The 69,718-nt window shown below is 49.1% G+C and overlaps 5 protein-coding genes across 18 annotated transcripts; 3 read left to right on the forward strand and 2 right to left on the reverse strand.

The window, feature by feature from the left end:
- Positions 1-1,984: 1,984 nt before the first annotated feature.
- On the reverse strand, positions 1,985-5,058 carry LOC123048202 (uncharacterized). Of its 3 annotated transcripts, none has more exons than XR_006423250.1 (8): positions 4,511-5,058; positions 4,339-4,426; positions 3,203-4,239; positions 3,060-3,128; positions 2,913-2,978; positions 2,654-2,824; positions 2,297-2,532; positions 1,985-2,209 (listed from the first exon to the last, which is right to left on the reverse strand). XR_006423250.1 is itself a non-coding variant. In XM_044471349.1 (8 exons), exons 5-8 carry the CDS (start codon positions 2,974-2,976, stop codon positions 2,048-2,050), a joined length of 651 nt encoding a protein of 216 aa, XP_044327284.1. In that variant the 5' UTR covers positions 2,977-2,978; positions 3,060-3,128; positions 3,203-4,239; positions 4,339-4,426; positions 4,511-5,049; the 3' UTR covers positions 1,985-2,047. The 3 variants fall into 3 exon arrangements, 2 of the variants coding, with proteins under 2 accessions (XP_044327284.1, XP_044327285.1); XM_044471349.1 differs by having other exon boundaries at positions 2,654-2,842; positions 4,511-5,049; XM_044471350.1 differs by having other exon boundaries at positions 4,511-5,045.
- Positions 5,059-8,448: 3,390 nt separating this feature from the next.
- On the reverse strand, positions 8,449-9,865 carry LOC123048203 (uncharacterized). Its single transcript, XM_044471351.1, has 2 exons — positions 9,101-9,865; positions 8,449-8,994 (listed from the first exon to the last, which is right to left on the reverse strand). Exons 1-2 carry the CDS (start codon positions 9,269-9,271, stop codon positions 8,644-8,646), a joined length of 522 nt encoding a protein of 173 aa, XP_044327286.1. The 5' UTR covers positions 9,272-9,865; the 3' UTR covers positions 8,449-8,643.
- Positions 9,866-15,055: 5,190 nt separating this feature from the next.
- Positions 15,056-16,650, forward strand: LOC123048204 (uncharacterized). 3 transcript variants are annotated; one of them, XM_044471353.1, is made up of 2 exons: positions 15,056-15,953; positions 16,047-16,650. In XM_044471353.1, the coding sequence occupies exons 1-2, from the start codon at positions 15,090-15,092 to the stop codon at positions 16,560-16,562; spliced, it is 1,380 nt and encodes a 459-aa protein (XP_044327288.1). In that variant the 5' UTR covers positions 15,056-15,089; the 3' UTR covers positions 16,563-16,650. The 3 variants fall into 3 exon arrangements, with proteins under 3 accessions (XP_044327288.1, XP_044327289.1, XP_044327287.1); XM_044471354.1 differs by having other exon boundaries at positions 15,056-15,380; positions 15,886-16,099; XM_044471352.1 differs by having other exon boundaries at positions 15,056-16,650.
- A 7,371-nt stretch (positions 16,651-24,021) lies between these two features.
- Positions 24,022-25,482, forward strand: LOC123055457 (putative disease resistance RPP13-like protein 1). The gene has a single exon (XM_044479476.1). It carries the CDS (start codon positions 24,022-24,024, stop codon positions 25,480-25,482), a length of 1,461 nt encoding a protein of 486 aa, XP_044335411.1.
- A 10,459-nt stretch (positions 25,483-35,941) lies between these two features.
- On the forward strand, positions 35,942-46,004 carry LOC123051031 (serine/threonine-protein kinase PBL13). 10 transcript variants are annotated; one of them, XM_044473781.1, is made up of 12 exons: positions 35,951-36,269; positions 36,603-36,676; positions 36,759-36,906; positions 37,024-37,064; positions 37,361-37,622; positions 37,723-37,951; positions 38,067-38,217; positions 38,323-38,547; positions 39,490-39,579; positions 39,686-39,775; positions 44,730-45,242; positions 45,373-46,004. In XM_044473781.1, the coding sequence occupies exons 4-12, from the start codon at positions 37,026-37,028 to the stop codon at positions 45,586-45,588; spliced, it is 1,815 nt and encodes a 604-aa protein (XP_044329716.1). In that variant the 5' UTR covers positions 35,951-36,269; positions 36,603-36,676; positions 36,759-36,906; positions 37,024-37,025; the 3' UTR covers positions 45,589-46,004. The 10 variants fall into 10 exon arrangements, with proteins under 10 accessions (XP_044329709.1, XP_044329711.1, XP_044329712.1 ...); XM_044473774.1 differs by lacking the exons at positions 36,759-36,906; positions 39,686-39,775 and adding an exon at positions 36,348-36,429 and having other exon boundaries at positions 35,942-36,269; positions 36,603-36,680; positions 36,907-37,064; XM_044473776.1 differs by lacking the exon at positions 36,759-36,906 and having other exon boundaries at positions 35,950-36,269; positions 36,603-36,680; positions 36,907-37,064.
- Positions 46,005-69,718: the final 23,714 nt, after the last annotated feature.

Here is a 69,718-nt window from a genome sequence, read left to right on the forward strand (position 1 = left end):
GCATATATGAAGTAGAACCTAACATATGTAGGACAGACACTAGAACAAAGAACTGCGACAGGACCTCTAACAGAAAGAACAAGAACACGTACGGGACAGCAGCAGCAGCAGAAGCACTGGACTTGGGGTCGACATCCTCGCCAGCCATGTCGTCCAAGATGTTGTCGACGTCGGGGAAGAAGTTGTCATTGGGTTAGTAGTCGTCGGAGTCCGGGGCGTCCGTGACGAAGCGCTCCCCAAAACCTTATCACCCTTCTCCCATACAGGACTCAAAGAGGTGCGGTTTCGGAGGCCTACTGTCCCGACCTGTGGTGCACGCCGCAAGCCGGGCTGGGGAAGATCGTGGCAGTAGTGTAGTGCTCAGGAACTCGGTGGCGAGAGGAAGAGACACTACTAGGAAAACAGTTTTTAACGACGGTATATGTGATCATTAATGGTTGGATTGTGGTCGTTAAAGGTCAATAACGACCACAATCTGCTGGTCGTAGTAGGCTCTGTCGTTAAAAGTATAACGACCACGTACCTTTCATGGTCGTTATTCTTATAACGACTGGATGGTGTGTCGTCGTCAATCCCAAGGCAATAACAACCACTTTTGTCGTCGCTAATAATAGTGGGATGGTGTGTCGATCCCAAGGGCAATAACAACCACTTTTGTCATCGCTAATAATGTTACCATGCTGGCCAAAGTATCATTACCGACCACTCTCTTCACACTTTCATATCCTTCAGAACCACTTATATTATAACATTCCTTCAACAATCACTTTATGCAGCATCCAACACTTCAATATTAACATCCACATTAATATAGAAACAAAAGAATCTTAATTGAAAAGATCATGACCTCTTTTATTAATAGAAGTACCAATATTCTGACATACAAATCTGAAACTAAAATATCTTGTAAGAAAATTGAGTCAAAAGCACTCCTTATATCACCAATGTATTTGAACATATCTATATGGAAAACGAGACAATTAGAAAAGATAATATTTATTAGTCTTCAATAGAGGGACGCCATCGTTGTTTGAATGGATATCATTCTTCACTAGTGATTACAATGCCTCCTTATGCTTATATATATATTCTGGTGGACCATCAGTCCTACAAAATGTTGATTAGTTTATGAAAGTCAGTCCATGTAAATAAATGGCATCAAAGTATAATGACAAATAAAACCAATGTGTGAGAACAACTTACTTGATCATGTTGGCGTTCATGAGAACTATCAGTTAGAGATCTACCAGATAGAAGACGCTTAATTTCTGATACTTCTTGCGCCATGACATTGACCTTTTCTTCGAGTACTTGTTTCGCTTGCTCAGAAGCTTGAAGTTGAGAAACTAATTCAGCCTTACTTAATGCTGGTCCTCGCAAATCTCTTGCTCTAATTCCACCACCAAATCCAACTACGCGATCATGCCGCTTAGATGTGTCACATTTCTGCATGACTTCATCATTTGAAAGACCAGGATTCAATTGAACTATGGTCTTTAATTTGTGCCTGAAGTGCCAACAGTAAGTTATTTGCATAAACATCTATCTCTAAGTAGGAATTGTACATGTACTGTTCATTATGGAAGTTATGAACGTTAAATTAAGTCTTACATGTTTGGCAGAGGTTGTAGAATCAGGGAAGTTTGTACCCTTCTTGTGTGTCTCTGAAAATAGTTTATCCATACTCGATGGCTTGTTTTCCTTTCCCCCCTGTTCCAACATAGGCAAGTGACTATTATTAGTTGAAACAAAATGGCAAGACAACTCACACTGATTTTATATTATTGGAAATGAAAAACAAGAGAAGTGAAAGCATGTACCATGTCCCAAATTATCTGTCTAAAGGGTTTACTGCCAGATCGGTGAAGCATTTTGAGGTTAGCTCTGTTTTGGGTGTTTCTCTTGCTCTTTTTCTGTAGTTAAAGAGGATTATATTGTCAGCTGCACAAATGGTTGAAAATTAAGAGGCAACATGAGAACATACCAGAAGCTCCTTGCTGAAAAAATGCTCCTTGACAAGCCATTCACAGTCATCCTTTGGAATATCTTAAGGTACCTTTTTCATAGCCTGTTGCATAGTCTTGTTGGGTTTCACAAAATGCCGGTGCAAGTCTCCACGCCAGTTGATCCAAAGTTTCCTGACATGGTCTAATATCTCATCTTTGTACACATCTATTGCAATGTTGTCGTCAATATTTTCGAACTTGTCCTAAATAGTTGTTCATAAAACAGAGTCTCATAAATACATCAGTACAGAAATTCAGATTATAATGCTAGAACTTTTAACCAAACATACCTTATTTGCATCAAATATATGTTTCCGAGCTGCATCAGTAATATTGGACCATTCCTTTACCCTCATCGGGGTAATTCTAGGATTACGGACGATTCTACCCAAGTGTCGCGCAAAACTTCTGGAAAGCGCACGGTTATTGTAAAACCGGACTTTAATTTTTTGGGACTCCATGAGATCAGCTACTTCCTTGCATTTATTTTTCCCACGGACCCTGCGCTTTTCACCTGTTTGAGGTCCTGCACCATTCGAAAGAAATATGTTAATCAAGTACAAAAAAAGAAAAACATTCAAGCTACAATTTATATTGTAGCGGTCCGACTGAAGTATCAACTAATCAAGTTGCATTGCTGAGCTTACTAGTCTTGGACGTAGCTGTAAGGCCATGGTTACCCTGCACTTCTTCATTTTCCAGATTTTCATCAACTAATTCAGTTGCATTGTTGTGCTTACTGGTCTTTGAGGTACCTGCAAAGCCATGGCTATCCTGGGATTCTTCACTTTCCAGATTTTCATTACCCATTAATTCATCTGCACCATTTGCACCATCTGAAAATATACAACCAATCGGTCAGCATGGTGGATGAAGGAAAAATGAAAAAATTGAAGTTTTTCATACCATGAAAATCATGCATATCATTTCCCATGTCACCATCATTGCTGGTATCAGCTTCATCACTCATAGCTGCAATATATTATGAGTTATTTGAAGACAACAAAGCATAGAAACAATTCTTGGTACAATATATGGTACTTAGAAACTCACTTCGGAAATCATCAGCATCAAAATTTGTAGTAAACAAGATTGGTGTATTTGTTGCCGCATCATTTCCATCTATGAAAACAAGCAACCACATTATATCATCTTCAGTAGATAGACTGAATAATATTTTTATGTTTCTATAGTACCTTTTGTAGCTAACTCATACTTTTTCCACAGTTCCTCATCTTGCAAATTAGGCTTGTGAGTAACCCTTTTTCTGCTGAAATCTGCTATTTGACTTGATTTCTCTGGCAAGGTCCGCCTACCAATACCCTGGTGTACCAGTCCAGACTTATTCAACTATGAGGAGCATCTTTCCCGAGCTAATGCTGTTAAGTTTCCATACTTGTGCTGACTCATTGTGATACCCTACGCATATAGTGTTAGTTTAAAGTGTGCACAAAGGCTATACAAAGTAAAATTGAATTAAATAAGTGAATGTTGATATACTGAAAATGAATTATTGAATGCTAAATCAAATAAAGTAAGTACAGAACTACTTGTGTCACTGTTTATTAATAAGGTAAAAGCAAAAATATGAAGCAAATCGATTACTACAGATTAAGAGTTGCATAAACTAGTGCCATCATGTTGTTCTATTTCTACGTGATGTTGTCGAATTTTGAAGCAAGTCGTCTTCATCGCCATTGTCAGGTTCAGCTTCATAGGCTTCATCATCAGACTGTCCATGTGGTACACTGTAAGCATGACGTGATGGATTTTTCACGACTGCGTGCCATCCTTTTATAAGATTGTCCTTGACAAAAAATACTTGAGAGACTTGGCTAGCCAGAACGAAAGGCTCATCTGTCAGAAGCAAACGCTGCAGGTTAAGACTAACGATTCCATGCTTGTTGTCTTTCTTAATCCCATGCTCTTTGTCAAATACGTCAATCCAGTTGCAACGGAATAATGTCACACGCCTTCCACCTAAGTATTGCAGTTCGACTATCTCTGTCAATATGCCATAATATTCTACTGTATTACCATTATCCCCTTGTTCTGAAAGTACAGCCACCCCACTGTTCTGTGTGCAGAGGTGTCTATCTCGACTTTGAACACGATATCTGAATCCATTCATGTCATAGCCAGTAAAACATGTTACATTTTCCAATGGACCACGTGATAGTGCCAAAAGGTCTTCGGTGAGCTCACTCTTATCATGTTCGTGCAAGCTGGCTACCTATACAGTGAAAAATAGCTATGTTAAAATCTTCACACAGAAATACTGAAATGTACGTGCATATGTATGTACATACAGACTTTATTCTGGAATCTTTACCTTCTCTTTGAACCACTGATTGAACTTCTGGTTCCACATGGTGGTAAATGGTTGCAGTGAACATCCATCTTGACTACTGGAGTACTCACTACAATAATACAAAGCTTAATTGATATGGGCATGCAAAAATTAGTTGACTAAGTACTTAATAAGTGAACCGAATAATCAATACCTGATATATGGTTGAACTACATCACAATTTCTCAAAACATAAATATGAGCTTGCTCTGCTTCAAGAAGATTAAGATCTCTAGGTTTACGACCACCGGATGGCCTTCCATCCGGATTGAATATTGACAAATAATAGTTGTCATCCCCTGGTGCATCATTGATTCTGCCTGGTCGATTATGCTTTGTCTCGACATCATCCAAATACCTAGAGCACAATGTAATGAACTCTTCTGCAATGTATCCCTCTGCAATGGAAGCCTCAGGTCGTGCCAAATTTCGCACTAGCGATTTCAGACACTTTATTTGTCTCTCAAAGAGATACATCCACCGATATATTGTAGGTCCACCAACAAGAGCCTCATTAGCCAAATGAACAGGCAGATGCATCATGACATCAAAAAAGGACGGTGGGAATTCCTTTTCAAGCTTACATAGTGTCACAGGTATTTGGGCCTGCATTTCATTAAGTTCTTCTACTGAAAGTGATTTGGAGTTTAATTTGCAAAAGAATTGTGAAAGCTCAACCAGAGGGTCATAAATATTCTAGGGAACAAGTCCACGCAGTGCAAGAGGAAGTAAATGATTTAGCATAACATGGCAGTCGTGGCTCTTCAGTCCTGAATTTTTTTTCTCTTTCATATTAGTGCCGCAGCCAAGGTTTGAACAAAATCCAGCTGGAACTTCGAGGTCCTTAAAAAACCGAAGGAACAAAATCTTATTGGGTGGAAGCAAAGTGAAAGGCGCAGATGGAAAAGTAGGCTTGTCCCCTTCCTTGTCCGGATGCATACCTGGCCTTATTTTCATTAGTTGCAAATCGCGCCGAGAATTTATGTTATCCTTCGTTTTACCTTTGACATCCATAATTGTTGCCATGATGCTATCACATATATTCTTTTCTATATGCATGACATCAAGGTTATGGCACAACAAGAGAGTTTTGAAATATGGCAAATTACAAAATATACTTCTTTTGTTCCAGCTATCTCCTCTCTCATCGTGGGACACCTTTGTCTTCTTACTTGCATCCTTAGACAAGATAATCCCCTCTAGATCAGCCACTTGGTCCATCACATTTTGTCCTGTTAAGGGTGTTGGTGGTTCTCTGGTTTCTATGGTACCATCAAAAGATTTTTTATCTTTCCTCCACCTATGGTTTTTATGAAGAAAGCGTCGATGACCCATGTAACAGAACTTCCCACCATTTTTAAGCCTTAATGAACAAGTCCCACTGTGGCATACCGGACAAGCCAATTTTCCTTTTGTGCTATATCCAGAGAGGTTGGCATAACCAGGGAAGTCATGGACCATCCACAGAAGTGCTGCACGCAGTGTGAAACTTGTTTTCGTTGATGCATCATAAGTGTCAACACCCTCGTTCCATAGTTCAATAAGTTCCTCTACAAGTGGTTGCAGATAAATATCAATTGCATCACCAGGACCATCAGGCCCTGGAATCAACATGGACAACATCAACATTTTCTTGTTTCATGCACATCCATGGCGGCAAATTTATGGGAACAAGGAATACGGGCCAGATGCTATGAGATGTTCGCATTGTTTTATATGGTTGGAAACCATCAGAAGAGAGACAAAACCTAATATTGCGAATTTCTTTTGCAAATGGGATGTTTTTTGCATCAAAATATTTCCAAGCTTTCGAGTCAGCAGGGCATCTAATGACACCATCATCTACCCTGCCCTCCGCATGCCACCTAAAGGATTCAGCAGTTTTGTGGCACATGAACATCCTTTGCAGCCTTGGCTTTAAGGGAAAATACCGCATTGTTTTTTGTGGAATCTACTTCCCTTTTGTCGAGTGCAGAGTGGTGCCTGTGCGCTTGTCTTCTTTCCATCTAGATGCTCCACACACCTTGCACGACTCCGCATTTATATCTTCTTTCCAGTAGAGCATGCAATGATTCGTGCAAGCATCAATTTTCCTATAACTCAGTCCTAGTTCCTGAATAGTTTTTTTCACTTCATAATAAGAATTTGCTCCACTTTCCCAAATTCTTAATGTGAAGCAAGTTAACTAGTGCAGATAATTTAGTGGTACTAGAACCTTCATAAAGTGGCTGGTTGTAGTTGTCAAGCAATTTATAAAACTTTGCTGCTTCATTATTTGGTTCCTCTTCGTTAGATGGTGGTGTCGTTGTTTGCTCAGTTGGATTATTATTTTGAGGAAACAGATCATGCAACAAATCTTGCATTGGGTCATATCCATCTGCACTCTCTTCTTGCATTTCTTCATCGCCTTGACCTTCAGAAACTGTTTGAGGTTCCCTCGCAACTTCACCATGATGGTACCAAAAGGTATAATTTCTCAGAATTCCATACACTTTCAGGTGAGAAGAAACCAATGCACGAGGATGAGAGTATGTGTTGCAGCATTTGATGCATGGACATCGAATTTCATTCTCCCTGCCTGCGTGGCTGAATGCATAGTCAAGGAAATTCTCTAACCCTTCTAAGTATTCATCATCTAATCGCTCATCCACTAGTCTCATCCATATCTTACTTGGAGCCATCTCCTAATATATATTACTGTTTTAGTACGTAGTTATCCTGCATTTATGTTATTCGATGTAAGACATATCAGACTATAAAATAAATCATATTGTGTATGATCTATAGATGAATGGATTGTACTGAACATGGCATAACAAAATTCTAAATCGTAATAAGCAAACGAATTCTACCTACATATTTTGTAATCAGGATCAGCAACAGTGCATCAAGGTTCCACAAGAGAAAAAACAGAGCAAGGAGGAATACGAAAAAACAGAGCAAGGAGGAATACGAACCAAGCTGCAGCGGAGTTGCGTTGGCGATCGGTGATGTGCAGGCGGCAGCGCGGGCGCACCGGGGTCGAGGCTAACCAGCGACGTGGAGGCGGCAGCCCGGGCGCGCCGGGGGTCCAGGCGACCGGCGCTGTGCTGGCGGCAGCGCGGGCGTACCGGGTCGAGGCTACCGGCGACGTGCAGGTAGCATCGCGTATGCGCCGGAGTCGAGGTGACTGGCGAGGTGCGACCCGCAGCGTGGAGAGGCGTAGAACACAAGGGAGGAGATGCGATCTATGGACTATGGAGGTGTCGAAATGAGCAGGGCAGGGGAGGCGAGGAGAAAGAGGCGCAGGGAGATGAGATCCTAACAGATTAAATAGTTATTCCCTGTTGCGGAGAGTTATCTAGTCGAAATTGCCAGCAGTTTGCGCCAAAAAAGATTCAGCCGCCCCGCTCTCTTTACTCGAGAACCAAAAATCTTTATTTCCTATGTTTGTGCTACAAAACCTGAGGATTAGGTCTTAAAAAAAACCCTGAGGATTTCAACTTTCGACAGGCACGGTGGACTCTACCTCCCTGTACTTGCAGTTGCAGCTATACTTTTTGAAACCAATTGAATCAAGCACAAATTCTGTTCATAGGTTGAAAATAAAGAACGCAGGCGTGGTGGTTTCAGTGTACTTTGACACATACGAAACAGGGGAAAAACTGACTGGTTCAGTTTTAGATAGAGAAGCACACAATTTTGACACAATGGATTCCTTTTTCTCTTTTCTTTTCTCTTACATCGACTATGCCAAGCAATGAATGGTACAACTCCTATTTTTATAAGTTTCTCAGCACTGCAAGCAACCGACTTGCTTTTGCTGCAACAAATGCAAGAAAAAGACTGAAATTAGCTTCGCCAACATGTACACGCAGGGCACACCTGCACTTAACTTGCAGTAAGTTGCAGCCGATCTGCCACAGTCACTTCACATTGCAATAGGAATTGTTTGACTACAATCAGGTTTAAGCTACACATGGTGATGCTTTGGCGTCCAAAGTGCCTGATGATCTGAAGGTACTGCTGCAGATCACATTCATCGGTGAAGCACCTGTCCATCACATCACCAAAATACAGTGCCTATTTCTAAGCCCATTCATATGTCCGTACTGTATAATACAATGTCAGGGGATATGAAGATCCATTTACGGATAGGAAAATATTTAAAAGTCAGTCGCTTGTTCATAGCCTGACATATGAATGACAAGAACAAATGTTACAAATAAAAGGCACTAATCCTGAATTCTGCTGCCGATGAGCCAAACTGAAAAACTAACAATAATACTGTTCTCTAGCAAACAATATTTATTTTTCCACCATCTTGTAGTAGTCAGGAATATAAATTCGCAAAAAGTCTCTACGTATTTTGTTCAGATTACTCTTATGCCTAGATGCATTCCTGGCTCTTGCTTCCCTCCTCAATGCAGCATCACTAGCACGTCTTTCATTAAATTCCTTCCGGACCTTCTGGTATACTTCCTCTTGCTTGTCTTCTTCCTCGGAGTCTTCGACAACTTGCCTACGCAGGTACTCAATAGAGTCTTCATCGACATCGGTTATTGAGACATCGCTGCTCCGTTCTTCATCAGGAGACTCTTCTACCTCCTGATTAATTGTATCTGGAACAAACTCAACCATGTTGTCGCCTTGCACGTTCTTGTTGTTCGAATCAGGAGCAAAATCAACAATCAATTCTTCTTTTACCTCAGGATATATTGAACTATATTGAATCTAGAGATGAATTAATGATTAAGTCATGTACCTCTTCATCCGTAGTATGGTGAGCAAACTCAACCATGGAATCTGGTTGCTCCATCAAGTGCATCTCTACCGAGCATTTTGGGGAGGAATCGCGGTGGCCGGGGGAGTTTTGTGGTTCAGCAGAGGCGCCGGACGGAGATGCAGGGGCATGAACGACCATGCAGACTTCCATCGGGAATTTGTGCAAAAATATGGATCGGGAGGACTAACTAATAGGATTAGGAGCAAATTAGATTAGTTGGGGCTGGAGAGATTTAGCGCCAATATTTTGAGAACCCGCCAACATTAGTTGGGATGTAGCGGGAGAGAGATAACGGAGAGGAGATTTTTTTCTTTTTCTTTTTGAGCGCAAGGAGAGTAAGTTTGTTAAGAGTTGTACGTACATGCAAACCATATCACAACAGTAACGACCGGTCATGTAGCGACGGGCAGACCCGTGGTTGTTGAACGTATTATGTAGATAGGTTTCCACCACGCGGGGAGTCCACTCGGGGGTTCAACGACCAAGAGTTTTTGGGCACCATCGTTAATGCTAGTATTTGTAGTAGTGAGAGTCTTCTGATGCGTCTCTCTGAGAGGAGCGACCTCCCTTTTATAGGTGCAAGAGAAGGAGGCGAGAGACTGCGCCGGAAGCTGAAGGGAACGAGGGAGACGAAACAAACAGGCAGTAGCCGAAGGGTGCAGCGTTCGTATTCAGTATCCACTACAGAAAAAAAAATTCAGCTCTCGAGTGACCTTTCGTATACCCGTAGTGCGTGGCAAAAATTTAGACATCGGCTCGTTCCCGCAACCCACGACGCGTCGTGGCGAGGCGGGCGGCGGAGGAGGAGCGCGCGTGAATGGCCCTCTTGTTCTCATGCTCATACATGTGGGAAAACATCCTCCCTTATAAGGAGGTCCAACTCCCACCAAACTAGCAATATGAGACTAAACTTTAGTTTCACCTCTTGCCTTGCACGAATGGGCTGCGTGGGCTTTTAGGATTTATTAGGAATTTCTGAAAGTACTATTGGGCTGGCCCATAAATAGATAAAATTCCAGCATATATCAATTGTAGAAGAAACGAAGAATAGAATCTCTGCTTTCTCAATCTGAGGTCAACCCCAGTGTGACTTCTACTAACAGATTTACTTGTGCGCACAGATTCAAACTCCCGTGAGGAAAATGAATGAATCAACATTAGATTTATTTGACACTATCTGAATTGATCTGTGATCTCAGTTGGCCAAAAATGGGAAAGAAATTTAAAACAGCATTAGAATTCAATATTAGTTCGACGCAACAACTTAACTTCCTAAATGTTAAAGCACGAAGAGACACAAACGTCATGTATCTAGCTAACCTGCATATTATAGACTGGACTACAAATAGAGCAATTAGCACATGGATCCCTCTTATTAGATTTTCTTTTTTGTTGCTATGCTCTCTGCCTTCCAGGAAGGAGCAAGGTGCAGCAATCTTTGACTAAATACTAAACTAGTAGCACAAAATAAGCCAGATTGAGATTGATTGGGTACTAAAGAAACCAAAGAAGAAAATGTATACTTGTCGCAATTTGTCAATTTGTCAGATTTGTCAGATGTTTGGAAATTTACACAAGTATACTTGTCGCAGTCAATCATCATTGCAGACTTTTCCATTTTGCAAAGAGTCCATGTGAGACTTCTTTGGCAGAGGCCACTTAATTTCTCCATGGAGACTATTGTTTCCAATAGGAAACAAAACTAAGTTGGTCAACTATCTAAGTTGGATTGGACGAAAATCCCTCTCCATTTTTCAGCATATTGGAGATCAATATAAGGTCAAGCCTGAACTCTGTAGATGGCACAAAATGCAACCGTTTTTGATTAAACACCGAACTAGCACAAAATAAGCCACACTGGTTAGGAAGAACCAAAGGAGCAAATTGCTCCTCCCGTCCACCCCCTGCGTCGCCGCCGCCGGAGTGCCGAACGGCCAAGCCGCGTCGGGCCCCAGGATGGCGGCGGCGGGGCCATTTTTGTCTTCCCCATCGCCCCTTACCCCCCCCCCCCCCCCCCCCCCATCCAGCCCCTGCAGGCGCCGGCGGCCTCCACCAGTGGTGACGGCAACCTCCCTAGATTCAACCAAGACAATGTCCTTGGTGTTGTGCATTGTCGCCAGGAGTGTCAAGATGATAGAACCCCAGGCCAGGTGCTGCACTTCCAACATATCTAGCACAGGTATGAGCTTTTTTCCTAACCGGGCAAGAGTCTACTTTGTGAGTGATCATTTTGCAGATGAAGCAGGATTTGGCGCTCTCACACTTGTGTACATGGTGTCCTGGATCACCACAACTGTAGCTGATCATAGGCGCATAAGACATCAAGCCGGAAGCTGTGGTGGGGGTGGGGGGACCTTAGGAGTTGCTTCATTCCTTTTTCTCTGAGAATTATTGGTCTGAGTTCCACCTCCACCCTGGGAACCGGAAGAGTGGTCACCTGTCTCAGATGTTCCACTTGCTGCAAGCTACCCTTGCTGATGATTTTGCTGCGGGGGGGCTGGGCCAAACCATTGTGGGGGAGGCCCTGCCCATTGCTGTTGCTGGTAGGGTGGTGGGTACTGACCTGGGAAACTCCATGGGGGAGGCGGCCCCTGGTACCCAAAACCAAAGAACTGCGGCGGGTGAGCGTTGAGCGGTGGCGGCATCATTGCCAGATCTTGATGCCATGAATTGTTGCTATTATTCTCTCCACTTCCTCATTTATTCCTGCTGCGGCCACGGCCGCGCCCACTCTCGGGCATCTCGGGAGGCAGGGCGGTGGTAGCAGCGGCGGCGGGGGCTTGAGGGGGAGGGGGCGAGGAAAGGTTGGTGGAGCTAGGGTTTTCCACAGGAGAGGTATTTATATCCACCCAGAGCTGATGGTGAAACTCCTCTGCCTGGTCACCATGGCAGCTGGGCACATGTGAGGCCAAGGTGGCGTCCTCGTCACCTACCCTCCTTTTCTGAATTGAGTGTGCCTGCTCCTCTGAAGAAAACGAAATCCTCCTGAATACTGCATGACCAGTATCGTAGGATCTTCGCTGGGATGTTTGTGAGGCAAACCCATATCCGCCTCAGAGCTAGCATCTTCACGCGGAGAGGAATCAGCAGTGGAGTCCTTTGGAAGCTGACTTGTTTCAACAACGTTGTTGGTTTCCTGATCAATCCCTCTGATCCTCTGAAAATTCATATCTGCATCTCCAGGATCACTCTATACGCCACGAACGGGATTGCTGAGAGATGCAGGAACACGAGTCTCAAGCATGTTGTGATTGCACTTGTGAAGGCGGTGGTAAGCAGAGAAACCTGGTGAGCAATCCACGGAGCTCATTCTTTTCCATGTGTTAGCAGAAAGGTGAGCAAAATCATCCCCTGTCTCTCTACTTTTGGCCTCAACAGAAGCAGTCCCCAGGAGATCACCTAGTCCAATGCCACTGCCGAGAACAGGAATGGCAGCAGATCTACCGGCTCTGGATCCAATGGCACGCGGTTGAGCATCACCCCGGTGATGCATTCCCAGCGCGACACTCGATCCCGATCCCCTGAGCATGCCTCCCTCCTCGCCCAGGCAACGAATGCGGTTGGAGGCTCCGATGGATGTGACATTCTCCTCTTCTCCTCCCTCGTGCTCTCGAAGTAGATTCGCCATGCCAAATTCAGTAGCTCGCAGTTAGCGTGGCCCTTGCAGATTTGAGCATACCTGCCACGAACTAATTTCGCGTCCCCCGCGGCCTCCTTCCACTCCCTGATGTAGTGAGTCCAGGAGAGCACATCGTCGCGGATCCGGATCGCGCGCTCCCTCCAGCGCCCCCCCCCCCCCCCCCCCTTCTCCGCGAGCTCCTCCGGCGAGACGAGCGTGATTGGCTTCAACAGATCTGGGAATGCTTGGTAGACGAAGGGAAGAGGGACTCGAATCCACTCCTCTCACCGCCTCCGCACCCCAATGGATCTGACCGCCCCAGCCATGTGGAGCAGGCTGGCGCGCGCCTACTGGTGGATAGAGGGTGGCGACTGCGGCGACGGCCATGGGGGCGGCGGTGGCGGCGCGGGAAAGTGGTGGCGACGGTGGGTGTGGTGAGGGTGGGCGCGGTAGGTGGGGAACGAGAGCGACCGTCATCCTCGGGTCACTTCCGAGTTTCAGAATTTTAGAATTCTAGAGTTACAGTTTCGAACATATGGATTCTTTATAATGACCTTTCTATATGCTAAGCATGATTCATGAGGTAACTTTTCTTTCTATCTTTTTACTCCAACAATGGATCTCCAAATTATATTGCCTTTGTTCGTGCATACTAAATTGGCCATGAGAAAACGCCAACTTCTCATTGTTATTACGCAGAGACTAATGAGTATGAGTGGTGGAAGCAAGCTAATCTAGTGCTAGAGTCTAGAGCAGTACCGTAAGGTACTACTGATGTAATCTAATCTACTCATGTACAAGCAACTAATCTAATCTACTCATGTACTAGAGTATACCGTGAACTGTAGTTGAAATCGATTGCATATACTACTGATGTATACGTTGCTCACCTCTTCCAGCAGGAACAGCTGCAGACCCTGCACCAGCAGCCGCCTATGTTGCCCCTTCTCCCACGGCGCCCGCGCCATTCAGGCCATTGGCCTGAGCATCGGCGCCCCCAGCACCAGCTGCCGCACTGAGGGGCAAATTCATCTTCGCCCCTGACATCTTGTGCCGTCGCCAGTCGCCAGAATCCGCCGCCGCCGTGCGATTTTCTTGAAACAGAGACTACGAGAAAGCGGGTAATGGAACACTCCCAAACGGAAGTCACGGGAAGTGGGAACCGCACGAAGCCACGAACGGGAGACACGTATGGGCTCCTAGGAGCGGGCTTCTGGGCTGGGCTTAAAATGTGGCCGAACCGAGACTTTTGGCCGGTATACCAAAAACTCGGGGCCCACTGAAAATTCCGAAATTTCGGAAATTTCGTTGAAACATTTTTCCCTGGATGGGATACCGCGTACTGGGCGGGGCGGCTCCACTTGGGAAAAAAAATTGTGTATCATATGCATTAGGCAATGACTTTGAATTGCTTCTGTGATTATTCATGCATTGATTTCTATTTCCTTTTATTTTTACTTGTGGCATCATGGATCATAAGCAATGACTCTGAATTGTTTGTACATATATCCGCTAAGCAAAGGCAATCGAAAATTCAATGCATGCACCTATAATAGATGCAGACAAAATGAATCGGTAAATAATCAATAAGATGGCGCAACAAACTGTTCAAAATAGATGATGAGATTCATAAAGGCCAAAATAAATATTACCTCACCTCTCTGTTTGTTCCGGAGGATGAGGTGTGTCATATGTAAAATATGGGAAATGAGGTGTGTCATATGTAAAATATCTAAGGAATCCAAAAAGACAAATTGATTATTAAGAACCACATGGAACAACCGATCAGTGGTGTGCCCTGTTTGCACGCTTTCGGTTAAAGACTGAACTGGCATAAAGTGGACCACGGCGAGACTGATTGGGTTCTGAAGAAACCAAAAGAGCTACTGTAGCTCTGAAAGATTACTGAAGCATGGAGCTGTGGTTCTCTTCATCACTGACGATGATACAAAAAAGAGGCACATATCATTTACTTACGATGACTTGTGCCCTGCTTCTCCACTGAAGTTCCTCTGGAAAAAAACCAAGCAAATTCCCACGTGTGTAATATGTAAATGGAGTCCAACAAAAGACAGTGCAAAGATGATTAGATATCATTTCTGAACGGTACAATAATGGATTTGGACCTACCATGAATATTACAGATAGTCAAATACTGGTCAGTCCATTCTTTTCCATGCTGCTTGAAAAGTTGACTGCTCCAGGTCCAGGTCTCCCAGCCACCAACCCACTCACCCACCCACCCAGTCGTCCAGCGATTCTTTGTTTAAACAAAACAGGCTGCCTGGAGCAGTTTATATCTTGCTAAGAGTCTCTTCAGGACTTGGCAGAGTCTCGTCAATCCCGGCCATGGAGATTGCCATATCAGCAGTTGCAAGTGAACTTGTGAGCCGGTTCATCTCCTTCCTGATGAACAAGTGCCACTCAAGCCATGCGCAGTCAGAGGAAAAGAAGGTGGAAAGGTTGCAGCATCTCCTAATGAGAGCTTGTACAATCGTCGAGGAGGCGGACACTCGATACATAACAAACTCCGGGATGATGATGCAGCTCAAGATGCTCTCGGAGGCCATGTACCGAGGTCACAGCCTCCTCGATGCCTCGAGGTACCGAGCCCTCCAAGACGGTGCGGGCTTCGACAAGGTTAGCAGCAATGACTCATCTAGCAACAGTTTGTATTTAGTCATTCCAGTCAAGCGTTCTCGAACAATGGCAGAGAAAGGCAACAAGGCCATGGGCCTCGACTCACATGGTGCTTTGGAAAGCTTAGAAATTGTTGTTGCAAACATGTCAGAGTTTGTTGTGCTTTTGGGTGGATGTGAGCGCATGTCGCGTAGGCCATATGATGTTTATCTTTACACCGACAACTTCATGTTTAGTCGACACGCTGAAAAGCAAAAGCTTTTGAGCTTTTTGTTGGAGCACAACGATCCTTCAGGTGATCATGCATTAGCCATTCTTCCGCTCATAGGTGGTGTCGCAGTTGGGAAGAAAACTTTGGTTGCTCATGTGTGTGGCGATGACAGGGTCCGTTCACGCTTCTCCTCTATTTTGCACTTGAATGGAGACAACCTTTTGGGGATACTTGGTGATGGGAGGGCCATGATTGAGATAATGTTGGTAGTTATTGATTTCACTTCTGATGTAGGTGATGATGACTGGAAAGTTTTTCACTCATTTCTCATAAGAATGGGCAGAGGAAGCAAGGTCATCATTGTAAGTAAGCTTAAAAGAATAGCCCGGTTTGGAACGGTGAAACCAATTTTACTAAGTGGGCTATCTCATGATGAGTTGACTTACCTTTTCAAGGCACTCGCCTTCGGAAGTATAGAGCCAGCAGAACATCCGCGGCTAGTACAAATAGCAGATGAATTTGCCATGGTGATTCATAGTTCGCAAGTTTCACTTGTGGCAACAAATATGTTCACGGATGTGTTAAGAAGCAACCTCGACGTTCAGTTCTGGCGTTGTATATTGGACAAGGTGGCAAGAATGGTTAAAAGAAACCGCTCCATTTATGGTTTGAACCCAACCATGCGTATAGAACAAGGCCATCCAGTGGACATAACAGACATTGCTTTGCATCCACTTAGCATGAAACCTTATAGTGATAATATTTCAATCAAGACGGAATTGCCAAGTGTGACATTTGGAGAACTTATAACAGATCCTACTGTTAGGCCCAAAGGAGACTTCACTCTAATTGCATGGGAATCAAGGATAGCCCCTCATAAATCATTTCCTAATTATGTTACAAGTCATGCTCAGGATACACATCAAAGTAGTGCCCTGCCAGGGAGGAAGCGACGAGGAGTGCCAATCTAATTTTATTTCAGAACTTGTTATGTAACTCTCGTTGTAATATTTTGATACATGACAATTTAACTAAATCTGTTACAGATCTCAAGTGACATACAGTGAACTTATATGTAAAATGTAAAAGGAGTCCACGAAAGATAATAAAATATACATTTTGTATGGAACGATAATCAATTTGGACCTACCTACCTACCTACTGTGAGTATTATAAATATTGGCCAACTTTTTTCATGCTGCTTGGAAAGTTGGCTTCTCCTTGTCACATCTTTGGACATTTTATTAAACTAGACAAGTATGCGTGTGTCACCAACCCACTTGCTGCAGTCAAATCATCCCTTGAGACTTTTCGATTTTGCCAATAGCTTTGCCAGACTTTTTAGAACGAAGACGCTAGGAGCGTCCGGCTTTAAATTAATAAAGCCCACAAGGAAACAGGCACAATGTCGGATATTCGGACATTACAGAACGAAGGCAAAAGCCAGGGCTACACACTAATACAGAAGTCTCGAAAGGGTTCAAAGCCTGGCAGCGAGCGGAATACAAGGCCGAAGCCCCATGGCCTGGAGCGCGCAGGCTCGCCAACAAAATGAACTGCCCACCATTAGGTAGGCAACACCGGCTCCCTAGCCTTCACATAGACCTGGTGCACACGGACTTGGGCAAGCTTCATGAGTTCAGTGTCCTTCTGCTTCGCCAACGGACTCCATTACTGTAAGAGGATAGAGCATTTGCGAATAATATTAGCCGGGTGCGTCGGGAACAGTCCTTCGATGGTAAGTTTGTTGCAAATAAGCCACAAGGACCATAGCATCGCCCCTATACTAGTCCAAAGCACCCTCTTGTGCTGACCCTGAACCGTGTCAAGGAGTTCCACAAGCTCGGAAGAGGAGCGCGGGTCCCAGGAGACCCCAGCCGCTTCGCGAACAGCGCTCCATGCGAACCGCGCGAGAGGACAGAGGAAGAAAACATGGTTTGCATTCTCGGGGTACCCACAGAGCGCGCACGGCCCTGTTGCCGTACCATTCCGTTTAGCAATATTAATGGAAGTAGGAAGACGGTCCCGGAACATTTGCCAAAGAAAAACTTTGATCTTCAACGGGACGCGTGCTTGCCAAAGACCTTTGACCTCTCTCTGTAGCGTCCCTTGGCATAGTTTGTGGTACAAGGACTTGACGGAGAACTTCCCAGATGCATTGAGGTGCCATGACACCCTATCATGCTCCTCAGTAAGCGCCACGGGGGACACTAGGTCCAGCAAAGAAACCCACTTTGCTGCTTCCTGCACGTTCAAGTTTCGGCATAAGGCAATGGCCTGTGGAGCCGCCAACGCCTCTGCCACCTTTTGGTTCGGCATCACCGCAAGGGCATATAACTCGGGGAAATCTTCCCAAAGTGGTCGAGTACCCACCCAGAAGTCTAACCAGAAACGGGTGGAGCGACCATTACCTACGGTGAATTTGGCCCCTTGATCAAAGGCGGGTCTGATGGCCTGCAAGTCTTGCCAGAAAGGGGAGCCCCTTGCTTCCCCTTCAAAAAAATTCCCGTTAGGAAAATACTTGGCCCGAAGGATATCAGCCCATAAGCCCGTCACCCCTTGCGAGAGCTTCCAGATCCATTTACACATGAGCGCAATATTCTGCAATCTGGTGTTAATGATCCCTAATCCTCCCAAGGATTTAGGCCTACATACCGCAGCCCATTTGACCATGTGGTGTTTGCGTTCGAGGCCCGACCCTTCCCAAAAGAAGCGGGCCCGCGGCGTGTCCAACTTGGCATGAACCCCTTCTGCCAAAAGGAACAGGCCGATAGCAAACATAGGTAGCAAGGAAAGGCTTGAGTTGGTGAGAACCAATCTTGCCGCGGAGGACATGAACTTGCCTCTCCAAGGGCTTACTTTCTTTCCCGCCTTCCCAGTTAAAGGAGCCCACTCATCTATCGTCACTCTTCGTGGCGCTAGTGGCAGGCCTAGGTACGTAAAGGGGAATTTTCCCACTTTAAAATTGAGAAGGTCTGCGATGCGATGCCCCTCCTCACTGTCTATCCCCATAGACAGCACTTCGCACTTGTGAAAATTAATTTTAAGACCAGAGATCAGTTCGAAACTCAGCAGCAGTGCCTTCACCGTTGCAATGCTATGATTGTCCGGCTGGAACAGTAGCAGGGTATCGTCTGCGTACTGTAAGTGCGAAATCCCCCCTGGGATGAGGTGGCCGACCACTCCCTTGATGTGGTCTGCCGCGGTCGCCCGTCGAAACAAAGCTGCGAGGGCATCTACCACAAAGTTGAACAGGAGCGGAGACATGGGGTCACCCTGACGCAGTCCCCTCTTGTTCCGGAAGAAGTTCCCTACTTCCCCATTGACCAAAATAGCGGTCTGGCCACCCGAGACCAGCTGCATGATTCGGTGCACCCACATGGCCGAGAAGCCTCGGCTTAGCAGGACCTGACGCAAAATGTTCCAATTCACGCGATCGTACACTTTGTCGAAGTACAATTTCAGGAGAATGGTCGGTTCCTTAGTACGTTTAAGTTCGTAGATGATCTCCTGAACCGCGAGGGAGCCCTCCAGGATGTTACGGCCGTGAATGAAAGCGGTTTGGGTGCGACTAATGGTACGTTGAGCGATCGGGACTAGGCGGGAGGTGGTGGCTTTGGAACAAATCTTGAACGGGATGTTGATAAGCGCGATAGGCCTAAACTGACGTATATTATCCGCACCTGCCACCTTAGGGATCAGCGAGAGGATCCCAAAATTGAGCCGAGAGATATCTACCGTTCCACGCATAAAACCGTTCCACACTTTGAACACTGGCCCTTGCAGGATTGACCAAAATTGTTTGAACATGGCAACAGGCCAGCCGTCCGGGCCTGGTGTTGTGTCTGTCTTCATGCTCCTAAGAGCCGCGTCGATTTCCTCGGGGAAAAAGGCGAGCCCCAGCTCCTCATTTTCCCGGTCGGTGACAAGCTGGGAAAGATCCCATAAGTCAGCGCGCACCCCAGCTCGCTGCTCTTCGCTCGTCCCCATAAGTTGGACGTAAAATTCGTAAACGTGGCGCATGATGGCCTCCTGCGCCAGCAACAACCCCTAATCTGATTGCAAGCGAAGGATCGCACATCTACGCCGTCTCCCGTTGCCGTAGGCATGGAAGTACTTCGTGTTAGCGTCCCCTTTAGGGATCCACTTTAGGCCTCCCCGACGCCTCCAGTACTCCTCTTCCGCATGAAGCAAGGATTGCACCTGGTTCTCCAACGCATAGCGACGAGCCCATTCCTGTTCAGAGAACGGCCGCGCATCCGCCTGTTGGTCGAGGCTCGCAATCTCGGCTAAAATACCCTCTCTTAGCGTTCTGTCCTGCCTGCCCAAGTTGCCCCCCAGCCCTTAAGGCTGGCCCGAAGGCGGCTCCCTGCCGCGATCCAGAAGTCCATGGGGCCCCTCTGGAAGCCCACCTGGCTAACGCAGGCGAGCCACTTCTCTCTAAATATGGAATAGAAGTCAGGATTTTCAAACCACGCCGTTTCGAAGAAAAACCGAGGGCTACGCCGAATCCTTTCCTCCCCTGAGGCTAGGATTAGTGGCACGTGATCCGACCCGATCCTGGTTTCAGCAACTAGCGAGCAAAGAGGGTACATCAATTCCCATTCGGGGAGAGATGAACACTCTGTCAAGCACCGAATGCACCGGGTCCAACTGTTTGTTCGCCCAAGTGTAGCATGCCCCTGACCTGGCTACTTTCCTAATAGCCATCGAAGCGATCGCGTTGTTGAACATGGCTACCCTGGTCCAGTTTATGTTACTATTATTTTTATCCGTTCCCGAGCGGATAAGATTAAAGTCTCCCCCGACCACCAGAGGAGTAAGCGCAGAGCTCACCGCGAGCACCTTCGCTTGCAGTTCGCCCAGAAACTCGGCCGAACGCGCGTGATCTGCCGGTCCGTAGACCTGGATCACCACCAGCTCCCTCTAAGACTGGAGGTGGCGAATGTGGCCGGCTAGGAAGAAGGTGCCCGCATCCCATGCTAGCACCTCATAGACTGCTTGGTCAAAACCTAGAAGCATGCCCCCTGAATGCCTAGTAGCAGCAAGGTGGTACCAGGAGAACCTCTCCAGGGGATCGATAGATAACAACTCGTGTTGACGAAAGTCAGTCTTGATGGTCTCCTACAAAGCTACGATATCTACCCCCTCTCTTAGCATGTATTCCTTCAACTGGGATCACCTGCCCGCATCTAAATGATTCTGTTACGAAGGCGGATGCCCTGCGAGGACACCACTTTTGCCTCGCGCCTCGTCTTGGCCCTGCAAGGCGAGGGAGGTGGGCAACCCCAGTTGCCAACACCACCTGATCGGGCCGAGTCGCTAGTGCTTGAGAGGCCCCTGCCTCCTGCACCAGCTGATCCGCGCGCGCAGCAGCCGCAGCTGCGATCGCCGCCTGCGCCTGCTTTGTCGCACGCAGCAGAGGCAACAGCTCGCGCATGCCCCCCGAGCACGACGCATCTACTCCACTCTCCCTCAGCACCTCATAAGATGATCATCAAAAAAAGACTGCAGAATCATAAAGCGTGCGGGCAGGGGCGTTTCCTGATATCTCGAGGTTCTTCTGCGCCTGAAGGAGTTGGGCCCGCCGCATCGCCAGCAGGCCAGCCTTGGCGGCCCTGGAGAGCGAGCTGGAGCGGGCCAGAGCCACGGCCACCACCTTGGAGCGCTTAGCCTGCACGATAGGGGCCGCCTTGGATGCCTCCTGGAACAGGACGTCGCCAACTGGCTGCGCAAGGGGGGCGGCGAGCGCCATCACCGTCTGGCGCGGAGTTGGCGGCGCACCCAGCTGCTCCATGGGCCTGATCCCGTCTGTGGCCACCTTGCGCCCCGCGAGCTTCTTGGACTGCCGCACGGATCCACTCTTGCTGCCGCCCTGCCCACCCGAAGCCGGCAACCCAGCCAAGGATGGGAGGATGGTGCTAGCAGACAGCTGCAGCGGCGTGCGCTCACCGGCTGGCACGCCTGTGTCACAGCACGCCGTGATCCCCTTGTCTAGCAAAGCCGCTGCATCGGGGAACGCCATCCCCAAGTTGGAGCCGTACTAGTTAGCCACTTCCACCTCCATCGCCACCGCCGCAGATGAGTCGAGAGCTTGACAATTCTGTGCCGTCGGAGCGCCCGCAACCCTGATGCCAAGCTTCTCACACGCTGCCGTGTCGATGGAGTCCTCCTCCATGCTCGCGTCGGGGTCCTTGTCATGATCCTTGTCTTGAGGCTTGTCCTTGTCACCGTTGTCCGGGCTCTTGTTGTTGTTAGGTGGAGGGGGAGGAGGCAGCGCCGGAGCCCCACGTCGGGGTGGAGCGAGCTCCGGCTCGAGCTTAATGAGGAAGCCCTCCCCGTTGAACCAAATCTGGACCGAGCCCCACATCTTCTCCGGCTTGCGGCAGACGAAGCACATCCGCACCGGGCCGGAGCGAATCAAAGTCAGTCATCCACCACCAAAGGGCGGCCCAGCATCGTCAGCCCCACCATCAGCATGTCCACCTTGCGGTGCTTGGGAGGGATGCCCCAGAGCTTCACCCATGCCTCGGGCATAGATTCCCCTTTGGGCACGTCGGCCACGGCATCGCGGATGAGGGCGGTGATGTTGTTGATGGACAGAAACAACTTTCCGCTGCGGGTCGCCATGCGCAGCATCGCCGGGTCCGGGAAGACCACTGAGTAGCTTTCGGCGTCGATTTGGGCCACCTGTTAGTCCCACACACCCTCAAACAGATGCGGCAACTCCACCTCCAAGACCTCCTTCGATAGCACGCCCGGGGCCGCGGAGAGAATGGCGGCGTTGATCCCGAAACCGCTCTGACCATCGTCAGCCTCGTCTGGAAGCTGCAGGCAGAAGAAGCCCCCTCCAGGGATGGCGTGCCCCATGGTCTGCAGCAAGAGGGGTTTGCCACGGGAAGGGCAGCAGGCCGAGCCATGGCCCTCCTGGGAGCAGAGAATGCAGAAGGGCGCGAACTTGCAGGAGCTCTGAAAGTGCCCCGCCCGGCCGCACTTGAAACACTCCCCGTCGTCCGGCCGCTTCCTCCCCCGAAATAGGCTCGGCCGCCGTGCCCTTGGAGGAAACCGCAGGCAGCACGGACGGCGGCTTGGAGCCCGACTGCCCCGCTGCCTTGTACTTCTTCTTCTTTTTCGCCGCAAAGGGGTCGCCGTACCGGTCACCTTGGAACTGCGGCATCTCCTCGATGCGCTTGAGCTCGAGCCCCTTCCTCTTGTGCTCTTCTTTCTTCCGCTTCTTGCACTCACGTTCCTTCAACCACCACGCCGGCGGCGGCCCCCAGCCACCCGACTCCCCATCGCGCGCCGCGCCCTGCGCCTTGGCCTGCGCCCGAAGCTCGCGCTCGCGGCCGCGCTCCACCGCGGGATCGAGAGGAGGAAGGGGGCGCTTGTCCGTCCGTCCGTCGGCCTTGGAACCCATGGCAACCACCTCGGCGAAGGAGCGCGCGAGGGGCGGCGGAGGGCGAGTAGGGAAGAGGGTGCGGGCGGAGTGGCCATAGCGTCGCGCCTCCGATCTGGTGGCTAGAAACCCTAGCGTCGGATCTAGGGTTCCTTTGGGCAGCTAGAGCTAGTTAAATACCCGCTCCGCTGGGCTTGGGCCAGGCGGGCCGTGAAGCCCACCCTCAGTCCCCTAAAGACCCTGGCAGAGCCGCCCCGGACTGACCGCTGCCACTTGGTCCGAAACCGAGCCAGTAGTGGGCCGAGCAGCATGGCGTCTCCCAGGCGCACCTGACCCCCCTGCTCCGGTGCCCCAACCCTAGAGCCGGGCGATCCCGAAGCCGCTGCCGCCCCCAAGACCGCCGTCGCCAGCGCAGCAGCCAACCCTGGGCCCTGCGAAGCGGCCCGGAGCAGGAGAGCCTCCTCCGCATCCGGGGCTGCTAGATCAACCAACAGCGGACGCAGGGTCGTCGACCTAGCAGCACAACGCGCCACCCCCGCCTGAGATCTACGCCGACGAGGGCCACGACCTCCTGGCGCGAACGCACGCCGCCGGCTGGAGTGGAGCGAACCCCCGAGCTCCTCCGCCCTGGCTACGAAATCCCCCACCGAGCACTGGGACGGGCCGCGAGCCGTCCCCTCACCATCGTCGACGCCATCCACCTCTTCCTCGGACTCCTCCCCTACCAGAGCCCAAAAGCGACTACCGGACCAGCTGCCTGTGCCCGCCGGGGCAACCCTGCGCCCCTCCCTGAGAGCAGGACACGCCGGCACCGCGCCCGACTGGACCAGCGTCCACTCCGCCGCGCCCTGCCGGCCTGCCTCCGCCGCGCCCGTGTCGCACTCACCATCGCCTCCCGGGTCGCCGCTCCGTACAGGAGCCGTTGGAGGCATCTTTTCTCCTGGGTGTGTTCTTGTCTCTGCCAGACTTGGCAGAGGCCAGTCTAGTTAAATTTGTCCACAAACGGCCAACCACTTACACCATCAATCCTGGCCATGGAGGTTGCCATGTCTGCAGTTGTAGGTGAACTCGTGAGCCAGTTCAACTCCTTCCTAATGAACAAGTGCAAGTCCTTGAGGCATGCCCAATCAGAGGAGGAGAAGGTGTTGGAGAGGTTACAACACCTGCTGATGAGAGCTGACACCATCGTTGAGGAGGCGGACAGACGATACATAACCAACTCCGGGATGATGATGCAGCTCAAGACGCTCTCAGAGGCCATGTACCGAGGATATGGTGCTCTGGACAACTCGAGGTACCGTGCCCTCCAAGACAACGGAGGCTTCGACGAGGTTAGCATCAATGACTCATCTGGAAGCGGATTGTATTTAGTCAAGCGCTGTCGAACAACAAATGATAAGGCCACATGCCTCGAGTCACATGATGCCTTGGAAAGTTTAGAAATTGCTATTGCTAACATGGCAGAATTTATTGTTCTTCCCAGTGGATGCGAGCGCATGTACCGTAGGCCATATGATGTTTATCTTTACACCGACAACTTCATGTTCGGCCGACACACTGAGAAGCAAAAGCTCTTGAGCTTCTTGTTGCAGCACAACGACCCTACTAGTAATCATGCACTGGCAGTTCTTCCGATCATAGGTGGTGTTGGAGTTGGAAAGAAAACATTGGTTGCTCATGCGTGTGGGGACGAAAGGGTTCGCTCACGCTTCTCCTCCATTTTCCAATTGAATGGAGATAGCCTCTTGACGATACTTGACAATGGAAAGACTATGGAAGGAATGATGTTGGTAGTTATTGAGTATGCTTCTGATGTAGATGACGATGAGTGGAAAAGATTTCACTCGTTTTTCATAAGAATGGGCAAAGGAAACAAGATCATCATCATAAGTAAACTTAAAAGATTAGCCCGGTTTGGATCGGTGAAACCAATTTTCCTTACTGCTATGTCTTATGATGAGTTGAGGTACCTTCTCAAGACACTGGCATTGGGAAGTGTAGACCCTACGGAACATCCACGGCTAGTACAGATAGCAGATGAATTTGCCATGTTAGTGCACAATGCTCAATGTTCACTTACCTCAGCAAATGTGTTCGCAGATATGTTGAGAAAGAATCTCCATATTCAGTTTTGGCGTAGCATATTGGACAAGGGAATAAGATATGTTAAAAGAAATCTCTCCAGATATAGCAGTGTCGACTCGGCCATACTTATACAACAAGGCCATCCAGTGGTTGTAACGGACCTTGCTTTGGATCCACTTAGCGTGAGACCTTATACAAATAATGTTTCAAGCAAGAAACTGCCAAGTGCGACATTTGGGGAACTTCTAACAGACCCTACCGTTGGACGAAAAGGAGACTTTATTATAGTTTCATGGGAATCAAGGATACCGCCTCATAATTCATTTGCTTGTTTTGCTACAAGTCATGCTCAGGACACACATGAAGGTTGTACCTTGCCAGGGAGGAAGCGACGTGGAGAGCCAATTTAATTATGATTGAAAACTTGTGTAATTTAACTCTTGTTGTATTTTCTGATACATGAGAAACGTATGCATTGGCATGGCCATATAAAGTATTTTATGGAGTGGTTATATACCATTCGACTAAACATATGAGAGATCTCGGACTCTCGGTTGAGATCACAGTATGCCTCTACAGAATTAGATTAGATTATGTGAACTACTATGAGCCGGGATCCTTCCCACAGTAGTGCCTCCCCAACATCCACAGACTTAGCCAGATTTTAGAGAAGGAAACCAGTTTAAATTCAAATTACCGAGGATAACGAAGAACTGGCAGAGCACCGCCGCCGCGCAGTTTGCCGTCGGCGAGGCTCCCACGCGCGGCGTGATCCCTTGCGGATCTCCGCACTTGACTTGAGCCAGCACCATGGCTCCGCGAGAGGTGCGGCAACGGTGCTAGGTGCTCGGCTGCGCGGCTCGCCGGTGGACTCAGCGCTGCCGCCGCCATGGTGGTTTGTGGAAGGAGAAAATCTTATACGACCTGGTTGTACGTATCCTCTCATGAGACCCCATCGATGATATGACACGTGGCTTCACAAATCTCAAAGCAGAAGACGATGCGTTCTTTGTTGCTTTGAGATTTGTGAAGCCACGTGTCATCTAATCGATGGGGTCTCACGAGACGGTGTGTACGACCAGGTCGTATAAGATTTTCTTCCAAGAGATTGGGGCTCGATTCATCGTCGCCGGTAGGCACCGACCATTGGGCCCAACTGGAGTACGGCCTTTGTTGGCTAGGTCCCACACGTCATAGGTACTCTTGAAATTCTTCAAGCCAAGAAATGGACTCCGACTCCAGTTTTCCTAGGCACAAGCGCCATTTTCTTTTTGAAATGAAATTAATGAACCTTTCAAAAAATCACACATTTCGTGATTGACTCCAAGATTTTCACTACAAATACATTATTTATAACTTGATTCTTCTTCTATTTTAGAGCAGTACTCTCTCCGTCCCATATTAGTTTTCTTATGTTTCACTACAAATACATTATGTATAACATGAAGTCGGCTTACATGTTCTTTTTGCAGGGCTTGTCATCATTATAGAATGGCTTCTTGTTGAACCTCTTATCATCCTTCTTTTCTTTCTTGTCATTCTTTAAAGCATGCTTGATGTCAGGGGCATAGCCAGGCCCCAGGCTACTAGGGCCATGGCCTGGGATGTGGCTCTATGATCCCTTGTATACTGTAGCTATTTTCGGTATAGCCGTCGTAGGTACTGTAGCTACGAGGGCTGGCCCAGGGCATAGCCCAGTCCTGGCTACGCTATTGGTTGACATTGAAGTGGTCCAGATTGCCACAATTGTATCAATACATATCAATGGTCTTCTTGTTCTTGTTGGAGTAACTCTTACTCCCTTGAACTTTGTTCTTGCCCATCATCTTGCCATATGTTTTCACTATGAGAGTCATCTTGTTCATTCCTTCCTCCTTGGAGTAGGTTGATTTTCTTCTAATTCTCCGCTCGATCTTGAACATGTACGAGATTGGCTTTGGGTCAAAGGTTTCATAGAGCATTAGCACACATCTTCTCAACGGTCCTTGCCATGTTCCTATGAGTGACAAACCATAGCGAGAAGATCATCGGAGGTGAGTGTCTGGTAATTAATCTCGTTGTTGTTCAGTGTGGAACACCATGCTTGCATAAGTTGGCATAATCGACGGGATCCAATTCTCAGCAACAAAGACATCATTCATCTAGTCAAACTTGTATCCTTCGATCTCAATGACAAGATCGTTGTGTCTAGTATATAACTCTTGAGGCGACTCATCTTCTATCATGGCAAACAAGTCCACTTCCCTCTTCAATATTGATAGGTTTGTGGAACTTGATGCATGAGTTATGAGCTTTTCTAACTCTCTTAGCAGTGTCATGTGCATATCTCGTTAAAGATAGTCAGGAGACAAACATAGTTAAATATTTTCTAATTATATTCGAGTAACCGTGTATACTTGTGTTCGTGCGGTACAACGGCTAGTTGAGATACTTAGGGCCTCTTTTATTCATATAGGTAAAGTGGAGGGAAACCATAAGAATAGGATATTTAATTTCAAAGGAGCGAAGCATAGGAAAAAATTGAGTTAAGTTATGTGGGCTAAAAATGCCACATTATGGGCACCGGCGCAATTAGGCCTAAACCTTGTGGGCCTGGAATGTTGTGGTTAGTCTAAAAAAAAGACTCTAGTCTATTGGGCCTAGTTGTCTCTCCTTCCCGTCGGCAGCGGCGGCGGCGCGTCGATCTCTCCGATAGGATCGCGGCGGTGTGAGATCTTGGGCATGAAGATTGCGGAGGCTGCACATTTCTTGGCGCCCCCACGACCTTGCAGCTAGCCGGGCGCTTCTCCGACCTCTACAAAGCAAGTCCGGCGAGGAGGATGTTTGCCCGCGGCCGCACTGGTCGAGGAAGTATGGTGCGCCCTTCACTTTGAATCTGTAGTTTGCTTTGCAGTTCAATTTTAGGCACGAACTTTCATCCCTTTTGCAAACAAACCGCGTCGATTAAAATCTGTAGCTTTTCAATTGGCTGGAAAATTGTGAAGTCCACTTGCAGCCGGCCACTAGATTGGATCTCCTTAAACAATTTTTTGGTCAGAAGTACTCAGAACCTTCTCACATGTCAAGCAAATTTTCAATAGTATTTTGGTCCAATCAGATAAGGGCAGAGAGAGCAAGTGGAACTTTGTAAAACCTTTGCGCATTCAGATCAATAGCTAGCGACTAGTACTATACTTGAAGACTTGAGAACAGATGAATGAAGGCTTCCTTTGCTCTCAAGCTAACCCCATCCCTATCGCACCGCATCACATGGGCTTAATGATGACATCATTTGCATAGTACTCTCTCCGTCTGACAAAGTTTGTCCCAAGCTTGTCCCTCAAATGGATGTATCTAGCACTAACTTGATGCTAGATACATCCATTCGAGGGACAAACTTTTTTGGACAGAGGGAGTAGTTGTTAAATAATACGTGTACCCCTCCTTCCCACAATATAAAATTGTTTTTCAGACTTTGTTAGCTTGAAAACCGATCTTATATTATGGGTGGAGGGAGTAGAATGGGGCATCTTGCTAGCATCATATAGTAAATTAACTGTGATTATCTAGCTAGTTAGCTTTTTTAACCAATACCTTGCTGTTAGGGTATCTACATCCAGGATTGACAAATTTGTCCCCTACATACATCCGCGGATAACATGGGCTCACATCTCATATATCCTGCCCGCAGTCGACCCTTCATTTAGCATCCCTCAAATCTATACAAATCCGTGCACATAGGAATTAAGAGCATACATAGAACATAGTGGATTCATCCACATTTCATAGGACAACCAAAAGATCATCATCTTCGGACAACCAAAAGGGTAGAAAGTTCATCACATAGATATATACACGAATTTAAAAACATGACAAGACACAATTCACCAGCGCGGCACCTTCCCCTCCCCTTGTCGTCTCGCCGGTGGCAGTTGTAGTACGTGGAAAAGACGGGTAGGGTCAGCGTCAGAGGGGCCGTCAGAGTCGGAGGAGCTGTAGTCGGTGACAAAGGAGTGGACTAGGTGCAGGGCGGGCTGGCGAGACGTCTGACCGCGCGGACCTGGTCTATAGCGAGGCAGGCAGGCTTTGGCCGCGGCCACCTCTTTATCAGTGGCCATCTGCTGTGACGCCTTGATGCCCATCTACAAGGCTTGCGCGTTCTTGTGGCAGTGGGCGGTGTCCGTCTACGCGCTGGTCAACAAGCGGTTATGGACCTCATGAAGGAGCTTGTCCTCTTTGTCGTAGGACGACAAGCGGTTCATGGGGGGACAACCGCATCTGCTAGATTTGGTAGCTGCCTTTCGTACCTTCTCCCAGGCGAGCTGAGTCGAGGCCCGCGCCTCTGATAGGAGCTAGGGTTCTACCCTGTCTACGGTGTAGCCTGTAGGGGAAAGAGGGAGGAGGGCGAGGGCTGGTGCGCGGTGGCCGGCGGCGAGGCGCCGTCCTTGCGGCGAGTGCGGCGGCGGCAGAGACAGGAGGCGGCTAGGGTTTAGGGTTTCCGGCTCCTCAGGGAGCCGGGCAATAGAATTGTCTTATTGCTTAATTTTGAAAATAGTCTTACAACTTGTTTATATAACCATGACGTGAAATAAAACTAAAATAACTTGTGGGCTAAGCCTGCCCCGTGGGCCTCCTACGGGCATAAGTCTGCCCGGTCATAACATCTCTCCCCGTCTACGCAAACAACTCGTCCTCGAGCTCGAAGTCTGGGTAGTGTTGGCGGAACTCCTCGCGCTGCTCCCAAGTGGCGTCCTCTGCCGGAAGTCCAGCCCACTGAATCAACACGTACCATGCTCCGCGACGTAGCTGGGCTTGCAACACCTTCTCCAGTCCTGGAAGAAGACGCCCGTCGGCGGTCGGAGGAAGCGCGGGAGGAGCCGCAGGTGGCTCCCCACGAAAAGGCTTGAGCAGCCCCACATGGAAGACATCGTGGATGGGCGCACCCGCCGGAAGCTGAAGGCGATAAGCCACCTTCCCGATGCGCTCTAGGATAACAAAGGGTCTGGCATAGCGAGGACCCAGCTTCCCCTTCGCGCGTGGGTCCAGTGACTGCGTAGAGCGGTGAAGAAGACGCAGCCACACCCAATCTCCCACCGCGAACTCCGCCTCGCGATGGTGGCCGTCGTAGTAGTGTTTGGCCAACTGCTGGGCCTGAAGGAGGCGTTGCCGGACTTCCGCCAGCATTTCGTCACGGCTCCGCAGAAGATCCCCGGCCGCCTCGGTCCGCGTCGTGGCCGGATCAACAGGTAGGATCGCCGGAGGAGCCGGCCGTAAACCACCTGAAATGGCGTGGCGCGGAGGGCGGAGTGATAGGAGGTGTTGTAGCAGTACTCCGCCCACGAGAGCCAGTCCACCCATGCGCAAGGTCGATCACCTGTGACACAACGCAAATACATGGCAATCACCTTGTTGACGACCTCGGACTGGCCGTCCGTCTGATGGTGGAAGGCCGTGCTCAGGCGGAGCTTCACGCCCACCATCCGGAAGAGATCGCGCCACACGTGCCCCATGAACACGCGGTCCCGATCGCTGACGATCGAAGAGGGAAACCCGTGGAGGCGGACGATACTGTCGAAGAAGGCCCGGGCGACGGACGCCGCCGTGTAGGGATGACCAAGCGCGATGAAGTGAGCATACTTGGAGAAGCGGTCGACCACCGTGAGAATGACCGACTTGCCGCCCACCTTGGGGAGGCCCTCGATGAAGTCCATGGAAATGTCCGCCTAGAACTGAGATGGCACCTCCAAAGGCTGGAGCAAACCAGCCGGCCTCAGAGTCTCCGTCTTGTTACGCTGGCACGTCACAGAAGACCGCACCCAGTCACAGACAGGGCACGATCACCCGAAATGTAGAAGTCGACGCGGAGACAAGAGGGTTTTCTGCACACCCTCATGGCCCGCCGAGTGAGCCAGCAGCAGCACCTGGTGACGGAGATCGTCGTGCACGGGAACGAAGACCCGGCGCCCATGGAGGAGCAACTCGTTGGCGAGGCGCCACGGCTCCTCCAGCTCAGCCGCAGTCAGCTGCTGCCGAAGAAGGAGCGCTTCTGGCGCGGCCGCAGTCGCCCATCGGGTGTCGATGAAGAGGGCGAAGGAGGGCCCGAGCGGATGCAGAATGCCGCCCCCTCAGAGCCACCGATGGCGGTGTCGGCGTCACGCCGAGACAGGGCGTCGGTGACGGTGTTAAGGCGGCCCGGACGATACTCGACGGTGAAGTCAAAGCCGAAGAGCTTACTGATCCACTCGTGCTGCGGCACGGTAGATAGCCTCTGGTCCAGTAAAAACTTGAGGCTGTAGTGGTCCGTATGGATCCGGAAAGACTGACCCCACAGATAGGGCCGCCAGTGACGCACCACCTGCACCAAGCCAATAAGCTCGCACTTATAGGCCGCAAGCTTAAGGTGGCGCGTGGCAAAGGGCCTGCTGAAGAAGGCGAGGGGTCCATCGCCCTGATGAAGGACTGCGCCGAACCCCGCACCGGAGGCGTCGCAGTCGACGGTGAACGGGCGATCGAAGTCAGGCATCTACAGGACGGGACCCGTCATGAGGGCCCCCTTGAGGGCCTCGAATGTCGTGGTCGCGTCCTTATCCCAAGCAAAGGCGTCGCGACGGAGCAGGCGCGTGAGCGGGGACGCGACGAGGCCGAACTCCCGGATAAATTTCCGGTAGTACCCCGCGAGCCCAAGAAGCCCGCGAAGTTGCCCGTGATGACTGCGGAATCGGCCAGGCGGCGACGGCCGCCACCTTGTTGGCGTCCATGGCCACCCGCTCGGCCGAGATGACATGACCGAGGTTGGCGACGGAAGGCGTCCCGAACGAGCACCTCGAGCGCTTAAGATGAAGATGGTGCACTCGAAGCTCGTTGAAGACAATGGCGACGTGCTGAAGATGCTCCGCCCACGAGGCACTGTAGATCAGAATATTATCAAAGAAAACGAGCACAAACCGACGCAAGTAGGGGCGGAGGACGTCGTTCATCAAAGCCTGGAATGTCGCCGGGGCATTGGAGAGCTCGAACGGCATGACCAAGAACTCGAAGTGGCCGTGGTGGGTTCGAAACGCCGTCTTGGCGATATCATCCGGGTGCATCCGCACCTGATGGTAGCCCGACCGTAGGTCGAGCTTGGTGAAGAAGCGCGCCCCATGTAGCTCGTCCAGGAGCTCATCGACCACCGGGATAGGAAACTTATCTTTGAGTGTCATGGCGTTAAGGGCGCGGTAGTTGATGCAGAAGTGCCACGTGTCGTCCGACTTACAGACGAGGAGGACCGGCGGCGAGAACGGTGAGGTGGAGATCCGGATGATGCCCAAGGCGAGCATGAGTGCGCACTGCCGCTCCAGCTCGTCCTTCTGTAGCTGAGGATACCGTTAGGGCCGTACTACCGCAGGTGCCGAGCCCGGCAGAAGATGAATACGGTGGTCGTAGACCCGGGCCGGCGGAAGACCCTGTGGCTCATCGAAGAGGTCATGGTGCTGCTGCAGGAGGTGATCCAACAGAGGATGCTCGGTCTCGGTGGTGGCCGCGGCCAGCTGGAGCTGGGGCGTCGCTGGCGAGGCGCCTCCAATGCCCTCCCACTAGACGCGGCGGCCGAGATGCCAGAATGTCATCATCAGGGCATTGAAGTCCAAGAGGATGGGACCGAGAGTCCGCAAGAAGTCGACGACGAGGACGAAGTCGAAGCAGCCCAAGTCGATGCCGGCGCACGTGATGGTGAAGTGCTCGTCGACGATAGTGATGGGCATGTCCCGCGCGAGCCCATGACACCGGAGGCGGTCGCCGTTTAGCCACGGTGACCCGAAGTTGCTCCCCGCATGTCGGCTGAAGCGCTAAGCGCCGCATGGTGGCCTCAGGCAGGAAGTTATGCGTGGAGCCTGTATCTAGGAGGGCCACCAGATGCTCGCCGTGAATCGTCACCGGTAAGAGCATAGTCCGCTCGTCGCGGATGCCGGCCAGCGCATGGAGCGAGACGACGAGGGCCGTCGCCGGAGCGGGCGCAGGCGCGGGCTCCGCTGCGGTGGGTTCGCCGAGCCCTTTGACGGGTGTGTCCTCCTCGACATAGTCAGCCGTCTCCAAGTAGAAGAGGCGCGGGCAGACATGGCCGGACGTGTAGGGCGCATCGCAGTTAAAGCAAAGCCCCAGGCGCCGGCGCTCGAGCTGCTCTGCCTGAGAGGGCCGACGAAAAGGCCGCGTCGCTGCCGGGGTGTCTACTGGCGAAGCGGCCGGATGCGCAGGTGCTGTCGGGGGTGGTTCGGGGGGCTGTCGGCCCCCGCGAGGCGGTGGCGCCGGCTGCAAAACCTGGGAGCGATGCTCGAAAGCCCGAGCATAGTACATGGCCGTCTGAAGGTCCTGGGGCCCCCTCAGCTCGACGTCCACGCGGATGTGGTCTGGGAGGCCGCCGACGAAGACCTCGGCCTGCTGTAGTGCCATCACACCCGGCGCATGACACGCCAGGGCCTGGAAGCGGTCGGCAAAATCCTGCACCGTGGAGGTGAAGGGTAGGCGGCCCAACTCTGCCAGGCGGCTCCCGCGGATCGGTGTCCCAAAACGAAGGAGGCATAGCTCGCGAAAGCGCTCCCACGGGGGCATGCCGCCCTCGTCCTGCTCGAGGGCGTAGTACCACGTCTGTGCTGCACCGCGGAGGTGGTAAGAAGCCAGCCAAGTGCGATCTGACCCGAGCGTGCGCTGTCCGCGGAAGAACTACTCGCACTGATTGAGCCAGTTGAGGGGATCCTCCGTGCCGTCATAAGTGGCGAAGTCAATCTTGGCGAACCGTGGCGGCGTCTGGGTCGAAACGCCATGGCCGATTGGCTAGGCGGTGTGGAGCAGCAACGACGACGGCGCCCGGTCGATGGTGGGGCAGCCAGCGTAGGGGCCCGCAGAGCCGGACGGGTCACCGGACTACAGCGTGGGTATCGGTGGATCCCCGGCCTCCATGCAGACTGGCGGTGGCGCCTTCCCGGTCAGCCAGGCCGGAATCGGGGACGGCGACAGCGGAAAACGGACGTGCTAGATCGAAAGACCTCCCGGTGTGGACAGCCCCAGTCCGGAGCTGGGCGGCGGGGCCGCTGACAGCGGGGGCGGCTACTGGACTGGCGCGGAAGGTGCAGGTGGCGCGGCGAGGGCCGGCGCTAGCCACTGCGGCCACTGCGGCGTGGTGGCGGCCGCGGGAGGCGCGAGTGGCGCGGCGAGGGCCGGCGCAGGCCACTGCGGCGCTGTGGCGGACGACGGCTGGGTCCCGGCGAGCACCGCGGGTACCGAGTACCAGGGTAGGGCGGGCGGTCCGGAGGAGGTGGACGGCGGCAGAGGTGGCGGCGGCCCGTACAGACTGCCCAGAAACAGCCGGATGCCCTGGACAACGGTGACCAGATCGTTGAGGACGCCGGTCATCTCCGCCGGGGAGTATACCAGCGGCGCGGTGGAGGGTGATGGCGGCGGACCCGTGGAGGGAGGCGGCGACTGGCCGGTAGAGGCGCCGGCGGTGGAACCCATCAGCGCAGTGGAGAGGCCCATCGGCGCCCTGGAGAGGATTGGCGATGACGCGGCGGCGGCGGTGGTGGGCAGCGGCGGAATTGGTGGTGGTGAAGACATGGTCGAACCCTAGCTAGCTGATACCAAGGTGATAGGAGCTAGGGTTCTACCCGGTCTAGGGTGTAGCCTGTAGGGGAAAGAGGGAGGAGGGTGAGGGCTGGTGCGCGGCGGCAGGCGACGCGGCGCCGTCCTTGCGGCGAGTGCGGCGGCGGCGGAGACAGGAGGCGGCTGGGGTTTAGGGTTTCTGGCTCCTCAAGGGGCCAGGCAATAGAATTGTCTTATTGCTTAATTCTAAAAATAGTCTTACAACTTGTTTATATAACCATGACGTGAAATAAAACTAAGATAACTTATGGGCTAAGCCTGCCCGGTGGGCCTCCTACGGGCATAAGTCTGCCCGGTCATAACAGCCTCGAACTCCAGCATCCACTGTGGGGTCGATCAAGGTGCCTGACACGGCATGAGGAGCCAGTGGCTATGAGGGGTGGGTGCAAAGGTGGCCGACACGACGGTGCAGAAAAATTACGCCCGCAGATGCTGCTTTCATCCCCACGGACGATGGGGACGTCGTGGAACTCGAAGAGCCGCCCTTTCCCACAAACGAGAGCTCCTTGTCTGACGACGCAGAGCTCCTTGTCCTCCTCCACAATCCCTCAGCAGATGATTGCTTCCGGCTCGCTGTTGGGGCTGGCCGTGGGGAGAGGTGGGGGCATGGAGGGGAGAGTTTGGTCCGGGGTAGGAAGGGGAGGAGACAACAAGTGGAGCGGTCGAGAGTGTTGTCAATGGTCTAGGATTTGGTTCAGAGTTGGGTTTTTGTGGGAATGGGGCTGACCAAAGTAGGCAGCTGGTCCGACGTGTCCTGGCCACCCTAGATATGGGCTAGGTTATGGGGGTGCCAGACAGTCCGTACATTTAGGTTGAGTTTGAGGGATCTGGTTGGGAGCCAATTTCATGATCCGACAGTGAACGGGCTGTTTGCTCGGACGTATAGGGGGATTTCGAGGGGTCCGGTTGTAGATGCTCTTAGCCATCAGAGCATAGCTCATCGAGAGAATCATTCGTCTTATTGCCATAGATGTAGACTTTGTCATGCAAGCAGGCGGCGTCGATCTAAATAAGATTTGTAGGTTTTTAAACAAACTTAACCGTATATCCACTTGCAGCTGGCTACTAGTCAAGATTGTTTGCATGTGAAGAAAAATTCCATTCATAAAGGCGGCGGAGAGCACAAGTGGAGAGAGCAAGTGGCTCAACTTGCTCGAAACAAGGTAACCCAATCAGACACGGGACTTGGCTAGCTAGCTGCCACAAAACCAACACCTACTGCTACTAATTGGAGTCCAGCTAGCACAATTACCTAGCACCGCTCGCTTTCTCTCCCAACCCAATCATCCGAATCCCCAATCCCTTTCTACATCTTTCTCTCTCTTCCCGTGCAAACTCAGTCCCCATTTCTCTACCTCGTAGAAACTAGCAAATCAGGCTGCCGGGGAGGCGGGGAGACATTGAGGAGCGAAGGCGGGAGCAGCGTGCGAGCGCCGCTAGCCACAGCCAGGGCTTGCCAACTGACGGCAGCCGCGTCGCCACTTGCTCAGCCGGCCATCCCGTAACGCCGAGCAGCTGCCCGTCCGCTCGCGAGACGCAGAGGGCGCGAGCAACCCAGCAGGTTCAGACATTCGGTGCTGAGCAGGTCTTTACTCTTAGCTTTATTGCTCTTTAGTAAATAAAGATACCGACTGGCGTGTAATGTTAAAGCTTGACCCCACAGATTTTGAATCCTGACCCCGCCGCAAGATGTTCTGAATAATCTTCTATAGCTCTGTTCAACATGTCTATAGCCAGCACTCTGTGTATTGTGTTTTCCAACTCATTCACCTCAATTTTCATCCTCGACTCGTCTGTTAGATTAGTCTTGGATTCGCTTCAAGTTGGTTCCAACTATATACTGTGTCCCGAACTTCAGATCTAACTTGGGTCAACATCGATCTTACCATAAATTTTGCATCTTTGTTGTCCGATGCAGATTTGGAACTCCATAGCAGTTTCCAACTTCTTGCTTGTTCTGCATATCACTATCACGCCACAGGCAAGTATCAAGTAGGTATTCACTCCATCGTTCCCATTGCAGCATTGCTGACAATCTAGTAGCTTTTGATTCAAATTTCCTTCCTCCAAACAGAACCTTGCATCATATATTATCGTTGTGTTTTCATACATCAGTCAGACTTATCAGATTTCGTGCAAGCTCAATTGGTCATTTGAGGGAGGTCAACTAGGAAAGAAAGCAGTTCTACCTGTAAAATATAGACATTGATTTTCTTCTTCAGGTAACCATTTGGGTTCATTCTCTACCAGAGAAAGGAATAACATGGACGATCTAAGTGCAGTGCCAAGGGTTATGTCGTTCCAGTTATTAAATGAAATTACAAAAAATTTCTCTGCAGACATGAAAATTGGCACTGGATCATTCGGAAATGTTTATAAGGTACAGTTGGAAACCAATGCAAGATTTCTAGCTACAATTTCATATAGTTGGACAAGGTCTGTGCTGACAAACAAACGTGTGGTGAATAAGTCGTCATTCTCTGCACTGTTAGGTTTTTCTTTTATTCAGAGTGTAACATGACCTCATCCTTATAAATTATCTTGAGAGTTGAGACTTTAATATGGGTCCCTAGATAAATAAACATGAGTATGCACAAATTTCAGCTTAAACATATTGCATATATAGCCGCACACAGAACTTTAAACCATGCATGCATTTCTATATATGTTGAATAGGGACAGCATACAGATGGGGAATGGATTGCTGTGAAGCTTCTTCATAATTACATTCCAGGACTTGAAGATGAGCAATTTGAGAAGGAGTATCACAATCTCGCAAATCTGCAACACAAAAATATTGTGCGGTTAGTTGGCTATAGTCATGAAACTCGGCGAGAATTCCTACCTTATAATGGTGACCTGGTCTTGGCTGACATTACACAGAGAGCACTTTGCTTTGAATATATGCAAAATGGAAGCCTTGAGAAATTTCTTACTGGTATGAGATACACGGGGTTCTACTTGTATCATAAGATACCACTTTAATCAATCGTTCATAACATATAGTTTTTGAGGGTGCACATTGTTTGTTGGTGCAGATGAATCTAAGGAACGTGATTGGCGCACACGCTATGCAATAATTAAAGGAATTTGTCAGGGTTTGAAATATCTTCATGAGGAATTGCAAACTCCTATGTATCATTTGGATTTAAAACCAGCCAATGTACTGCTAGATGAAAATATGGTGCCCAAAATCGCGGATTTTGGCTTGTCAAGGCTCTTCAGAGGAGAACAGTCAAAATTCACAAAAAGTGACATAGGAACACGGTAAGCCTACTCATCCATGTGAATTTAGAAATTATAGACACACACTACTCTGCAACAAGTAGGAGAATAACTATGTATATCAGTAACATATATGATGTGTCATTTTATCATGCAGTGGGTATCTACCACCGGAATATATTGACGCCTGTATAATCTCCATTAAGTTTGACATATTCAGTTTGGGTGTGGTAATTATAAAGATAATGGCTGGACCAACGGAGCACTTTCGAAGTGCTGAAATGTCTCCCCAAGAATTCATAGAGATTGTGAGAGCAACAGTTCTTCTTTATTGAGATAAGTAGTAAATATTTCATGAATAATGCCTCCATATATTTGATATAATACCCATGCTTTATGTTCCACACTGGTAGGTACATGCTTACTGGAAGACTAAGCTACAAACAACATTGGTTCACGCGTTGGAGCCATATTCCAAACAAGTAAAGAGATGCATCGAAATAGCTTTAAATTGTGTGGATGCAGATCGACACAAAAGACCAAGTATAGGGGAAATCATTAATGTTTTGAATGAGACGGAGATTGCAATACAAGTCCTTGGCGCTTCAATGAATCACACAGGGTCATCGATGAACAAGGTGTGATCACAAATGATGGCACAATTGTTTCTTACTATGATTTTCTATTTTTCATTCCAAAGGGAGGAAGGGGGGGGGGGGGGGCTTCATTAATTCAGATGATGGTAAAAAATTAACTATACTAGTAATCAGCCTTTACACAGTAAAATATTCCAACATATGGGTTTTCTGTCCGCCCTTTATCTTAGGTGTAATTATTTCCCTCCTCTCCCGCTTTCTAGACACAGTTTAGCTCCCGAGAACAGTTCTATCAATTTTCCATATTTGCATACAGCTGCATTAATGTGATGTGTGCTTGTTCAGTAATGCGAGGGAATAAAAGCCTAGGGGTTAGCAACTTTCTCTGTGTATTGGCTTTCGTGCAATTGGACTGGTGTAAGTAGCTCATCTGTAGGATTCTTTGCGCTTATTGTTAAGATCCAGTATACATAGGGTTACACTAATTTTAACACCAGGGACTGATAGTAACTTGTTAATTTACAAGATTCAAGGAAAGGTCACGTTAGCAACGCGTATTAGATGAACTACAGGACACCCCGCACATTGTTGTGGGAATTGATTGATGAAAATTTAGGTTGATAACATCAGAACAAAAATTAAAAATACATATGAATTATTATATTTTATTATGCATTGTTGTAGCAATATTTGAATATAGGTGGAATAATTGAACGGAAAACATTTTCCCATGCATACTTGAATGTTGTGATGGGTCTTAACCCATGCATTATTGCTTGTTGAGGTGGGCCTTATCCCATTCATAGTTGTATGGTAAGGTGACATGCTTGCATGTTGAGATAAATAAGTTAGTGGAGATGACTCTCTTTGGTATATATGATTTGTTGAGTATTGTGTTAGAATGATAACATAAGTAATATGTCAGACTCCCTGTGAACTCGAATACAGTTTGATTTTTAACTTTGTCAACTTTTTTTATCACAGATAAATAGTGACCGGGAAAGAGAGTTCCTTAGGTATGCCAAGGAAACGCTGTATTATGTACATCGAGGGCAAGGGAACACATCATTTGAGGTAAGTTCCCTTGGTAATGGAAGTTCAGGCCTCAATGTATATTATTGACTCCCTGTGAACTCGAATACAGTTTGATTTTTAACTTTGTGAACTTTTTTTATCGCAGATAAATAGCGACCAGGAAAGAGAGTTCCTTAGGGATGCCAAGGAAACGCTGGATTATGTACATCGAGGGCAAGGGAACACATCATTTGAGGTAAGTTCCCATGGTAATGGAAGTTCAGGCCTCAATGTATATTATTTGGGATGATGGTAATTTTTATTAATCTCGTTTTCACATGAAACCATTGCATCTGTCCAATATTTTAACCACCAATGTCAGACATATCATGATGCACGGAAACGAAACAGCCTCAGCACACAATCAATTGAATCGATGTATTAAGAGCTCAAAAAGTCAGTTTTCACCTGGTGTCCATTTGGAAGCCATGTGCAATAGTTTCAACCTGTATGCATAAGAATATAGGTTGCAAGAGGGTAGGAACAAATTGTTGATTTTTGTCATCAGACAGTGGAGCGGAACTATCATGGGTCTACTATCATGGGTCTTATTGGATATCCTGGATAGGACCCAAGGACCGTTCCCAGTACTAATCGAAGCCATTGGTTCTGGCGGCAACCCCACCCCCCCGGCACAGAAATGTGACGAGTTCCTTTTTGCACAGTACCCACCCATTCTGTTCGATACATGTGTGTCAGCAAAAATAGGGGAACATTTCCCACTCGTTGCTGCCAGAGACCTTCCTCCTCCCACATCCGTCTATACTTTTTTGTGTGATCCAAAGAATATTTCAAATTTATCTTTTGAATAGAAATCAGATTTATGATTTTTTTTTGCACATTTGTGTTCTTGATAATGGGGCCTTTAGAACAAGACCAATCTCGAATATGTTTTCACAAGAGGATTTTGAAACATGGTGAAACATTATGAAACTACAAAAATATTGTGGAACACGGTGAAACTGTTGTAAAACATGGGTGTGCAATGGTGGTGCAAAGAAGAAAGAAAATAAAAGGGAAACGAAAGAGAAGCCAATGAAAAGAAGGAAACAAAGGGAAAAGAAAGGAAAGAAAATACGATAAAAAGAAGAAATAAAGGAAAATAGAAGAAAGATAAGTCAATGAAAAGTTGAAAGAAGGGGAAAAGACTTTTTCATGAGCGCACGTCGCAACGCATGCGTGGAGTTTTTCCCTAATCACTCCCCCCCCCCTCCCATTTCACGTGGGGCCCGGTTAGATTTTCTACTAATCTATCTCCCCACCCCCTGATTTGAACTGGAGTGCTTCCTCTAATCTTTCTCCCCCCTGAGTTCTCCCTCTAATCTCACTACCCACTGATTTTAAGGGGGTCGGTGGCTGCATGCAATATAAAAAAAGGAAATTAATGAAAAGGAAACAACGCATTGAACCAGATCAATTTGAATGTGTCGCCCCCGATTTGATCGTACACTAATCATACACGCAAATGTGTATGATCAAGATCAGGGACTCACGGGAAGATATCACAACACAACTCTAGACAAAAATAAAAAATAATACAAGCTTTATATTACAAGCCAGGGGCCTTGAGGACTCGAATACGAGCTCGATACACAAGAGAGTCAGCGCAAGCAACAATATATGAGTACAAACATTTAGTTAAACAAGGGGCCATAAGATGGCGAACACAAAAGCAACAACGACCGAAGAGCGCCGAGGCCTCCTGCCTGGGCGGCGGTCTCCACGTAGTAGAAGCACCGTCGGGGTAGAAGACGTCGTCGGCGTTGGCATCTGACTCCTGGGATCCATCAATTGATCGCAACAACCGGAAAGAAGAAACAAGGGGGAAAAGGGGTAGCAAAACAACCGTGAGTACTCATCCAAAGTACTCGCAAGCATCGGATCTATACTAAGTATGCATCAATATCAAATGAAAGGGTTGTATCTGTGGACTGAACTGCAGAATGCCAGAATAGAAGGAAAGGCCTAGCCTATCGAAGACTAGCATCTTCAAGCAGCTCCAAACATCTTGCAGCATTCAGAAGGGTACATAATAGCAATTTATATTTAACAAACATGTTGTAGTATTAATGCCCAGAGATCGTTCCTCGACTCCCTGCGAGAAAGCAATCCCGGAGCCAACATATCTATCACATATCTCAAGTATCCATTCCTAGTTGTAATAGATCAGGATACCATTCCGAGCATCCGTTACCATGGACATGGCTATTCGAATAGATAATCTTCCCTGCAGGGGTGCACCACATTACCCAACATGCTTGATTACTCTGGCTGGACACACTTTCCTGGGTTAATGCCCAGCCTCGGAAGATCAGCACGTCGCAGCCCTACCTAGGCTCAGCAGAGAGGTCCCCGCCGGTCTACATCCTAAGCACTCCGGGGTCTCTGGCCCATCGCCCTTTGCACTCCGGGTCGTTGTGCGACGAGCCGGGACGAGCACCACCTCATCCTGGGTGGCACTGGCCTGACAGACCCACAACGCTTAACTGGATGTCTGACAAAGCTTTGGCTGATACTATGACGTCGAGTGCCCATAATTGTTCCCGCGTGGTGGTTAGTGCATAAAGGCCAGTGGCCAACTCAGAACAAATACCCAAACCATCAGTGTGTTAGCAGCTCGCGGAGACGAGCAGATACTCACGATCGATGTGACCCCGTCGCCCCGTCTCATGGACTTACGGCAAGGGCCCAGAATGCCCGGCTGTACCACGTGGAAAACTCGCGGTTGCTCACTGGGCCCGCCCGACTTTCACATCAAGTCACGTGTGCTCTCCGGGCCCGCCCTACTTTCACAGGTATCTCTCGCGGGTGCTCACCGGGCCCGCCCTACTTTAACATTGTTTGAAGTAAAATTAAGTAACCGTGTGTCCAAACATCAAGGGGGAAAACCCGAGGAATCACCCTCGACGGATCCCACTCGATGTAATCCTCAAGTTGAACATAGGGAATCACCCTCGAGGTTCGCACATGAGGGTTGCACGACAGTCATATCGGGAGTGCTGAAGGAGGAATCACCCTCGATGACCACGACCGAATAGCTACACTATAGAGTTATCATCAGGAGTGCATTACGAGGTATCACTCTTGGCACTTGATAGTAGCTACGCAGAGTCGAGCAACAAAAGGGGGTGTGATGTGATGTGTCGGGCTCTGGACGTTGATCACGTTGATCGAGTCATCGGTTATCAAGCCGGGGAAACTAGGACAAGGTGAGGGGCCACTGATGGATCACTAAGCAACCTATACTAAGCAGTTTAGAATAAGCATGTAAGCTACAATAAGCACGTTACAAAAGCAGGCTATGCATGAGATAGGAGCAAACAAGTACAATAGGAAAATCTAATGCAAGAAAGAGAGAGAATGAAATGGGCGATATGAGAATGATCAAGGGGGATTTGCTTCCCTGAAAGCTCTGCTAAAAGGGAATGAGGGTCGTCGTCGACGTAGACGATCACCGGGGCATCAGCAGCGGTCTCGGGTTCTGCCGGAGAAGAGGGGGAAACAGTAAATACAAAGCACACGGTTGCATTACTAAGCATGACATGATGATACGCGGTGCTAGGGGTGTTCTAACGCAGTGCTACGTGATACCAACAAAGGGGGATAACATCCGGGAATGCTATCCCGAAGTTTGCAATTTTTTGGACAGAAGAAATGGAGGGGAACGGTTTCAGGTTCGCTATGCTAGGGACGCATGACAGACGAACGGATTGCGTATTTGGATTTGCCTCGTCTTTCTAAGCAACTTTCACGTATAAAACTTTTTCATCCTAGTTACGGATTATTTTATATTACAATTTAAGGTTTTAATTCATTTTTTGAAATTATTTTAATTCGTAAATATATATTGGATCAGCATGATGTTAGCGGTCAACTCTGGCCATTGACTAGTCAATCTGATAAGTGGGTCCCACATGTCATAGGCTGTTCACTAATTATCTGCTAACATTTTAATTAGCAAGTTAATTAGACTTGTTTAGTTAAGTAGACAAAGGTCAATAAGTTAATTAATTAATTGATTAATTTTTATTTCCATTAACATTTTTATTTTATTTTTAAAACATCTTAGATGGGGCGGCCCCACATGTCAGGGACACCACCGAGCCTTAAGCATAGCCGTGCAAGCACGGCCTGGCCATGGCCACAGTTAGTGGCTAGCACGTCGAGGCCACGATGCGGCCAGGGTAGGTCTTGGCCGGGAGCGGGAGCAGGCGATGGCAAGGCGCGGCCCGACGCGGCCAAGGGCCAGGGGAGGTCGCGGTGACCAGGAGCCGAGCGGGGCAGAGAGCATGGCAGGTTGGCGCGGTGAACGGGGAAAAGGGAAGCGGGGTAGAAAGGGGATTCTCACCCCCGTTGCAGGGGTTCCCTGGCGAGGCGTGATGGCGCCGGCGAGGAGGATGCGGGGACGCTAGCGACGACGAGGGGACGACGAGGCGGTGCCGGGTCTCGGGCGGCGGCGTCAATAGCGTCGGGGCCAACCGCCCGATCCTGGCGGCCTGCTGGGCCGAGGCCCAGTTGGGGGGAGGGGGTCCTCTTTTTATTTAGTTTTTGGTTTATTTTCTTTTATTATTTATTTCCTATTTATTGCTTTGTATTTAAGTTTCATTTTATTTTAACTTACACAAAATACAAAACTAGCTTCTAAATTAGTATTATTAAATATACCTCTGCCACAAAAAGTTTCACCCGCAAATAAACTAGTTGAATATTTTAGAAATTATAAAAGCCATTTAAATTATTTATTAATCCACTTCTTTACAAATTGTGGTGCGATTATTTTTTTAATAAAAAGATGGCTTCTCCAGCAATATTACCAAATGATTATTTGCAACAACTTGAACATTTTAGTTGGCATGTTTGACAAAATTAAATTTTGAATTTTAACTCGGTTTTGAATTTGAATTGCGATTTGGATCAAGCGAAGATCAACAACAGTAACATGATGACATGGCACCATTGACAGGGGTTTACTGTAGCTTAATTGTTCGGGCGTTACAAAAATGTATGATGTCTGAAATTGTGCACGTCAGCGTGCGCACACGAGATAGCCACGCCATGTGTGCTCATTGTTTTTTTTATCCCTTTAATGCTTCATTTTGAGTCAACAAAATCCGCCATTTCCCCAAAAATATGTTCATCCGAATGTGCAGGACTTCCGACAAACTCACATAGCAGAACTAGAAGAACAAGAGAGAAAAGGACTGAGCACGGCGGTGAATCTCTTTGGTGAAGTAGTTGACAACTACAAGTTGGATCAAATGCCAGGGTACAAGGGGAAACCCAAGAAGCGGGAAGACCGAGCACGAGAGGCCTTGAATCTGATGTGCGAGGACCGCAAAGATGTCATGGCTTGCAGGTACTTGTGTCCCAAGGTAATCATCCAAGTCTACTGGCCGCGGGCCACGCAGTGCTTCATCTATAACGCGACCGGCGACACCCTCTACCACGTCGGCAACCATGACTGGTCTGGGCACATCCTCAATAGCAGGGGCTACCCTGAACGGATTGGCAACGGTCAGTGGGCTGCCTTCGTTCACTGCCAAGGGTCATTTTCAGGTTCGATGGCATCGGTTATCTATCGTGGCAAGAACAAAGATGGTGGAGATCAGCACTACCTGGTTTCCTGGAATAACCCAATTAGATATACTTTTGGGTTCAACAAGGTATGCATGTCCTAACCATCGTTAGACGTTCGACTTATAAGTTCCTATTAATCTGAGCACCGACTCAGCATTCTTATGAAAGTAGTTCAAATATTAAGGATGTGAATTAAATACTTATGCATGCTTACAGGCTTATTGCGGGATCGGCCCTGTAGACTACTTCCATACACGTTGGGATCATACACTCGATAACCTTTCAAATTCTGATAACTATTCATACGCCAAGTCTGATGGATGCGAGATTGATTCAAAAATTGGCAAGCGTGATGCCCCATTTTTTATTGCAAAGATCACCTCGCTGGTTGGTCACCTCCAGCATTGTGCAAGGATTTATATGGATAAATAGATAGTCAGTTAATTCCGTTTGTGAGAGCATGCCGAATGGTGGTATTCTTACGATCACTTGTAATGGAGTTAACTTTTTCCCATGTCATCGTTGGCGGGTAGGCCACCTCTGTCATAATTGCGATCAATTTCCCAAACTGGCAACTAACCCGAAGTTGTAGCGATTTGCAACGAATTACCCCGACTAGTCGCCAACCCGTGCATTCGCACGGCCAGTTATTTAGTATTACATTGTAATCTATATAACATAAAGCTATGTGTTGTGTACATTTACACTGGGACGTGCCATCTAATTTCTTTCAAATAAGTCATATAGTATTTTCAACATGGGGATTCATAGGCGAATTTATGTATTCCACAAAGGAGTTAGTTGGATAACTTGATATTATATCTTTATATGATTTTATCCTTTATATCTATGAGGAAGTTTGATATCACTTTTATGTCATTTCAAAAGCATGCAGAGCAGTCTAATATATATTGCTTACTTTCTTAGGTCTACTCTGGTATATGTATATGCTTGGCATTTTTATATGTGTACTATCTCAAAGTATTATTCTTTTTACATATTATAGTCATCTCTTCAAAACATTAAATTACATGAACTATGGAATTCGAAGTTAATATGTTTTCATTATCAATAGAAACTATTTTTCCTGTAGACAAACTCATTAGAATTAAAACAATAAGAAGAGTATTTTCAGATATTTGATATCCTTGAAACTCCGTGTTGAATGTTGCGAGTTAAAAAACCAGGCAATGATAGAACCAATAAGTTGAGATTAAACAAACTGACGACTTGATAGGATTCGAATTTGAAGAAAGCCGCAACATCGAGAGAGCTTTGGTTCAATAGCAATGAACCTTACATGTAACGGATTTCTATTACATGCACATGAATCACATGGAATATGTATAAACTGAAAAGTTGGGTCGTACATCATGGCCTTAGGTGACAAATTTACTTCCATCTCCGCATGTACTACATGGAAAAATATTTTGCGATTGCTGAAGAAACAAACCATGCATGATCGCTTAGTTAATACAGAAACCTTAAGAGCGCCCAGTCATTCCAATCATGAATTTTATAGCAGTCCGTAATTTAAATGCAAATAAAAATCTTGAATATTGGGTGATCATTGATTTTCTACAACCATTGATAGTTGCAGGCATACATTGTGAAAAATAATTCCAATCTGAGAAACTGTTCTATAGACAATTCCTTATTTAATAGTCAAAGCAGGCTTTCTATAGCACAAAATCATAATTTTCATATCCAATATTAAGTACGAACATGGACCATATCAAGCTTGATCCTTGTCAACGGGGTAGCCAGAGTAAAAGCTTTGTCCGACCCATTGCACATATATGCTGACCTGTATTATTGAGGGGTCTGAAATTAATGACGCACTGGAAAGAGCCAATATAAGAAAAAAAATGCGCGACTTGAACAGCCTCAGCATGGCCGACCCCTCTCCGGTGACCATTACAATGGGTGTTTTGCTCACACAATACATCATACACATAGTGAGCAGGTCCATGGATAGATAGAACTGCCCAAAGGACAGGGGCATACTGCAAAGACGTGCATTGTTGTGCTGGGAGGTCTAACCTTGCTGGAGGTTTAATCCGTCCACGTCGGAGCCATGGATGGGGAAGTTTATCCATCGCACGACAGAGTTCTGGTACTTGGAGAATCTCAACACCTGAATCAATCGTCGAGTTTTTTTCCTTTGGAGGGAGAGAGGAAGCAGACCCAGTTTCTAAGGATGAGGCATATAAGGCGTTAATAGAAAGGACTTCCAGATGCTACATGCTTAACATCACGGCATGAATCTTTGTGGATGGAATTAATCTTATCATATTAGTAGAGAAACAAAATCATGTCCACTGGGAGCACCACTGATATGATCATCCAAATATATTGGGATATGAAAAAGGAAGATCTAGCCACTTCAAGCTTGATGATTACCCAGAGACGGATCTATTTCTAGTACACGTAGATGAGGGCCCGAGTACCTACACTAGTAGAAAAAGGGGCTTTTGGCCCTGTTGCTAAGGCCCTTTAGTCCCGGTTTTAATGCCTCTCCCCTTTAGTCCCGGTTCTTACACGAACCGGGACTAAAGGCCGCGGCCACGTGGAGCTCCACCTTTAGTCCCGGTGGTAACACCAACCGGGACTAAAGGAAATTTTATGTTTTTTTTGAAATTTTTTTTATTTTTTTTTATTTTCAAATTTCTGAATTATTTTAACCTTTAATCTCTAATCACCACCCCTCATCACTGCTCAATTTATCCTCTAATCTCTAATCACTCCTCATCATTCCAAATCATCTAACTTCTCGAACGGTCACCCATCCTCCCACTCCCCCAGCCTGAGCACGCTTAACTTCCGGGTTCTATTCTCCCTCGTTTCCAAGTCTGCACTTGTTGTTTTCCTGACAACAGTAAGATGTCAATCCTATTAACCCTCAGGAATTTAGCTTAAGCGTGAAGTGACACATTTCACTGTTTGAGTTTGAAACTATTGTTTTTAAAAACAATAATTATTTAGTAACACTGATATTTTTGAATAATTAGTTTGACCATTGTTTGACCACAGTTTGACCACAGTTTGACCAGATTTGACCAAAATTCAAAATAACTGAAATAATTATTTAGTAACACTAATATTCTAGAATAATTAGTTTGACCATTGTTTGACCACAGTTTGACCACAATTTGACCAGATTTGACCACTTTTTTCCAAAAAAAATTGAAACTATATTTTTTTCTGTTACTAGTGGCGCACCTAGCAATGCGCCACTAGTAAGTTTGAATTTTTATTTTTATTTTTTCCACTCTAGATCTTAAAAGCCCCGTAACTTTTTTTCTGTTAACATTTTTTTGTTACGTTTTTGTCTTCGGATGTAACTTTTCGAGTAGATGATTTTTCATATAAAAAACTTTTTCATCCGACTTCGTATGCAAAAGTTATGCCCATTTTACAAATTCCAGAGAGATTTTACAAATAAAGTCGAAATTCATATTTGTAAATTTTCCCAACAACTAGACCACATATCACATGAAAAACTTATTTTATTTTATTTTATTGACATTTCCATCAGTTTTTTTGTTTTTTCTAAAACTGAAAAGGCGGTCCACAGGGGGGTAGAGTTTCAAAATGGGACCTTTAGTACCGGTTCGTGCCATGAACCGGTACTAATGCCTCAAAGCCCATTAGTACCGGTTGGTGGCACTAACCGGGACTAAAGGTCTAACCTTTAGTCCCGGTTGGTGGCACCAACCGGGACTAAAGGTCTAACCTTTAGTCCCGGTTGGTGGCACCAACCGGTACTAAAGGTCTAACCTTTAGTCCCGGTTGGTGCCACCAACCGGTACTAATGGGCATCGCACCCTTTAGTCCCGATTCGTGGCACCAACCGGGACAAAAGGGCCCAGGTGAACCGGGACTAATGCCTTAGCCGCATGAACCGGGACCAATGCTCACATTAGTCCCGGTTCATGACTGAACCGGGACTAATGTGAATACTGCCCTGTGACCAAAGCCCTGTTTTCTACTAGTGCTACGAAATCTGCAGCCATGTAGCGGATCCTTCCTTCTGCCTCGCCACGCGCCTTTGGCCGATGGCAATCAATCTTCAGTTCATTATCAATGGAGCTCGCAAGTTTAGGACCACATCGAGAGGAGCCGCTGAAACGCATGGGCAATACCGATGGAGTTGAGGAGATTTTTTCTATGAGAGTTTGAGAGAGATACGTGATGGATTCTTTTTTTAGATGGAGATATGTGAGATATTGAGAGAGTTGGACTGGGGAAGAGAGAAACGTACGTGAGAGTTTTCTGTCATTGGAGAGAGATGCGTGAGAGATTGGGAGAGATATTGTACTCGTATTCTTTTTCTTGTTGGAGGGATACATGAGAGGTCCTCAAAAACTAAAAGATTGACAGAGATTCTACGCAAAAAAAATATTGGAAGAGATTTTTCTAGAGATATGTAAGAAAAGTAAGTATTTTTTTGAGATAGAGATATATGAAAGATTGAGAGAGTTTTTGGGTTGTGGGAGAGATATGTGAGAGTTTTTTTTTTCTTGTTTGAGAGATACGCAAGATATATGTGGGGATTGGATTACGTGCTAGTTTTTTAGGTATTTTTTCCCCAGGATTTTAAGGATTAATCCACACGTTTATAACTCGGTCCCATCTTATATTTTTTGCCCACGATTTAAAGGTTTAATCTACACCGTTATAACTCGGTCCCATCAGATTAACGGCTCCTACTTTCTGATTTAGATATTTTTTCCCAGGAGTTTAAGGATTAATCTACACCGTTATAACTCGGTCCCATCAGATTAACGGCTCCTAATTTCTGATTAACGTGATAATTTCTTGAGAGTCACAAATTAGTATAGGTATATATATATATAGGTATAGATAGATAGATAGATAGATAGTTACAGCTTTTTGGGACGTCTTCGAATTGTCGTAGCTTTCTGACACAGTTGCCACATTTTTTATAGTTTTTTGCTATTATCCCTATGGTGGAATTCTGGTACAATACATCATAGCACTCGGCTATCAAGATGACATCGTTTCTCGTATTGTATGGCCACCAACAACACCACTGCGGCATCTTACAAGTCTGACCATAGGATCGTTTGTTGGGAAACGTTGTATGGAAAACAAAGAAAAATTCTAAACACACGCAATGATCTATCCATGGAAATGCATAGCAACGAGGGGGAGAGTGTGTCTACGTACCCTAGTAGACTGAAAATGGAAGCGTTTGATGTAGTCAGACATCTTTTAGCTCCGACCGATCAAGCACCGAACGTACGGCACCTCCGAGTTCTGCACACGTTCAGCTCGGTAACGTCCCTCGCCTTCTTGATCCAGCAAGGTGTTGAGGTAGTAGATAAGTTCCGTCAGCGCGACGGCGTGGTGACGGTGATGGTGAAGTGATCCGAGCAGGGCTTCGCCTAAGCACCGCGAGAATATGACCGGGGTGTAATTAAACTGTGGAGGGGGGCGCCGCACACGGCTAACAATTGATGTTATGTGTTCTAGGCGCCCCCCTCCCCCCCACATATATATACCTATATATATACCTATATATATAGGTGGGAGGGGAGGAGATGCAGCCAGGGGGCGCCCCAAGTAGGATCTGAATCCTACTTGGGGTTTCCCCAAGTGGCGCCCCCCTTTCCTTTTAACACCGCAGAAGAAAGGAAGGGGGAAGAGAGAAAGGAAGGGGGGAGGGGCGAACCCCCCTTGTTCCTTCTCCAATCCGGCCAGATGCCAAGGGGGGCGCGCCACCCCTTGTGGGCTGCTGTGCTCCCCTCTTAAGACTCATATGACCCATATACCTCCCCGGGGGTTCCGGTAACCTCTCCGGTACTCCGATAAATACCCGATACACTCCGGAACACTTCCGGTGCCCAAATACTATCGTCCTATATATCAATCTTTACCTCTCGGCCATTTCGAGACTTCTCATCATGTCCGTGATCTCATCCGGGACTGCGAACAACATTCGTTCATCAAATCACATAACTCATATAATACAATATCGTCATCGAACGTTAAGCGTGCGGACCCTACGGGTTCGAGAACTATGTAGACATGACCGAGACACCTCTCCGGTCAATAACCAATAGCGGAACCTGGATGCTCATATTGCCTCCTACATATTCTACGGAGATCTTTATCAGTCGAACTGTTATGACAACATACGTTAGTTCCTTTGTCCATCGGTATGTTACTTGCCAGAGATTCGATCATCGGTATCTACATACCTAGTTCAATCTCGTTACGGGCAAGTCACTTTACTCGTTCCGTAATACATCATCCTGTAACTAAATCATTAGTCACTTTGCTTGAAAGGCTTCTTATGATGTGCATTACCGAGAGGGCCCAGAGATACCTCTCCGATACTTGGAGTGACAAATCCTAATCTTGATCTATGCCAACCCAACAAACACCTTCGGAGATACCTGTAGAGCATCTTTATAATCACCTAGTTACGTTGTGATGTTTGATGGCACACAAGGTATTCCTCCGGTATCCAGCAGTTGCATAATCACATAGTCGAAGGAATATGTATTTGACATGAAGAAAGCAATATCCATAAAACTGAACGATCAATATGCTAAGCTAACGGATGGGTCTTGTCCATCACATGATTCTCCTAATGATGTGATCCCATTATCAAATGACAACTCATGTCCATGGCTAGGAAACCTTAACTGTTGAGGATATAAACTTTAGAGTCACCTGCCCGGAGGGGCCGGGTTACTCATAATGGTCATCGCCTGAAGCCCGGCGCTAAGCTTGAAGACGGTGGGCCAAAGATGGGCTTAAGACCCGGTGATGGCTTAAGGCCCATAGTTACAACCGTCATTATGGTAGAGCTTGTAGTGTAAGGCAAGAATAGTTGAGAGTCCGAGCCGGACACTCCTATGAGCCGGCCGGGACTCTGAGAGCCGCTGGGCGTCAACCTCTCTATATAAAGGGGCGACCCGGCGGCGGTTTAGGGACAGAAAGATATCGTCGAGAGCCAGGCATAGCAGTTAAGCTCCCTGGTCATCGAAACCCTAATCAATACCACCTCAACTGGACGTAGGCTTTTACCTTCACCGTAAGGGGCCGAACCAGTATAACCCTCGTGTTCCTTGTCCCGTTTAACCCCTTCAAGCTTCCTAGCTGCGATGGCTCCACGACTAAGTCCTAGCTCGAGGACATCTGCCGTGACAATTCCACGACAGTTGGCGCCCACCGTGGGGCCAGCGCACGGTGGATTTGAGTTCTTGAAGGGCAGCTTCGAAGGGCTCAAGGGATACGCTGTGGGCCGGATGACCAAGAGTCGTCGCGGCAAGCTCTATATCGACGATGCAAACTGGGGCCCCGAGGCCGGCTCAATTGAGTACGGGTACCGGGTCCCCTTCGGCGGAATTCATGTCTTCATTGGCAAGATTGGTGAGCCGGGCCCTGAGCCGGATCTCTGCGCCGATCTCATCGAGACGGCTCAGCGCGCACGACCCGCCCGGGCCCTGCCTGCCTTGAAACATGCTTTTGTGGGATGTGTCCATGGAGGGCTCTCTGATGGATCTGGATCTGGTGATGAGACAGCCGCCGGCTCTGACAGTGAGTCGTCCACAGATGAGTCAAACTCGTTGTATCAACTTCAAGATGGCCGGCTCATGGGTTGTTCCGATGGTGACAGTATCCCGGACCCGTTTGAGCCGCCGAGCCGGGTTGGAATCTTCATGGCCGATGCACAGCCTGTTCAGAACCCTGCCGCTGGGTCAGGAAACCCGGTGCCCTCGCCGGCTCAGGTGCTGATGGATCTCACAGACAAGATGACGGCCCTGTTGACCGCCACGGTTGACCCGGCGGATCAAGCTCAGCATGACGCGGAGGTGGCGCAGTTAAAGTTAGATCTAGTGAAAGCCAAAGAGGATCTGGCAGCGGAAGGGATCAGGATGGCTGCCGAGAGGGCGGCTCTCGACGCCCAGACTCAGTTGATTCAGGCACAGTCCTTCCGGCTCACGATGGATCAGAACGCGTCCAACAAGGTCATGAGAAGGAGGCATCAAAAGGCCCAATCTCGACTCCCTCCGGTCTACGATCCTCGAAACCTCTTCAACACGCCAGGTGCAGGGTCTAGTAACCCGCCAGGGATCATAGTGCCCGGGTCTGGAACCCCTGTTCAGCCACAAGTGATGGGGCCTCCCCGGGTGAACCCTGCCCCGCCTCAGTATGTGCCAATACCACCGGGTCATTATGCTAACCCGCTGGAGAACATGGTCGCCGCAGCAGCACGGCTGGCGGCTCTCCCAATTGACGGCGACTCTCCAACGGCTATTGAAACCCACCGGGTCAGAGAACTCCTTCAAACAGCGCTGGCGCAGCAAGAGGCGTACTCTTACAGCCGGGACAGGATCCACTCAACCCCTCGTCCAGGCCGGAGCCCGAGTTATAGCAGACACATGGTCTCAGCGACCGGCTCAAGTAATGTCCGACGCCATGACCCGCCCCCTGGCCATGGCCCGGCTCATAACGGAGCCTTTCACGCAACAGACCAAGACAGAGCGCGGCAAGAGGCGGAGCAGGTGCCTCAGTTGACGGCTTACCAGACTCCCCCGGCTTATCCGACGACTTCCGTCGACGTGGGTATCCCTACGAGGACTGGAGGTGTCCCTTGTTTAGTGCCGGCTCTCCGCAATGAACGTCTACCCAAGGACTTTCAAAGGGCCTAGGAAGGTGCCTAATTACACGGCTGACTTACAACCCGGAGCCTGGATCGAGAGTTACGAGATGGCCATGGAATTGCTGGAGGTCAGTGAAGCGGCGATGGCCAAGTACTTCACCATGATGTTAGATGGGACTGCCCGCACTTGGTTGAAAGGGCTACCACCGAATTCCATCGGGTCTTGGGCTGAGCTGAAAGCCCGGTTCATCCAAAACTTCAAAGATACCTGTAGGCAGTCTATGTCAATTGTGGATTTGACTAACTGTAAACAGCAGGAGGGTGAGTCTACGACACATTGGGTTCGCCGGGTCAAGGAGATAATACATTCATCTGATAAGATGGATGCCGGCTCTGCAGTCTTAATGTTGGAACAGAATTGTCGTTTCCTGCCCTTGAAGATGAAACTCGGGCGGCTTAAACGTGACTGCAATGATATGGGTACGCTGATGGCGGCTCTCGTCAAGTACGCCGATTCTGATAGTACCAAGGACCCCGCTTCAGATGATGAAAGGACAGGGAAGGGAAAGAAGAACGGCAATGGCAAGGGTCCTCAGCATAACCCGGGGAACCAAGGAGGTGGCAAGCGTAAGGCCGACGGCAGCCTAGAGTTCGTGGCCAACGCCAGCTCACAGGGTAATAACCAGCGACGCAAGGGGAGGCCACCCCCCCGAGCCGGCGGGTCAGGCCCGACGCTGGAGCAGCTGTTGAATGAGCCTTGTCCAAGGCATGGCTCTAGGGAGAAGCCAGCTACTCATCTATGGAAGGATTGCGCAATCATGAAGGCCTTTAAGAATTCCAATGCCTTTAATGGCAACCAATGGCCCGGGCGGCGGCTCAGGCGCTGGCGGTTTTCATGGCCCGGGCGGCGGCTCAAATTCTAATCCTCAGAACGGTCAAGGGGGCTTTAATCAGCAGTCTGGCCAGGGTCATCAACAGCAGCAGGGGGGTTATCAGACCAATCCAAAGCAGCTTAACGGTGGACAGTATCATGTATTTACCACCAGTCTGTGTAAGCGAGATCAGAAGCTTCATAAGAGGGCTGTGAATGCTGTTGAGCCGGCGGTTCCACGCTATTTAAGATGGTCTGAGCAGCCTATTGTGTGGAGTAGGGAGGATCACCCTCCCCGGGTTGATAATCCGGGTCACTTGGCCCTGGTGGTGGCTCCTCAGGTGGGAGGATATAAGTTCACTAAGGTGCTCATGGATGGAGGCAGCAGCATCAACATCCTCTATTATGAGACTTTCCGTCGTATGGGGTTGATTGATAAGAACCTCAGCCAGTCCAATACTATTTTCCATGGTGTGGTGCCTGGTAAGTCGGCTTATCCAGTTGGTAAGATCGAGTTGGAAGTGGCCTTTGGAGACGAGTACAACTACAGGGTGGAAAAATTGACCTTTGAGGTGGTCAAGATAAGAAGTCCGTATCATGCCATATTTGGGCGGCCGGCTTACGCCAAGTTCATGGCACGGCCGTGTTACGTGTATTTACAGCTCAAGATGCCGGGTCACAATGGGACCATTACGGTTCACGGCAGCCGGAAGGTGGCCTTGGAGTGTGAGGAAGGCGATGCAGCTTATGCAGAATCTGTTTGTGCAACAGAGGAGTTGAAATTTTACAAGGACAATGTTGACCCAACAGATATGACCTCTCTGAAAAAGCCGACTACGGAGCATGAGCCGGCAATGAAATTTAAGTCGGCTGATGAGACTAAACTTGTTGATTTCGTTCCAGGTGATTCATCTCAGCAGTTTAGCATCAGTGCCAATCTGGATCCAAAATAGGAAAGCGCGCTCATCGAGTTCATCCGTGAGAATAGGGACATTTTTGCATGGAAACCTTCTGACATGCCAGGTGTACCTAGAGAACTCGCTGAGCACACTCTCAATGTTGATCCGAAATTTAAGCCGGTCAGGCAATTCCTTCGGCGGTTTAATGAAGAGAGGCGGAAAGCCATTGGTGAAGAGGTGGCCCGGCTCTTGGCGGCCGGGTTTATTGTTGAAGTCTTTCACCCAGAGTGGTTAGCTAACCCGGTGCTCGTGCTCAAGAAGAATGGCACCTGGCGGATGTGTGTGGACTACACGGACTTAAACAAGGCATGTCCGGCTGATCCTTTTGCCCTTCCCCGTATTGATCAAATCATTGATGCTACGGCGGGTTGCGAGCGCTTAAGTTTCTTGGATGCTTATTCTGGATACCATCAGATTAAAATGGCAGTTAAGGACCAGGAGAAGACGGCGTTCATCACTCCCTTTGGAGCCTTCTGCTATGTGTCTATGCCCTTTGGACTCAAGAGTGCACAGGCGACTTATCAGCGTTGCGTGCAGAACTGTCTTCATAACCAGATTGGGCGCAATGTTCATGCTTATGTGGATGATATTGTGGTTAAGTCCAGGAAGAAGGAAACCTTGATAGATGATCTGAGGGAAACCTTTGATAATCTCCGGGTCTACAAGATGATGCTTAACCCGGCCAAGTGTGTTTTTGGTGTTCCTGCAGGCAAGCTCTTGGGTTTCTTGGTTTCTAACAGAGGCATTGAAGCTAACCCGGAGAAGATCAAGGCAATCACCTCTCTGGCTAAGCCGGCGTGTATAAACGACGTCCAGCGCCTGGCGGGTCGTATCGCTGCTTTAAGCCGGTTTATAAGCCGTTTGGGTGAGAAGGCCATGCCATTGTACCAGTTGATGAAGAAAACTGATGACTTTATCTGGAATGATGCTGCTAATACTGCTTTTGAGGATTTGAAGAGACAGCTGGCAGAGCCCCCAGTCCTTGCTGCTCCGGTTGACAAGGAGCCTTTATTACTGTATGTAGCTGCTAACACACGGGCCGTCAGTGTGGCTGTGGTGGTGGAGCGCAAGGAAGAGGGTAAGGAGCATCCGGTTCAGCGGCCGGTTTATTACGTCAGTGAAGTGCTCATCGAGTCCAAACAGCGGTATCCACATTGGCAGAAGCTTGTTTATGGTGTGTTCATGGCAAGCCGGAAGCTTAAGCACTATTTTCAGGGTCACCCTATCACTGTGGTTAGTTCTGCCCCCCTTGGAGATATCATCCAAAACAGAGAAGCCACAGGGAGAGTGGCTAAGTGGGCCATAGAGCTTGGGCCTCATGGTCTAAAATACGTACCACGCACTGCTGTTAAATCTCAAGCTTTGGTGGATTTCATCAACGATTGGACAGAGCTACAAGTGCCCGAAGAAAAGCCGGATAACACATATTGGACTATTCACTTCGATGGGTCCAGGCAATTGGAGGGATCGGGGGCTGGAGTTGTATTGGCTTCCCCTAAAGGTGACAAGTTCCATTATGTGCTACGGTTGATGTTTCCTTGTACTAATAATGCGGCTGAGTACGAGGCCTTGCTCCATGGTCTTCGGATGGCTAAGGACATGAGCTTGAGCCGGGTAAGGTGCTTCGGCGACTCAGACTTAGTAGCTCAACAAGTATCAGGCAAGTGGGACTCCAAGGACCCTCTCATGGCGGCTTATCACCGTGAAGTTGATGCTATTGCTGGACGCTTTCAGGGTTACCAAGTAGAGCACATCGATCGCAGGAAGAACGAGGCGGCTGATGCTTTAAGCCGGCTGGCCTCTCAGCGAAAACCGGTGCCGCCTAATACTTTCCTGGACGTCTTGCATAACCCTTCTGTTAAGTTGCCTACAGAGGAAGACTTGGCTGTCCCTGACCCGGAGGCACAGTTGGTGGCGGCTCTCCACATCACCCTAGACTGGACGGTGCCTTACTTGGCTTACATGACCCGGGGAGAGTTGCCTGAGGATGAAACTTTGGCCAGACAAATAACCCGGCGGTCTCAGTCAATGGTTGTTATCAACGGTGAGCCACATCGCCGTAGTGTTACGGGAGCGTTCCAGCGTTGTGTCTCCCCTGAGGAAGGTCAAGAAATCTTGCGTGAGATTCACGAAGGGGATTGTGGCCATCATGCCGGCTCAAAATCCCTTGTGGCCAAAGCTTTCCGTCATGGTTTTTATTGGCTGATGGCTCATGCTGATGCGGAGGACTTGGTCAGTAGATGTGACGGTTGCCAGAGGTTCTGACGACGGGCTCATGTGCCGGCTCAAGAGCTGCGGATGATACCAATCACTTGGCCATTTGCGGTCTGGGGGCTTGATATGGTTGGGCCTTTTAGAAGGTGTCGTGGAATTGTCACGGCAGATGTCCTCGAGTTAGGACTTAGTCGTGGAGCCATCGCAGCTAGGAAGCTTGAAGGGGTTAATGCGGGACAAGGAACACGAGGGTTTATACTGGTTCGGCCCCTTACGGTGAAGGTAAAAGCCTACGTCCAGTTTGAGGTGGTATTGATTAGGGTTACGATCACCAGGGAGCTAAACTGCTATGCCCGGCTCTCGATGAGATTGTTCTTGTCGCTAAACCGCTGCCGGGTCGTCCCTTTATATAGGGAGGCTGACGCCCAGCAGCCCTCAGAGTCCCGGCCGGCTCATAAGAGTGTCCGGCTCGGACTCTCAACTATACTTGCCTTACACTACAAGTTCTACCATAATAATGATTGTAACTACGGGCCTTAAGCCATATCCGGGTCTTAAGCCCATCTCTGGCCCATCGTCTTCAAGCTTGCCTCCAGGCTTCTGGCAACGACCATATGAGTAACCCGGCCCCTCCTGGCGGGTGACTCTAAGGTCTATATCCTCAACATTAGGCCCCAGATTGATTTGAGCCGGCTCATGTCAATCTTCAATTCTTTCGACAGAAAAAATCTCCGGCTTACCATTTATGTGAAGGCCATAACCCGGCGTGACGTCATCCTCTGGACTCCGGATAATCCGCCGTGACTTCATCTTCCATTAAGCCCGTTTTTCACTCCGCCAGATCCGCAACGGATCTTTTCCTTTACTGTCATCCCGAAAATCGAGGTGTTGTGAGGGGAGATAACCACGCCACGGTCTCCTTGATTCTCGCGCCCGCTTTATGAGCTCGCCTTATAAATAGGCCGGCCCGACGGGCTTCTCTGCCACCCTTCTTCCTCCTCGCACCACTGCCTCTCTGCCTGAGCTCGCACTCCGCCGCCGTCACCTCGCCTCGGGTCTTCGTCAACCTTGGCCGCTGCATCACCCTGACTCGGACCAGACAAACGGCGGCGACCCCCGCACCCTTTCAGCTCCGGTAAGTCCTGCTTGACCTGTAGAGTGGATCTGCCGTGGGATTTGCCCACTTTCTTCGTGTTCGTCACCATTGTCCGCAAGCTTCGGTAGTTCTCATAGTTACTGCCCTTGTTTGATCTTAGATCTGCATAGAATTAGTGCGGCGGCTGTTTGGCACTTATTTCAAATACCAGTAGGTCTCTTTCCACTGCATAACGGCTTCGTTCGAGCTCAAGAACATCCGCTCGTCTGTTTCTAGGTCTAGAAATTTTTCATTTCACCCAACCATTTTGATCCAAAAGCTTTACTGCGATGTGTAAAACCTTTTTTACCGTACTTAGTAAAAAAAACCGCAATCCTTGAGCCTCGGCGGTTTACATTCCAGGTTTAAAGAAACCATGCGCCATAGACCCTTCCGGCTTAAAGAAAACCATGCTTCGTAGAATCCTCCGGCTTAGCTGAGTATATACCATTAGTCCCGTTCATAAGCGGCCACCTTAGCTTTGAACTGTAGATCTCCTCCGGCTTATAATTAACCCGGATGTTTTTTCCTTTTTGTCATAGACTGCCGACTTTCACCATGCCTCCCAAAGCTCCCATTACTTGCAACTGGATGAGGTCCAATGTGACCAACGAGACCCTAGCTGATTTTGTTAAGTCAGGATATCTGCCCAAGAAAGACATCATGTCCTACCGTGCCCCTGACCCGTCAGAAGAGAGGCCACAGCCAAAGGATGGGGAGGTAGTGGTTTTTGCGGATCACATGAGCCGGGGCTTCGCACCGCCCGGCTCAAAGTTTTTTAGGGGCGTGCTCAACTTCTTCGACTTGCGGCCTAAAGATATAGGGCCCAACTCAGTGTCCAACATCTGCAATTTCCAAGTCTTCTGCGAGGTTTACCTTGGAGAAGAACCTAGTCTGCTGCTCTTCAGAGAGCTTTTTTACTTAAACCGTCAGAACGAGTGCGCCAATGGGCCAAGTCTGGAGTTAGGTGGTATCTCCATCCAGCGGCGTAGGGACTGCCTTTTCCCTTATGCAGAGCCGCCGAGCCACCCAAAGGACTGGAACATGACTTGGTTCTACTGCCAAGGTACGTCCCCGGCTGATGAAAGCCCGCTGCCCGGCTTTCGCCCAACACGCCTGGAGCCGACTCACCCATTGCCGGAAAAACTGACTCAAGCAGAGCGCCAGCCTCTGCTCCCCACTATCAACAAGATCAAGGCCCTCCTGGGCAATGGTCTGAACGGAATCGACCTGGTCCGGGTCTGGATCTCATGGCGGGTGATCCCATTGAGCCGCCGCCCCGGCTTAATGTGCGAGTACACAGGACGAAAGGATGACCCTCAGAGACACAGCCGCAATGATCTTCCAGAAGACGTTGCAGAGGAGATGACCAAGGCTCTTTTAAACGAGAGCCTGGCAGATTGCGGAAGGACCGGGTTAGCCCCCTTCTGCAAGACCAACCCAGCCCCAGCGGTAAGCCGCTGACTTTAACTTTTTATCTTCTTCTGAATATAACCTTCATCTAAACCGTTTTAAGAATTCATCATTGTATTTTTCAGGCTGATGATAAGTTCTGGCGGGTCAAATATGACCATGAGGCGGCCAAGAAGGCCAGGAAGGCGAAGAAAGCCGCCAAGAAAGCCGCCCCTCGCAAAAAAGGAAACAGGCCTACTGCTTCGGAGCTGATGCAATTAAGCGACAGCTCCGAGTCAGAGGTAACCCCTAAGCCTTTAAGTTCTTGCTGCATTTATTGTTTGCTGCTGTCCGCCTTATCCACACTTGCTCACTAACAGGATGACACCGGTGCCAGTAACCCGGTGGTTGAAGAGGTAATGTCACTTTCCTCCGACTCGGAGCCCTTGCCACAACTGAAAGTCCGAAGGGTAACCCGGAAAGTAAGCTTTTCACATCCTTTAGCTCATCAAGACCCTCAATTTATTTTGAAGCGACAGGTTCATGAAAGCCGGCGTCACACCCGGACCAACAAGGACACCGACCTCTCCGCCGGGTTACCCGACGCAACAAGGAAGCGCCGAAACGAGGTTATTTCCCACTTGTACCCCTTTCATCCGTTGGCGGGTGTTTTCCGTCAGCCACTCAACTCCTCTGACTCCAATTATCAGGAGACCTCCCCCTCTTCGGGCGACTCTATGCAGTCGAGTCTTCCGACTTTCAAGACCGCGCCCGGGTAACGACAACCATCTCATATTATACTTGTCTGTACTTACTCTTTTTGTGTTTAACGTTTCTGTCCTTTCAGTGCCCAGGCAAAGCTCACCAAGAGAGCGAAGAAGACCAAGTCAGCCGGGGTGCCGGATTTGCCTGATCAGGACTTGCCTGAGCCGGAGGTGACGGTCCAAGAGCCGCCAGCTGCCTCCGCCCCCGAAGCCGCCACTCCAAAGGACCCAGCACCTGTAGAAGCTTCTGCTGACCCGGAGGCCTCCGGCTCAGCTCAACCAGCAAACGACCCGGACGTGGTAATCACCCGGATGGAGTTCGTTGAGCCGGGGAGGCCCACCGTGCTGGCCAAGTGTTCCGCTAAGGGGGAATTGCTGCAGTCCCACCGGGTGAATCTGGACCTCTCCAACTACACCAACCTGAGCATTGGAGAGCTCGTCTCTGGCTACATCAGCCATGTACACAAGAGCCGGGACGCAGAGGTCGCCATGGTGAACTAGATCCAGCAAAAATCTGAGGTATCATTCTGCTGTCTTCTTACTTACTGCATAGTTACCTTTACCATGCTAGCCCCCAAGTCAACGACTTATGATTGAATATGTTGTAGACTTAGGTTCCGGCTTACTCCATTGAGCCGGCAATATGTAGATAGATACGTTCAATATGCATTAGCCCCCAAGTGCCAAGTGTCTTTGCTTGGAAAATGCTTGGGACTTATATAATAACTGTTAATAACCCGGAAATGTACGCAGGCTGTTGGCAAGAAGTTAGAGGCGGACCTTGCGGATCTCAAGAACCGGGTGCAGACGCAGGAGATGGAGACCCGGAAGGCAAACGCCAAGTTTGTCTCCAGCATCGCCGCTCAAGAGAAGCTGAAGACAGAATTTGATGCTGAGCGGAAAGCCTGGGCCGAAGAGAAGGCCGCACTGGTGACCCGGGCGGAACAGGCGGAGAAGGCTCTCTCTAAGAAGACCGCCGAGCTCTCCGGCCTAAAGCGCTAGGTTTCCCAAATGGTGGCCGCCATCTTCGGTAAGTCGCCTCACTGGCTCTTATCAAGTTTAGAATGTTTATATCTCATGATTCATCCTTGTCGCCGGTTTATCTGATTCTGTTAAACAGGTCCCAGAAGTGCCAACCTCAACTAGAGTGTGGTCACCAAGCTAAAGGCCGTGTATACCCTGGTGGAACAGCTCTACACCGGGTCACAACGTGCCTTAGCTGTGGTGGCCCTCTCCAACGAGGTGCCGACTCACCTGGCAGAAGTCCTCCGCCGGCTCGCTGTGCTGCCTCAACGGATCCAAGAGCTACGACGGGCCTCTGCAAGAGCCGGAGCGATTGCCGCGCTGAGCCGGGCCAAGGCATTCCTGCCGGAGTTAGACCCGGCGGACATCGCCCTTGGTTACCCAAGCTTGAAGGAAGACGGCTCAGCTTTCGATCAGAAGGACTTCGCAGCTTGCGTGAAGGTGGTACGCCCGGTGGCCACCCTTATCGGGAACGACACAGACCTGACCAAGTACCAGCCGGGTTATGATGCGGAGAATCAGAGGATTCCAACCCCTCGCTATGAAACCCTCAACTTGATCCCGCCGGCTCGTCAGCACACCTTCGCCCCGGAGATTGACCCGGCCGGGTTAATTGACGAGGAAGCCCAATTCGAAGCTCTCAGCGGCATCGACTAGAAGTCATCAACCTTCCAGGTCTTGGAATCAGCCGGAGGAGAGGATAGGAACGAGCCGGAGACTTCAACTCAGCGGGCATCATAACTCGGCTGGCGGTTTACCAAACAATGTTCCACCCTTTGTAGACTTGATGAGTTTTGTAATAGAGTAGGTGCAACAGTTCATCTCTGCCGTGCCATCGTGCACATATGGAATGCGAAAGTCTTTTGAAGTTGTCTCTTTGATATTTCTCCGGGTTATAATCAATCCTTTGTTTTTCTTAACCTCAAGCATAGAAAGGCAAATCACAAGTCTCGGGGCGTCTTACCGTCCTGAGAATCATAAATTTTAGATAACCCGGAATATGAATCGAAAAGGACTTGTCTTCAATAGTATCCTGAACACAGCCGTAAGAACATGCTTGAACGGCCTACAAGCATACTTCCGGCTTAGATAATCCGGATGAGAAAGTTGGTACCGCAACTCCAGTTTACCTGCCTTATAACACCCATTGCGTTCAGCAATACTGTAAACCAAGGTTAAGCCGGAAAGGTGAGACCGGGCTGTACACACCTTGACATAATCAAAGAAAACTTGTGATAAAGCAGAAGAACTTAGGGGCTTCCGGTTCGAATACGACCAGAGACCCGACCCAAAGGAGTTAAGCTAAGATTCGGATACGATCATATAGCCCCCAGTGGGTGTGGCGATGCCAATCAAGAGGGTACCGACAGCTATGTTCTCTTTGGTTCGAATACGACCCATGTTTGAACAGGAAGCCCCCAAGTGATTTTAAGAATTGTTTAACGACGCTGATTCGAATACGATCCACGTCGGTTCTCAGAGGGGTTAAGCTATGATTCAAATATGACCAAAGGCAACCTCCCAATGAGCTCGGCACTTTGCCAATCAAATGGGTATCGACAGCTATGTTCTCTTTGGTTCGAATACGACCCATGTTTGAACAGGAAGCCCCCAAGTGACTTTACTGCTTATGGCTAGATTCGAATACGATCATAAGCCGGATCCTCCTTTAAGTCATCATGTAATCTTGTAATGAAAACAACACGTGCATATTTGGAGGAGAAAAAAGGACAGAGGTCCTGCTTTATTGCTTATCATAATATATACATGGCTGAGAGAAATATGTACACACGAGAGCCGGTGGCTCAAGTGTAGTAAGGCCGAAGCTGAGCTATGTTCCACGGCCGACGGGTCTCTTCCTCCGACTTACGTGAATCTTTGTGCTCCCGAATGTCAATGAGGTAATATGACCCGTTGTGCAAGTTCTTGCTTACCACAAAGGGCCCTTCCCAAGGTGGGGATAACTTGTGCGCATCTGTTTGATCCTGGATGAGCCGGAGCACAAGGTCGCCTTCCTGGAAGACCCGGGATTTGACCCGGCGGCTATGATAACGGCGCAGGTCTTGTTGGTAAATCGCTGAACGGGCTGCTGCCACATCACGCTGTTCGTCCAACAAGTCAAGAGCATCTTGGCGCGCCTGTTCATTATCCGTCTCAACATAAGCCGCCACGCGAGGTGAGTCATGACGGATGTCACTGGGGAGGACTGCTTCTGCTCCATAAACCATGAAGAAAGGCGTGAAGCCTGTAGACCTGTTAGGAGTAGTGTTGATGCTCCATAAGACGGAGGGCAACTCCTCCACCCAACAACCCGGCGTCCGTTGCAAAGGGACCAAAAGCCGGGGCTTGATGCCCTTCAGAATCTCCTGATTAGCTCTCTCAGCTTGACCATTGGATTGAGGATGAGCCACTGAGGAAACATCAAGTCGGATATGCTCTCGTTGACAAAACTCTTCCATGGCGCCTTTGGAGAGATTGGTGCCATTGTCAGTTATAATGCTGTGTGGAAAGCCAAAGCGAAAATCACCTTTTCATAAATTGAACCGCCGTGGCTGCATCACACTTGCTAACTGGCTCAGCTTCCACCCACTTGGTAATTTGTCAACTGCCACCAAGAGGTGGGTCTTCTTATCCTTGGACCTTTTAAAAGGCCCAACCATATCAAGCCCCCAGACCGCAAAGGGCCAAGTGATTGGGATCATCCTCAGCTCCTGAGCCGGCACGTGAGCCCGTCGTGAGAACCTCTGGCAACCATCACATTTACTGACCAAGTCCTCTGCATCAGCATGAGCCGTCAACCAATAAAAACCATGACGGAAAGCCTTGGCCACAAGGGACTTTGAGCCGGCATGATGGCCACAATCCCCTTCATGGATCTCACGCAAGATCTCTTGACCTTCCTCAGGGGAGACACAACGCTGAAATGCTCCTGTAACACTGCGATGATGCAACTCGCCATCGATAACGATCATTGACTTAGCCCGCCGGGTTATTTGCCTGGCCAAAGTTTCATCCTCAGGCAACTCGCCCCGGGTCATATAAGCCAGATATGGCATTGTCCAGTCTGGTATGACATGAAGAGCCGCCACCAGTCGTGCCTCCGGGTCAGGGACAGCCAAGTCTTCCTCTGTAGGCAACTTAACCGAAGGGTTATACAGGACGTCCAGGAAAGTGTTAGGCGGCACCGGCTTTCGCTGAGAGCCTAGCCGGCTTAGAGCATCAGCCGCCTCGTTCTTCCTGCGATCAATGTGCTCTACTTGGTAGCCCTGAAAGTGCCCAGCAATGGCATCAACCTCGCGGCGATAAGCCGCCATGAGAGGGTCCTTAGAGTCCCACTTGCCTGATACTTGTTGAGCCACCAAGTCTGAGTCACCGAAAGCACCTTACCCGGCTCAAGCTCATCTCCTTAGCCATCCGAAGACCGTGGAGCAAGGCCTCGTACTCAGCCGCATTGTTAGTGCAAGGAAACATCAACTGTAGCACATAATGGAACTTGTCACCTTTAGGGGAAGCCAATACAACGCCAGCCCCCAAGCCCTCCAACTGCCTGGACCCATCGAAGTGAATAGTCCAATACGTGTTATCCGGCTTTTGCTCGGGCACTTGTGACTCTGTCCAATCATTGATGAAATCCACCAAGGCCTGAGATTTAACAGCAGTGCGTGGCACATATTTGAGACCATGAGGTCCAAGTTCTATAGCCCACTTAGCAATTCTCCCTGTGGCCTCTCTGTTTTGAATGATATCACCAAGAGGGGCAGAACTGACCACAGTGATGGGATGACCCTGAAAATAATGCTTAAGTTTCCGGCTCGCCATGAACACACCATATACCAGCTTCTGCCAATGCGGGTACCGCTGCTTGGACTCAATGAGCACTTCGCTGACATAATAAACCGGCCGCTGAACCGGATGCTCCTTACCCTCCTCCTTGCGCTCCACCACAATAGCCACACTGACGGCTCGTGCGTTTGCCGCCACATACAGTAGTAAGGGCTCCTTATCAACCGGAGCAGCAAGGACTGGGGGCTCTGCCAGCTGCTTCTTCAAATCCTCAAAAGCGGTATTAGCTGCATCATTCCAGACAAAGTTATCAGTTTTCTTCATCAACTGATATAATGGCATGGCCTTCTCACCCAAACGGCTTATAAACCGGCTTAAAGCAGCGATGCGACCCGCCAACGCTGAACGTCATTTATACACGCCGGCTTAGCCAGGGAGGTGATGGCCTTGATCTTCTCCGGGTTAGCCTCAATGCCTCTGTCAGAAACCAAGAAACCCAAGAGTTTGCCTGCAGGAACACCAAAGACACACTTGGCCGGGTTAAGCATCATCTTATAGACCCGGAGATTATCAAAGGTTTCCCTTAAATCATCTATCAGGGTTTCCTCTTTATGGACTTAACCACAATATCGTCCACGTAAGCGTGAACATTGCGCCCAATCTGTTTATGAAGACAGTTCTGTACACAACGCTGGTAAGTCGCCTGTGCACACTTGAGTCCAAAGGGCATAGACACATAGCAGAAGGCTCCAAAGGGAGTGATGAACGCCGTCTTCTCCTGGTCCTTAACTGCCATCTTAATCTGATGATATCCGGAATAAGCATCCAAGAAACTTAAGCGTGCACAACCTGCCGTAGCATCAATGATTTGATCAATACGGGGGAGGGCAAAAGGATCAGCCGGACACGCCTTGTTCAAGTCCGTGTAGTCCACACACATCCGCCAGGTGCCGTTCTTCTTGAGTACGAGCACCGGGTTAGCTAACCACTCTGGGTGAAAGACTTCAACGATAAACCCGGCCGCCAAGAGCCGGGCCACTTCTTCACCAATAGCTTTCCGCCTCTCTTCATTAAACCGCCGAAGGAACTGTCTGACCGGCTTAAATTTCGGATCAACATTGAGAGTATGCTCAGCGAGTTCTCTAGGTACACCTGGCATGTCAGAAGGTTTCCATGCGAAGATGTCCCTATTCTCACGGATGAACTCGATGAGCGCGCTTTCCTATTTTGGATCCAGATTTGCACTGATGCTAAACTGCTGAGATGAGTCACCTGGAACAAAATCAACAAGTTTAGTCTCATCAGCCGACTTAAATTTCATCGCCGGCTCATTCTCCGTAGTCGGCTTTTTCAGAGAGGTCATATCTGTTGGGTCAACATTGTCTTTGTAAAACTTCAACTCCTCTGTAGCACAAACAGATTCTGCATAAGCCGCATCGCCTTCCTCACACTCCAGAGCCACTTTCCGGCTGCCGTGAACCGTAATGGTCCCATTGTGACCCGGCATCTTGAGCTGTAAGTACACATAACACGGCCGTGCCATGAACTTGGCGTAAGCCGGCCGCCCAAATATAGCATGGTATGGACTTCTTATCTTGACCACCTCAAAGGTCAATTTCTCCACCCTGTAGTTGTTCTCATCACCAAAAGCCACTTCCAATTCGATCTTGCCCACTGGATAAGCCGACTTACCAGGTACCACACCATGGAAGATAGTGTTTGACTGGCTGAGGTTCTTATCAACCAACCCCATACGGCGAAAAGTCTCATAATAGAGGATGTTGATGCTGCTGCCTCCATCCATGAGCACCTTTGTGAACTTATATCCTCCCACTTGAGGAGCCACCACTAAGGCCAAGTGGCCCGGGTTATCCACCCGTGGAGGGTGATCCTCCCTGCTCCACACTATAGGCTGTTCGGACCACCGCAAGTAGCGTGGAACTGCCGGCTCAACAGCATTCACATCCCTCTTGTGAAGCTTCTGATCTCGCTTGCACAAACTAGTGGTAAATACATGATACTGTCCACCACTAAGCTGCTTTGGATTGGTCTGATAACCTCCCTGCTGCTGTTGATGACCCTGGCCACACTGTTGATTAAAGCCCCCTTGACCGTTCTGAGGACCAGAATTTGAGCCGCCGCCCGGGCCATGAAAGCCGTCGGCGCCTGAGCCGCCGCCCGGGCCATTGTAATTCTTAAAGGCCTTCATGATTGCACAATCCTTCCATAAATGAGTCGCTGGCTTCTCTCTAGAGCCATGCCTTGGACAAGGCTCATTTAACAGCTGCTCCAGCGTCGGACCTGACCCGCCGCCACGGGTCAGGTCCTTTCATCATCCCTGCCCTTTCATCATCCGAAGGGGGATCCTTGGTACCATCAGAATCGGCGTACTTAACAAGAGCCGCCATTAGTGTACCCATATCACTGCAGTCGCGCTTAAGTCGCCCGAGTTTCATCTTTAGGGGCACGAAACGACAATTCTGTTCCAACATTAAGACTGCAGAGCCGGCATCCATCTTATCTGATGAATGTATGATCTCCTTAACCCAGCGAACCCAATGTGTCGTAGACTCACCCTCCTGCTGCTTACAGTTAGTCAAATCCACAATTGACATAGACTGCCTACAGGTGTCCTTGAAGTTTTGGATGAACCGGGCTTTCAGCTCAGCCCAAGACCCGATGGAGTTCGGTGGTAGCCCTTTCAACCAAGTGCGGGCAGTCCCATCCAACATCATGGTGAAGTACTTAGCCATGGCCGCCTCGCTGACCTCCAGTAGCTCCATGGCCATCTCATAACTCTCGATCCAGGCTGCAGGCTGTAAGTCTGCTGTGTAACTAGGCACCTTCCTAGGGCCTTTGAAGTCCTTGGGCATACGCTTATTGCGGATAGCTGGTACTAAACAAGGGACACCCCCGTCCTGGTGGGGATACCCACGTCGACGGAAGCCGTCGGATAAGCCGGGGGGGTCTGGTAAGCCATCAATTGTGGCACCTGCTCCGCCTCTTGCCGCGCTCTGTCCTGGTCTACGGCGTGGAAGGCTCCGTTATAAGCCGGGCCATGGCCAGGGGGCGGGTCATGGCGTCGGACGTTACTTGAGCCGGTAGCTGAGACTATGTGCCAGCTGTAGCTCGGGCTTCGGCCCGGACGGGGGGTCGAGTGGATCCTATCCCGGCTGTAGGAGTACGCCTCCTGCTGCGCCAGTGCCGTCTGAAGGAGTTCCCTGACCCGGCGGGTTTCAATAGCCGTCGGAGAGTCGACGTCAACTGGAAGAGCCGCCAGCCGTGCCGCCGCAGCGACCATGTTCTCCAGCGGGTTATTATAATGACCCGGGGGTATTGGCACGTACTGAGGTGAGGCAGGGGGCACCTGGGGAGGCCCCATCACTTGTGGCTGAATAGGGGTCCCGGACCCGGGCACTATGACCCCTGGCGGGTTACTAGACCCTGCACCTGGCGTGTTGAAGAGGTTGCGTGGATCATAAACCGGAGGGAGTCGAGATTGGGCCTTTTGATGCCTCCTTCTTAGGACCTCATTGGCCGCGTTTTGTTCCATTGTGAGCCGGAAGGACTGCGCTTGAATCAACTGGGTTTGGGCATCGAGAGCCGCCCGCTCCACAGTCATCCTGATCCCTTCCGCTGCCAGATCCTCCTTAGCTTTCACTAGATCCAATTTTAACTGTGCCACCTCCGCATCATGCCGAGCTTGATCCGCCGGGTCAACCGTGGCGGTTAACAGGGCCGTCATCTTGTCCGTGAGATCCATTAGCACTTGAGCCGGAG

The sequence above is a fragment of the Triticum aestivum genome, chromosome 2D, assembly GCF_018294505.1.
Source record: "Triticum aestivum cultivar Chinese Spring chromosome 2D, IWGSC CS RefSeq v2.1, whole genome shotgun sequence".
NCBI lineage: Eukaryota > Viridiplantae > Streptophyta > Magnoliopsida > Poales > Poaceae > Triticum > Triticum aestivum.

What these genes read in the sequence shown, in the direction of transcription:
- LOC123048202 (XM_044471349.1), bottom strand. Translation starts at nt 2,976, where the DNA reads ATGAGTGATGAAGCTGATACCAGCAATGATGGTGACATGGGAAATGAT. An exon ending in TGATATGCATGATTTTCATG is followed by an intron (nt 2,843 to 2,912) that starts GTATGAAAAACT and finishes GTATATTTTCAG; the next exon opens with ATGGTGCAAATGGTGCAGAT. An exon ending in ATATATTTGATGCAAATAAG is followed by an intron (nt 2,210 to 2,296) that starts GTATGTTTGGTT and finishes ACAACTATTTAG; the next exon opens with GACAAGTTCGAAAATATTGA.
- LOC123048203 (XM_044471351.1), bottom strand. Translation starts at nt 9,271, where the DNA reads ATGGAAGTCTGCATGGTCGTTCATGCCCCTGCATCTCCGTCCGGCGCC. An exon ending in ACCATACTACGGATGAAGAG is followed by an intron (nt 8,995 to 9,100) that starts GTACATGACTTA and finishes TCGAACAACAAG; the next exon opens with AACGTGCAAGGCGACAACAT.
- LOC123048204 (XM_044471352.1), top strand. Translation starts at nt 15,090, where the DNA reads ATGGAGATTGCCATATCAGCAGTTGCAAGTGAACTTGTGAGCCGGTTC.
- LOC123055457 (XM_044479476.1), top strand. Translation starts at nt 24,022, where the DNA reads ATGGAGGTTGCCATGTCTGCAGTTGTAGGTGAACTCGTGAGCCAGTTC.
- LOC123051031 (XM_044473772.1), top strand. Translation starts at nt 36,408, where the DNA reads ATGTCTATAGCCAGCACTCTGT. An exon ending in GTCTATAGCCAGCACTCTGT is followed by an intron (nt 36,430 to 36,602) that starts GTATTGTGTTTT and finishes TGTCCGATGCAG; the next exon opens with ATTTGGAACTCCATAGCAGT. An exon ending in CCTTGAGAAATTTCTTACTG is followed by an intron (nt 37,623 to 37,722) that starts GTATGAGATACA and finishes TTGTTGGTGCAG; the next exon opens with ATGAATCTAAGGAACGTGAT.